Source organism: Prionailurus viverrinus, chromosome B1, assembly GCF_022837055.1.
Source record: "Prionailurus viverrinus isolate Anna chromosome B1, UM_Priviv_1.0, whole genome shotgun sequence".
In the NCBI taxonomy this organism is placed as follows: Eukaryota; Metazoa; Chordata; class Mammalia; order Carnivora; family Felidae; genus Prionailurus; species Prionailurus viverrinus.
In genome coordinates, this window is record NC_062564.1 from 114793745 (window position 1) to 114865833 (window position 72089).

A 72089-nucleotide genomic window follows, 5' to 3' on the forward strand; every position below is an offset into this window, starting at 1 on the left:
CCCTTCAGAACAAAGGCTCTACATATCTGTTATCTTAGTGGAAAGTTTGCAGGGATAAGAAGGCTTCATTCTATATTAAGAACATGAGGGGCGCCTGGGTGGCGCAGTCGGTTAAGCGTCCGACTTCAGCCAGGTCAAGATCTCGTGGTCCGTGAGTTCGAGCCCCGCGTCGGACTCTGGGCTGATGGCTCGGAGCCTGGAGCCTGTTTCCGATTCTGTGTCTCCCTCTCTCTCTGCCCCTCCCCCGTTCATGCTCTGTCTCTCTCTGTCCCAAAAATAAATAAAAAACGTTGAAAAAAAAATTAAAAAAAAAAAAGAACATGAGACATTTGTTCTTAAAAACTAAACACTTTTCTTGCATTTCAGTGACTATTTTACTATCCAAAAAGCTTCTGTATACACGGTGTATACAGGCCTAAGCACCAATTCTGATAGGAAAGCTAATGTGGAAGATAGGTAGTTTTCTTTTTCTGTTCCCCAGCTTTATTGAGGTATAATTGGCAAATAAAAATTATATACATTTAAAGTGCACAATGCAAAGTTTTGGTATACAGATACATTGTGAAATGACTGTCACAATCAAGCTAATTGAGATATCCATCACCTTACATAGTCACAATTTTTTTATGTGAATGTGTTGAGAATACTTAAGATCTACTCTCTTAGCAAATTTCAAGTATGCAATTCCATGGCCTTTGTGTGCCTTATTGTACTTGTATAATTTAAATAAAATATATTTTGTTCCATCAAAAAAGTTTTTCAAGTATACAAGATAGTACTAGCTATAGTCCCCATGCTATGAATTATTCATTCTGTATAACTGAAACTTTGTACCCTTTGACCAACATCTCCCCATTTCCCCCAACCCCCAGCCCCAGGCAACCATCATTCTACTCTCTGCTTTTAGGACTTCAGCTGTTTAGATTCCCCACATAGTGAGATCGTGTAGTATTTGCCTGTATCTGGCTTCTTCTACTTAGCATAGCATCTTCCACGTTCATTGATGTTGTCCAAATGGCAACGTATCCTTCCTTTTTAAGGCGGAATAATATTCCATGGCATATATTTTTTTCTCCATCCATTTATCCACTGACCAACACTTAGGTTGTCTCCATATCTTGGCTACTGTAAATAATACTACAGGTAGTTTTCTTCTAATACCTTGAGTTCAAAACTAGTGAACGTCACCACCTCCTAAGACACTTAGCAAGCTTCCTTGTGTAAAGATAGTAAACTACTAATAGGAGAGAGAGATGGGACTCTCAGGAATGAATAGTTAGAGGGAAGGACATCAAAAGACAGCTGTATTAGGAGCCACTGAAATAGAGGCATTTTGTGAAATTTCCACTCATGTTGTTCCCATAGTCCAGTTCGACGGACAAGCTGGAACTCCAAGCATCTTTCTCAGGCAGTTCCACATGCCAGAACACTTACATAACCCTGATATTTTGTGCTCCGAGCCTGGCACAATGCAGCATATTATAATATTAGCAAAGACAGAGAGATTATTAATGCCTAGCTCAAGATAATGGGCTTTTCATGAAACAGTCTCTTCCTGTTTAAGGTCAATAGCGCAGAACTTTATTGACACTCAGTAAAACCTAACTCGTAACCGTATCGTCACAGGTAACTGCAGTACTCTTTCTTCCTTCACACAGCTCCCTAGCAACTCAGTTTATGGTTGTGCTCTCTTAAATATACTGACTCTTAAAGACATTCGACTAAAATCTAGCTACACTGAAGTACAGCAAGAAGTCAGTAAGTAACTCTGGTGATGCTTCCCCTATAGTGGGGATGACCCTTCCTCACAGGCACCTGAGCTGCTGTCTAACACCAGTGATAGGTTTGCAATGAACAAAGAAAGTACTCTTATTTAAGGTTTGCAATGATAGGTTTGCAATGAACAAAGAAAGTACTCTTATTTAAGGTCCTTTGAGGCCAGTGCATGATTTAAGCAATCGACCAACATGTCCAAACCTAACTAGTTCCTTGGTGTTATATAACATGGGCACAGTGTGACCAAACTCTAATCGACTCTTCAGCTCAACAAACAGTTGTAGACGGCTACTGCCAAGCTCTGAGAGTAAGAACTCATGATCTATACAGGTAAAGAGGTAATTGTAATAAATGCCATTTAATGAGTGCTTACTGCAGACTATAATGCCAACTCTTCATACATATTATCTCATTTAATACAACCACCCTGCGCATTACATACTTTACTGCTTTCATTTTACACATTAGAAAACTGAAGCTCAGAGAGGTCACGTAATTTCCCCAAGGTCACACAGCTAGAAAGTAGCAGAGCCAGAATTGGAAACAAAGCACTCTGATTCTACACTCTCACTCACAATGTTAGAACTGATGGCCTTGCCGTCAGGGCAAAGTTAGAGGTGTGTTCACAGTACAATGTGGCACCAAGGAGTAGTCAGCCAAACCAACTCCATTTCTCACTCTACAAATCAAGAATGGTAGAAAGGGCTATGGCTGGATTCATGGGAGGAGGTAACAAATCCACCCAGGACCCTGAAGGGCTCGCAAACGTCTGTTCCCGATATCTAAAATTGGTCCGTATGGGAACTGGAAGGTAAGCTTACCCATCCTAAGACCATAACCCAAATTGAAATTCATAATACTGTGTCCCCCATCACCCATATCAAATCTCACAGTGAATCAGGTCACAGACTCCTGATAAGTCCCCAAAACTGGCCATAGTCCACAACACCTCTCCTTCCATATGATACCATCTATTTCTTTGTCAGAGTAAATCTGAGAGTAGGAAGAAGCCACTTATAGTGATTAGACTGACACAAACTTCAAGTGTATCTAAACCCAGACATCGAAGGCAAGCTTATATGTAAATACTGTATGTAAATGTGCGTGTGTGTGTGTCCACACATGCATGCACATGCTTTGGGGTCCCAGGACAGGTGGAAACACAACACAAACCAATCCTATGGTATAGAAGCAGCTGATCCATATTGCAAAATATACAAGGATAAAATTAAGATAGAAAAAATAAAGAACAGGTCACATTACATGATTAAGGTGCTGTTTTTGTTAGATTTACTATACTCTGAGACTATTAGATCCTTCACACTAAAATCACTAATGAGAGATATGAATCAGATAATAAAAAGGAATGCCTGAGAAAAAGCTGATTATCAGAATGAACTTAGTTAGTGCCTAAAATATTCTGAGTTGGAACATGTAATTGCAATGTATCATGTGAGGTTGGTAATTATAACAAAAACTTCTATTTAATAGCATTCCCTGATTCAGAGCACTTTCCTGTAGAGTATCTCTTAAGAATAATTACATTTTGAATTCATTTTGTATTTGCCTTCTCAAGTGCTGAGGGCACCTTCACATATGAAATGTAAGCAAGTTGAACCTACCCAGGGCAGGGCGGGGCGGGGTGTCAGGAAACAGCGTCAGTGAAATGTAAGCAGGAATTTTGGCAGAGTATTTCAGGACATTAATGAATGTAACATTCAAATGTTCAGAAATCCAAATCTGATTCATAGAGAAATGGGAAAATGAGAGGTAGCAAGTATGAATAGATGCTGGGGAACATGCAGGGAACCACTAAGGAAACACACAGAAAGAAAACTGGCCTCTTGATAGTTTCAAAGCGTTCCTGGTTTCTGGTAGCCTGGGGCGTTCCTTGGCTATGGATACCATTCATCCTGTGTCTTTACATGGTCTTCCCTCTCTCTATGTCTGACTCTGGGACCAAATTTCCCCTTTTCATAACGACTCAGTCATATTAGATTAGGGCCCACCCTAATGCCCTCGTCATAACCTAATCATCTGCAAAGGCTAGTTCCAAATAAAATCACATTCACAAGTCCTGGGGACTAGGGCTGCAACATCTTTTAGGGGGAACAGAATTCATCCCATACCAGGAGGATAGAACAGAAACAAGATAAGTTGATAAGTTGAACCCAAGCATAACAGGTGTTACCCTGGGAGCTTGGCTTTTCTAAACTGAAAATCATGGTACCCAGCAAACTACGGTAATGTTCTGGGAGTAACATGGACACACTAAAAATAAAGGGTTTGGCGTTGAACACCTTGTTTGTTTCTGCTCCACGCTTTTTATTTTTTGTTTTTTTATATTTATTTATTTATTTATTTATTTATTTTTGCTCCATGCTTTTTTTTTTTTTTTAACATTTATTTATTTTTGAGACAGAGAGAGACAGAGCATGAACAGGGGAGGGGCAGAGAGAGAGGGAGACACAGACTCAGAAGCAGGCTCCAGGCTCTGGGCCATCAGCCCAGAGCCTGACGCGGGGCTCCAACTCACGGACCGCAAGATCGTGACCTGAGCTGAAGTCGGACGCTCAACCGACTGAGCCACCCAGGCGCCCCGCTCCATGCTTTTTAAAAAGAGGGGGCTTCATAATAAAGACACTTTCGTTTTGGTAACCTATGAGGTTGTTTATTAAGAACAGATTCTTATGTAGCTGACACAGGAATTTACTTCTACTTCAGACTTTGCCAAAGTCTACAAGCCAACGACTGCAACAAAGAGATAAACAACTCACAACTTTGCATAGTAATCACCAAAGATAGTTTTTCAACCATGAAAATGTCTGTGTGCAAACCCAGTTTGGTTTCTGGACCCATCATATAGCATTTACTCCATAAGAGTAATATATTAAAATATGTTTTCCTCCTCCAAGACTTCTCATATATGTAACATTTTTTAATGCAAAACAAAATCATATAAGAATTAAAAAGAAGGCAAAATAGTATATAATCTTAATATTTTTGTACTGTTATTTTTGTTTAATGAGCTAACTAAACTAAATTTTTAATGAAGTTATTATATATATATAACTATATATGTGTGTGCGTATATATAGATAGATATATAGATATATATAACTTTCAGTGTAAATTAGAAACCATTAAATTGGTGGCTTTCTGCAATGAACTAAATAATTTTTTTATCTCAAAATAACAAGAGAACTGGGCTTACTATTATAATAACTGTGTATGCAATGATAACTGTGTATGCAAAGGATCAAGACATATTTATATGAATTGTAATAGTGTATTAGGTACATGCAGGAAAATGGAGTGGACTTTACTGCTCCCTCAGTAAAGGTGTCCAATCACTCATTTGAATCAAGATTTCAAAGTAGGTATTTTTCTAAATGTGAAACTGAAATTTTCCCATAATATGTCTATTTTTCTTTAGCATTCCCCTAATCCTTCCTCTTATATTAACAAGTCCCAGACTAAGAAAAAATTAAATCCAGTTTTGAGTTTTTAAAGAGTTTTTCTACTATATTCAAACCCAACTTCCCATAAACACTATGCCTAATCAATAAAATTTATTTCAACCTAGTGCAGGATTCTGAGGGATAAAAGACATTTTTCCTAGCACAGGTCACCAATAGAGGGCAGACCCTGAATGCCCAGAAAAGTGATGTATCCTTAAATGCCCTTGAACCAGTTTCTTTATAAACTCACACATAAATACAGAAATACAGCTACAAGAACTTCTGATTATGTTAGTGACCCCAAATCTAATTCACTTATCTGAAATGTATTTCCTTTATATACACATCTTCTCTCTCTAATGTCCTCTTGATTTAAGAAAAACAGTATCGAAAAGCAAACAAATAAGCAAACTAAATGTTTCTACAAGTCCCAAATCCAAACATAAGAATTAGAACAAAACCTTAGATAGCAGGTTTTCCCAGTAAGCCCAAAGAAAGATGTATGTTTGATGAAATCCAAAACTCTGTGGGCCAATTCACATAAAGATTTATATTTCAATTAAAATAAACTCTAAACAAAATATTTGCCCCCAGAAAGGCCCACGTGTTTGAAAACTAGTGGAAAGAACTTGCCTGAGTGTTAATGAATTCATTGCTTTTTTTAAATTAAATGAATTAGGAGGGGCACCTGGGCGGCTCAGTCCGTTGAGGGTCCGACTTCGGCTCAGGTCATGATCTCGCGGTTCGTGGGTTCGAGCCCCGCGTCGGGCTCTGTGCTGACAGCTCAGAGCCTGGAGCCTGTTTCAGATTCTGTGTCTCCATCTCTCTCTGCCCCTCCCCCACTCATGCTCTATCTCTCTCCAAAAAAAGGATTAAAAAATTATAATAATAAATTTTTAAAAATTAAATGAATTATGTAAGCTCTTTGAAAAATAGTAATAGTACACTTTACAGTCATTTTTATTGAACTGACAGCAAGTTTTAACAATTCAATTAGCATAAAATTATGTATGTTCAGAAAGTGAAATTTGTTTAATATTTTTCTCTGTGCATCTTCCCCATCCACACACTTTATTCAAGTCAAAAACACATTAGCACACAGCATATATAAGACTCCAGAGTAAGATGGAAATAAAGAGGCTCCTGCCCTCAAGCTATTTGCAATCTATATAAACAAAATCGGCCCACTGGAAGGCCCCAGTTCAGCATAAAATAAATTCTATAACGATGGCACAGAGAAAGTGTTGTGGGGAAATCAAGAAGAAATATTAAACAGTTCTTGAACTCATGGGTCCCAAGCAGAAGAAAAGTGCTTTCATATTATCGTCATGGTTTTTTTAAGTCCTGAATCAGGCTTTTCTTAGCAAGTGAGGACATTCTCAAGCGTTGAGCAGAGGTTCTGGTACACTTGCAAATCAGTTTGCTTCTGCATATAAACTTTTACATAAAAATCTTTTATATATAAAAGAAAGTGATAAAGGTACAGTTGTAAAATAATTAAGGTTCAAACTTCCAGTTACAAAATAACTTAGTCATGGGGGTGCAATATATGGCATGGTGAGTATAGTTTATAATTCTGCATTGTATATTTAAATGTTGCTAAGAGAACAGATCTTAAGTGTTCTTACCATAAGAAAAAAAAATTTTGCAACAACATATGGTGACAGATGTTAACTAGATTTATTGTGGTGATACTTTTGCAATGTGTACAAATAGTTGAATCATTATGCTGAACACCTGAAACTAATATAATGTTATATGTCAATTATACCTCAATTTTTAAAATTCAGTTATTTGAATATAAAATGTGTTCATTTTCCTAATTCATAAGGAATCATCTAATATAAAAATAAATCTGTATTGGGGAGCCTGGGTGGCTCAGTCGGTTAAGCGTCCGACTTCGGCTCAGGTCATGATCTCACAGTCTGTGAGTTCGGCCCCACGTCGGGCTCTGTGCTGACAGCTCAGAGCCCGGAGCCTGCTTCGGATTCTGTGTCTCCCTCGCTCTCTGCCCCTCCCCCGCTCATGCTCTGTCTCTCTCTCTCTGTGTCAAAAATAAATAAACATTAAAAAAAATAAATCTGTATTTGTCAAGTCAAAAGAAAAAAAATAGAGAAAAGAAAGTATATTCTCTGACACTGCCCCACCACTGGGTCATTGTGTGACCTTGGCCAAGTCACTCCACTTCTCCGGACCTCAGTTTTGTCATATGTAACATCAAAGAACTGAAAAAATATGGGGCAACTGCCACGCATGCAGAAGAAAATAAAATTTCTGCCTCATAGCATATAGGAAAGTAACTTCCATATGGATTAATGACCTAAATGTAAAGTAGTAAAACTCTTAAACTTTAAAAAAGAGAAAGCCGGGGCACCTGGGTGGCGCAGTCGGTTAAGCGTCCGACTTCAGCCAAGTCACGATCTCGCGGTCCGTGAGTTCGAGCCCCGCGTCAGGCTCTGGGCTGATGGCTCAGAGCCTGGAGCCTGTTTCCCATTCTGTGTCTCCCTCTCTCTCTGCCCCTCCCCCGTTCATGCTCTGTCTCTCTCTGTCCCAAAAATAAATAAACGTTGAAAAAAAAAAAATTAAAAAAAAAAAAAAAAAAAGAGAAAGCCATAGAAGTAGTAGGGTAATATAGCATACTATATAGTACTGCAGTATAGTGTTACTAGGGGATAGGATCATAGTAGAACCATTCCATGGAATCCTGTATAACAGTTAAAACTAATTCACCAGATCTACATGTGAAAACATGGCTAAATCTCGAAAACATAACAGGGAGGAAAAACAAAAAGTTACAGAATCCTATGTATTGGATGACGGCACTGATATATAGTTGAGCACAAAGCAATACTACATTGTTGTGGATGAGGACTAAGCAAAGTATAAGAACTGGTCTGTAAAGACAGCCTTGGAGTCTAGGGTAGGAGTTACCTCTGGGAGTGAGAGAAAGGAATGGCGGGGGAGCAGGTTTGGAACAAAGGAGGCTTTGACTATATGGTAACGTTTAATACAAGGAAGGAAGGAAGGAAGAAAGGAAGGAAGGAAGGAAAGAAATAGAAGAAAGGAGGGAAATATATTACTGTCGGACAGGGACCTGTCCGGGAGTGGACTGGAATCCTAGGGCTGGTCCCCGAAACCACGGTGGCTCTGGGCCCTGGTGACCTCCAAGGTCAGAAGAATTTGAAAGGAGGTTTCCCAGCAAACGGAGCATCCAGTAGTTCTGCTCAAACTTATGAACACTCAGGAAAGAGAATAATTAGACTAAGGGGAACAGCATGTACTTTCTCCCTCAACCTCCACTAATCATAGGATGTATTTACTGAGGTACAAAAGAGAAAATGGATGGAGAATTCAGGGGGAAAAAAACAGGCATTTGGAAGTAAAGGAAAGTGTATTCTGACTCATTTCTGAGCTCGAAATCAAGGATGCCTGATATAAAGCTCATTCTACACTCTACAAAATCATCCAAGTTAAAGCACATGGATAGTTGAACTTCACATCGTCATGTCCCAAAAACCTCTACCCACCAGATCATTTGGTGTGGCTAATAATTAGCAAAATTTGACTAATATGCATTTTATAGCCTTTCTTGGATATAGGACTTTGCCCAAATGTCACACCTCTGTAAAGAAAAAAGAATGAGAGACCTAAAATCACCTGCGTCATGACAGAGAAGAAAAAAAACAACATCTAGGCAAGCCTGAGCATTTATTTATATAAACATTCGTATCAACTTCTTACAAAATAACATATTTTTCTAATATTTCCCAACTTAAAAAACATTGACATTGATTACGTCATCTGAAATTTACAGAATATATAAAAATAAGCTCAGGAAAACGAATGCCTGGCTGTTAAGTCCCTCCTAGAAAGTGAGGCATGGGGACTGGAATCCAGCCCCAGGCAGAGGGGTTTCAGATGTCTGACAAGATCTTTCACCAAGCTGCAGCTGTCTGCCTTGAAGTCAGGAGCCCCAACACTACTATCTGGGGATTCAGAATCAATTCAAGATTACAACAGTGTGCAGGGTGGTGTCTCTTCATGGCTGGGGAATACAACCAACCACCAGCGCTCAATCTTTCCCAGTAATTCAGTACTACTAGATTTAATAATTTCCTGAACTAGGGGTGGAAAGAGTCTGGTTTGGAGAGTGAAATAATTCACTGAAGCATCCTCGCGAGTAAGCAGTGAGAACCAGCACTTACAGAGCATTTATCATATGTCAGGACTCTAGATAACTCACCCACCTTCCTCCCAGAATCAGCTGCTCTGTTTTACTTGAGGAAACCAAAGAGAAGAATTCGATGATTTGACCATGGTCACATGCATAAGTTCAGAGTCAGGACTTGAACCCAGATCGCGTACCATCTAAGCCCTAAGTCTGCTGCCAAGCTGTGCTACACCTTGAAAGAGAGCCTCGCGATCAGCACTAAACAGTCCTGCTCTACAGGGACATAGGGCTGGAAAGCTTACCTTTCCAGAACCTGTTTTTTAAACCCCTCTGTTTATTTCTTTTTAATTTTTTTATGTTTATTTATTTTGGAGAGAGAGAGAGAAAGAGAGAGAGACAGACAGACAGACAGACAGAGCGTGAGTGGGGGAGGGGCAAAGAGAAAGGGAGACACAGAATCCCAAACAGGCTCCAGGCCCTGAGCTGTCAGCACAGGGCCCGACGCGGGGCTCGAAATTACAAACAGCGAGATCATGACCTGAGCCAAAGTCAGACGCTCAACGGACTGAGCCACCCAGGCGCCCCTAAACCCCTTTATTTAGTATGGCATTCAAACTTCCGGCATGTGGATGTATGCTGCAAATAACAATGGAAAGTAGTTAACCATCAACTTTCAGCAATACTACGTAAATAAATGTAACTGTGAGAAAACTGAGGACCCTTAAGTGAGAGCATGATCTCCGCAGGGAGAGCGTGAATACCGGACATTCAATTTACAAGGAGATTGTTGAAATTCGAAGAAAATCATAAGGAGTAATTCTTGGAACTGATGGCATTTCTTTCCCAAATAAAATATACTTATATATCAACACCATTTTAAATCCCTTTAGCCAGAGGTCTTTACACAGGATAAAGTAAGAGGAGAGATGTTAAAGTCTTCTACGAACCTTCATCACTGAGATACGCAATCAATCGATTCTCTGTTAGTTAACTCCTCTGGGAAAAAGACGTATTGGTAGCATGGGAATTGCCATGTCTTTATTTCTATAAAATGAACAGCAAAAGTGGGTAATTAAGGTTCTACCAAGACCAGACATTTCACACATGTAATAGTAAGAACAACAGCAATGGTTAGCGCTTATTAAACACCTGCCGGAACGTCAGGCGCTATTCTAACAGCTCTGCTGTATTATCTCATTCGATCTTCGCAAAGACCTACTATTTGTGCTATTTTCCGTAAGAGGAGGTTGAATAACTTGCTGGACCTCACACAACCAGCAAATGGAATCAAGCCGACCCGCTCCAGGCCCTGAGCTCAAACCACGCGTGACATGCCCTTTAATTTGAATATCCCTATAATTCTGTATCCTGTGAGATCCTTTTCTTTAATGTTTATTCATTTTTGAGAGAGAGAGAGAGAGAGAGAGAGAGAGCCCATGAGTGGGGGAGGGGCCGAGAGAGAGGGAGACAGGATCTGAAGTGGGTTCTGCCCTGAGAGCAGAAAGCCAGATATGAGGCTTGAACTCAAGAACCATGAGCTCATGACCTGAGCAGAAGTTGGATGCTTAGCCGACTGAGCCACCCACGCATCCCGTGAGGTTCCTTTTATGGCTAATAACATTGCACCTCAAACAGGTTAAGCAGTTGAAACAGAGCTCGGTTTCAAATTCAGGTCAGTTTATATCCAAAACCCCTGTTCCTTCTACCACAGTTTCCCTCAAAAGAAATGAGGTGGCAAAAATGGAGACAAGAAGAGACAGGTCTGGGAAACAAACCCTACAGGCACATCCCAGGTGTCAGCACAGTTACCCCTGCCCCTCGAAATCTAGAGAATCGTGTCTACAGACCCCTCTGCACATCTTGGGAGAAGCCCCAGGAGTGGTCAAAGGTGCTGTTCCGTCCTGGTCATCTTGGCCTCCAGTGTCCTGCCTCAGCTGAGCGCTGTTCCCATTTTCCACTGTGGGTCCCGTTATGGAAATCCCATGATTTCCCCACCAGGCCCAGGTGGATGTGCCAGACAGCCCTTAAAAATGATAAGGTTCCCAGACCTTTTCTCCCGCTCAAGCCCCAGCTTCCCGTCATGACACTCGTCTCTCTCTTCTTCACCCTCCTGTCCTCTCTCCCCGAGCCTCCATCTCCAGAGCAAGAATTCCTTCTCCTTTTCCAGGCAGAGCCGGTCAGTCGCAGGACCCCTCCTATCTAAGACCCCCTCCTGAGGCCTGTCATTTCATAGCTCGAAACCTGTTTAAGGCATTTTGCTTTCCCGGAGGAGGCACCGCTCTGGCTTTTGCAGTGGCAATTGCCCCCTGCTACCAAACCTACCACACATCCTTATCATCAGGCGAGCCATGAGCCAGGGAGTATTCTCAAGGCTACAGAATAGAATGTGTCATGAAAACCTCAGTATACTTTTTACAAGTTTATAACACCAAACATGTGACATCAAATTAGACACTGCTTTGTTGCCACTGCTAAAAATTAAACACACATATTATATAACTTTTGTCGCTACTGGCCTGCCCCCATGTGCCTCAGTCTCGGGGGCAAGTCAGGAAGAAAGGAATCTTGTTGGCCAAGCACTTGGCAGCCACATGGCTCCTGGGCCTGCCAGTTCCCAGGGAAGCTGAGTCCTGGCAGCCTTCCCAGAAGCCTCGGTACGCCTGTGTCCCATGTCTATTCTTGCAGAGTCACCCACATTGGGACTAAAGAGACTTACTGACATTTCTGGACTTTTTTTTTTCTTCGCATAAAAGCAAGCTAACGCATCAGCCCGATGCTGCCGCATTGATGGCTTTAAAAATTGTTTTCGATTTGACCGTGACCCTCAAACATAGACTTTCTCCGGGAAAAACAGCTGATGCTATCAGGCTCAGCCAAACCTGCCAGGAGCCCTCTTAACCCTGTATTAGCAGATGAGATCGGCCGTGTGAAGGGCAAAATAAACACAAGACTCCTAAGGAAGAGGTTCCAAGAAGAATATAGGTAACTCTGGTCCTTCACGCGGCACTCCAGGCGGTTGGACAGGACGACAGGGGCATGAGCTTTATTTTTTTTTAATTTTTTAATGTTTATTTATTTTCGAGGGAGAAAGGGAGGGAGACAGAGCATGAGTGAGGGAGGGGCAGAGAGAGAGAGGGAGACATGGAATCTGAAGCAGGCTGTGGATCTGAGCTGTCAGCACAGAGCCCCACGTGGGGCATGGTTCAACAAACCCCGAGATCATGAACTGAGCTTGGTTGGATGCTTAACCAACTGCATTTTCCACTGTGGGTCCCGTTATGGAAATCCCATGATTTCCCCACCAGGCCCAGGCGCTCCCAGGGGCATGAGCTTTAGATCTCATCCTGACTATACCCCAAAGCCACTCTGTGGCCCAGAGCATATCCTACGACCTGAGTCTCAATTCCCGACTCTGAAAATAGAGATAATAACACCTATCGTGCTGGTGTGAAGATTGGAGAGATAGAAATGAAAGCACCTTATCATTTATAGCAGTAAGTGCTATTACACCGGTAACTAAATTTGACCTTTATTTTTAAAGTATTTATTGAGTACCTACTATGTACCTACCAGGCCCTGGACTAGACACTAGGGATACAGTGGGAGAAGGTCAGACCCAGTCTCTCGCCCATGGAACTTTAATTCTAGGGAGGAAAAATAGGCCTTACACATGTAATGATACAGCTAATATGTTAATTAGTTACAATTGTGACGAATGCTCCAGAGGGAAAGAAAGTATGGGATGCTGTGGAAATAGCAAACAAAGGTAGGTTGGCTGGAGTTGATTTCCTAAGGTTGGGCAGGGGCAGTGGGGCGTGTGGCTGACCACAAGTGAGCATCACTGAGGCGGAGGCCTGAGTCAAGCGGGGGATGGTGGGAGTAGCGTAGGGGGCCTTGGGACAGCTTCCCACGTGAGGACCCAGATGAGGCAGCTCTGAGGAGGGCCAATGCAACTGGGCTTGAGCAAGCAAGAGGGAGAGAGCAAGAGGCAGGGCTGGAGGACACAGGATCATGGGTTGGAGTCCTAAGATAAGTGGAAAATTATTAAGATGTATTTGTAGGGGAGTGGGAAGAGCCAGCTTTCATAGTAAGTATGTCTGTCCGGCTGCTTTGAGGATGGGGCACTGGAGGGGGACCCAAGCATAAACCTGCAGCAACAAATAAGAGGCTGTTGGTTTAATTCAGACAAGAGACAGTGATATCTTAGACCAGGAATAACAGAGCATCTACTGAAATGGCCCCGTGGCTTTGGCCCACCTCCTATGACAATGTTTCTCAAACTTGCCTGATGGTAGGAATCTATGAAGTTTGTTAAAATACAGGTTCCCAGGCTCCCTCTCTGGGGATCCCATTTTGGTGGTTCACGGGGGTGGGGGTGCCTGGGAATCTGTACTTTAAGCAAAGTTCCTCAGTGATTCTTTTTTTTTTTTTTTAATGTTTATTTTTAAGTGACAGAGCAAGGGAGGGGCAGAGAGAGAAGGAGACAGAGGATCCGAGGCAGGGTCTGTGCTGACAACAGACAGCCCGATGCAGGGCTCGAACTCACGAGCCTTGAGATCACGACCTGAGCCGAAGTTGGACGCTTAACCGACTGACCCACCCAGGCGCCCCTCTCACTGATTCTTATTAAGCATGTGTGTCCAGTGCTACCCCGCAGAATACCCCTGAGAAATATACCTTCCTTTCCCATGTAAAAGAAAACTGGTCCTAACAGGGGCTGTGCTTTTTATGACCCCAACCAGTGGAGGATCTTGGTGTAAACTCTTAGTTCACATGATACTTTTCCTACTTAGAACTAAATCAAGCAAGAAGTGACACATGGTGACACAGCCAGAGTGACACTTTTAGTAGGACAACTCCCCCGCAGGTAATTCCTTAGGAATCCAATCCATGATCCTGAGCAAAGTCTGTAAGCCCTGCGTCCTCCCGCCCCACCTCTTGCTCTCTCCCTCTTGTTTGCTCTGATATATTCAACATTCAGATTCTCTATACTGGTGTATTTTAAAGTGTGTTCCTTGAAATAAGAGGGTTTTTTTGTGTGTGTGCACTGATAGACATACAGCTGTCAAGAGAGGGAAGAAGCTCTTTGACTGCAAAAGCTTCTAGAGCCTTCTGGGACCGAGAGCAATGGAATGGAATGTGGGTCTAGTTCTACATTCTGTAAACGTCCCGCAGGACAGTGCACGTCCCCAGCCCATAAGCAGTTGAACTTGGGACTTTATCACTTGTCCCCAACCTCTGCCAGCTCCTTAGAGGAAAATATTGAGACCTCACAAGGATTATGTCCTCGGAAAACTCTTTTCATACTGGCATAGTTGCACATTATCCAGTTGGAGTAAGAAGGAACCTGATCGCAGTCTGTCCAGTTATCCTCCCTATCGGCTCGCCTAAGACAAATTTCTATTCATTTATGGGGAAGCACACAGGAAAATGTGACTCAAAAGGGCAGTTAGAATCTGGAGCTGATAAACCATCTTAACGCAGGAAAGGGAAGGGAGAATGAATACTTATGGGAAAACAAATGTCATTTAGGAAAGCTAAACGGGCCCTTAGGAGAACACATGGCATGTGTGGTGGTTTTGTGACCGTGTCTGGTCAGGTAGTCTCGTGTGCAGGGGATAAGAATCATTCTTTCCTGGTTGTGAAGCTGAAGATGACATTTGAGTTCTTCTGGGGGGCTCTGCTGTTGGACGGACAAAGGGAGTTCAAGATAAAAGCCCCTTCCTACCTCTATTGTAATGCCTACAGCTCAAAATAAGTTTTATGCCACAGTGGCTTATGCTAGACCCCTTCAACACTAGAAACAAACTCATGAGAAATGAACTGGAGCCTTATTCTTGATCCTTGTCTGCATCTGGAGCATCACGAATTGCAAGTTCCACTAGTCGACCTCTTGAGTGCTTATGTGGTTTCCAGGCTGACTACAGTTCCAGGAAGAGTAAGATAAGCCTAGGGTATTTTTTTTTTTTTGTAACGTTTATTTATTTTTGAGAGAAAGAGACAGAACACAAGCTGGGGAGGGGCAGAGGGAGAGGGAAACAGAATCCAAAGCAGGCTCCAGGCTCTGAGCTCTCAGCACAGAGCCCAATGCAGGGCTCAAACTCACAAGGTGTGAGATCATGACCTGAGCCGAAGTTGGATGCTTAACCAACTGAGCCGCCCAGGCACCACCCAGGCGCTGCCCCCCCCCCCCCCGCCCACCAGCCTAGGGTATTTAAAATATAACCTTTCTCCACCACCACACACACCCCTCAGAAGACTCCCCCTGCCACACACAAACACAAGTCTGGAAGATTCTTGTGGACTTAGTTTGGGGCAGAGAGGATAGGTGTATACAGTAGGAACACACACACATCTCCCGAGTGGTCGAATGGCTCCATTAACATGGTTTTGAAGTCCCAGGTGTGGGAGGGCCTATCGGGTTCTTTCTGATGTGAACTAGGGGCTGTGTGTGCAATTATACACACATGCTGACATCAGTGTGGACTCCTCAGTGAAGTTAAGACGTTTGACCTGCACTCTCGTGCAACGAGTGTCAGGGGCAAAGGAGACCCTCCTTGGATATCATGTGTCATGTCCGAAAAGCATCACACCCAGCATTTGTCCCAGATGTTGTATGATTTCAGAAAAGGCAAGTGTCCATAAAGGGCACAGGGAGGGCAGGGCAGGGTAACAGGAGAGAGTGAGGAACCAGTCAAATGCTCACATTCCATCTTGAGTATTGTAGAATAAGCTGGAGAGCCTCCGTGGTTGGGAACACAGAGTTAACTCATCTTTGCATGTTTGTCACTGACAAGAAAATTAAAACCTGCCATTCAGACTCTTCTCATCGGAATATGGAGCGGAATTCTTATTGTCCCAAGTTGGTGCGCACTGTGCCTTCTCATTTCTGGCATGCACAAGTACAGTTTGTTTGGCCAAGTGTAGGCTGTTGAGTAATCTGTGAACTTCAGGTCAGAACTCACTCAATGGGGTGACCTAATCAATAGGATCAGGACCACAACTGAGCAAACGTCTGCTTCTGGGAGGAAAGACGCACCGGCACCCACTCTTACCAAATAATCATGCGATACAGAAGTACACGGGAAAATACACCAAACACCTTGGAATTTGTTTTTTGACAAAACATTGCAGAAGGTGAACTGTTGACCTGTTTCCATCTTTATTTTGGTGCTACGACGTGTCTGTTCTTTATTTAAAGACTGTTCTTGGTACTTAGTTAATATTATATACTCCACATTGTGAAATAAGTTAAACAATGGGGAAATGATGTTTTTGGAGCAGCAACCTGTTTTCCTATAAAAGATAATTAAAAGATAATGAATCTAAGCATCTCTCTCCTAAAGAAATGGCTAAAATGTATTGGCAGTCAGTACGCAAATAGAGGGAATAAGGTTTCAAAGGCTCTATGGCGTCCTAAGAACTTCACCTTCGAAACAAGGTATTGAGTCTTCACATGTCTTTTCTGTTTCAGTCAGTCAGTCAGTCCACAAATATTTATCTGTCTACCATATGGTAAGTGCTGGGTTGTGCTGAGTTACACTGATGAACGAGACAGAGAAAGACCAAACAAAGAGGAGATTAAGACAGGAACAGGGCAGGGATTCCTGTTTTTAATTAATTGAGAACAATTTAAAGCAAGGTAGTCAAGAACGACCTCTCCAGGGCTGTCGGTGACATTCAAACTGAAACCGAAGCAAATATAGTCTTTGAAGTCATTACGGGCAAGAAAGCCCAGTGGGGTGGATGCGTGCTAGGGGGCGAGAATCAAAAATGAGCCTGGAGAGGAAAACTGGAAGTCACTGCTGGGTTTTAAAAAGGGAAAGGACAGGATCGCGCCGCACAGGGTGGGAAGGGGAAGCAAGGAAATGAGCTCCCGAGTGCTTCTGCATAGGTCCTGGCGGAGACGCAGAAGGCTTACATGCGGTGGTAGTAGAAAGGGTGATAGCAGAGAGATTTAGAATATACTTTGAGGTGGGGTCAACAGGGCTCAAAAATAATCTGACGTGGGGACGGGGCTGAGAAAAAGAGAGGGATGATCCAGGACTCCTAGTTTTCTGGTTTAGGATCATTTCCCTGAGTTAACTCCCTTCAAGGCTCTCACCACAATGAAAGCAACTTAAGCCATTCTCGCGTTATTTTATTTATGTGCTTATTCTGTGTGTCTAGAATAATCCTGTCCAACAGAAAAGTAATGGAAGCCACATAGGCAATTTTAAGTTTACTAGTAGCCACATTAAAAAAAAAAGGTGAAATTAATTTTAATGACATATTTCACTTAATTCAATCTATCTAGAATATTATTTCAGCAAGCAATCCGTATAAAAATTAATGAAAAATCTCACAGGTGTTTTGCAATACATTTGTATGTATTTTATGTTGACAGCACATCTCAATTCAGACTAGCCACATCGTGGGTCCCTAAAACTCACCTGTGGTTAGTGGCTATGTTCTAGACATCTAGTATGAGCCACCGAGGGTAAGTCCATTCAGTCTAGTTCCTCTTTATCTCCTTCAACTGAAACATTCAGTGGCACCCAGTGAGTATTTGATATATTGTGGACGAGTGAATGAATGTCTGATGTTGGGGACTTATTCGAGGCAGTAGTTTTGGGGGTGGGGATCAAAGCTTCTACTTTGGACTGATTCTGTCTGAGGTATATCCGAGGCCTCTAAGTAGAGAAGTCAAGAAAAGAAGTAGATATGAAAGTGTGGGACCAAGAAGAAAAAAGAACTGGGTGGAGATGTAAATCAGGCACCTTGATGGGTAAACCCAAAGGCATTGTGGTGGATTATCTTGGGGAAGAGCACAGAGCAAAGAAAGGGCCCAGGACCTCATTCCCAGAGGTAAGAACATTTACATGTTAAGCGAGAGAAGAGGAAAATCAGGAAAGTGTGGCGGTGCCAACAATTTATGAGAGTAAGTGATTCAAGGAGAAAGGAGTGATAACTCTGCTGAGAGGTCTCCAGACTCCAGACTCCAGAGGATGACTCCAGAGGTCTTTAATAAGAAAAAAAAAGGTAGGAACATTGAGATCTTAACAACAATCTTACCACACATTCTACAGTCATGAACTCTTTTAAGCCCTCTTTACAATGCTTTGAGTCAAAAGGAGATTTTTTTTTTTTTTTACTACAAAGAAATTTGGCCTCCAAAAGGTCAAGAAGCCCAACTAGTTTATGAAAGAACCAGATCTAGACCCTAAGACTCTTGGTCCATCGTTATTTACAGAACATATTTTAAAGCACTGGGCAAAACAAGAAACCATGGAGGTTTATAGAAAAAGAGTGACTATCTGTGACTTTGCCAGGTCTAGCTAGGTGTTTTTAGAATAAATGTACATTCGGCATCATCTTTCAAGTATGGGGCTGGGCCAAGATTACATGATTAGGATTTCTTGGGAGATCCGTAAGTGCCTTCTGCCCTTCATTTATAACACCTAGAATTCTTACCATGCTGTTGGTCATAGGACCCTATTTCTCAGCCTATCTTAGGCAATGCAATAATACTCCCTCTGTGCCGTAATGTAAATTAATAACTTCATTCAAGAAAAATATCATCTGCAAACATTCTTCAAGTGCGTTGCTATAGGTAAATTAAGCTTTCGTTGCTGCCTTTCAAAACACAGAAAGAAGGAAATGCTCTAGTTTAAACTCTATGGCTAATAGTTGCATGACCTTGAATAAGACCTTTTCTGTGCCTCGTTGTTCTTATCGACAGAACAGGGAAGTTAAATCAGATGATCTGTAGTTCTTAAGATAACTTATGACTTAATGTTATAGTTAATCAGCATTAACTTTGTCCAGATATTGAACTTCCAATTTGATCAGTGTGTGAAGATCATCCCAAAGGAAGTCAAGAAATTTAGGAATGAATTCCAAATGCACCACCAGATAGACATGTAATCATAAGACAGGGAATAATCTCTTTCGTCTTATGTTAATGGCATAACAACTCTCCTCATCATTTCTCGGGGTTTGTTTGGAGGACTGAACCAGGTAAATCACGTGAATATGTTTCATAATCTGTATAGTAGGAGAGAAATTAGAAGTGTAATTACTGTTACAGTAGATCTTTGAAACACTGAGTTATCATTCCCGACAAGTATCGGGCTGCGTCCCTGTCACTGATCCTTAGGGCATGTGACGTTACTTTAGTTATGATAGGTTTTGCTATTGGAATACGCTCACTGTGAGAAAGGAGACCACTGTAGGATCTGATCTCCAGAGAGCGCCTATCTTTGAACGTTTACAAGAACACAATGGGATACACCAAAAAGAAACAAGAAAGAAAGTGGGAAGGAGGGAATTCGCGGGCAGAAGAGGAAGAAAGGCAAAGGCAAGGTCGAGTTCGGGAAATCAAAGGCGAGTCCAAAGAAGTAGCAACGATTGGGAGGGGTAGTGGGAACCGCAGGGCAGGAGCCGGAGTCAGTTAGTTGAGGGGCACGGGTGGTGGCGAATGAGTGGCTAGTCCGGTGACTCGCCAAAGCGGGCACCCGGGCGGAGGAGGGGGAACAGGAGGGTGGGGCTTGGCAAAGGGCAAAGGCAGGGCAAGACTTAAAAGGGAGATGACCCCAGCTAGTTGATGCCACCAGTGACTCCAGACGCCCCGGGCGAGGGGACCCCACGAGGGACCGCGGCGGGAAAGGCCCGCCGCTGGGGCAGCCTCGCGAGGCAGGCGCTCGCAGGCGAGAGGGAGAGCCGAGGAGCGCCCGGCAGCCGCGCCACCATGTGCGAGCTGTACAGCAAGCAGGACACCCTGGCGCTGAGGAGGAAGCACATCGGGTGAGGACTCGGTAACTAGCGCCAGGGGCGGGGAGCCGAAGCGGGGCAGGTAGCGGGCGAGCAAGAACGCGGCGCGCCGAGGCCCCCCGGGGCGGTGGCCCGCCGAGCGCGAGACGCCGCCGCCCGGCAGCCGCACCTACGCACTCGCGCAGCAGCCCGCCCGCCGCGCCAGCCCCCGGCGCCCGCCGCGCCTCCGCCGGGAGGGAACGCCGCCAGCCTGCTCCCGCGCAGTCCCGGCGCTCTGCCCCCCGCCGCTGCCTGGGAGCTGCCGGCGGCTGCGAGAGTTGTCCCACGAGGGTTAATAGATCTAGGAGGGGAACTATTCCAGGGATGGGTAGCCCTGCGCCAAATCCCACCACCCCGAAAGCTCTCAAAACTGTGAACTCAAAGATATTAAAAAAATTTTTTGGGGGGGCGCCTGGGTGGCGCAGTCGGTTAAGTGTCCGACTTCAGCCAGGTCACGATCTTGCGGTCTGTGAGTTCGAGCCCCGCGTCAGGCTCTGGGCTGATGGCTCAGAGCCTGGAGCCTGTTTCTGATTCTGTGTCTCCCTCTCTCTCTGCCCCTCCCCCGTTCATGCTCTGTCTCTCTCTGTCCCAAAAATAAATAAACATTGAAAAAAAAATTTAAAAAAAAAAATTTTTTTTTTTAAATCTTTATTTTTCAGAGAGAGAGAGAGAGAGAGAGAGAGAGACAGAGACAGAGACAGAGTTTGAGCTGGGGAGGAACAGAGAGAGACAGAATCCCAAGCGGGCTCCAAGCTCTAACCTGTCAGCGCATAGCCCATTCTCCGGGCTCAGACTCACCAACCCGAAGATCATGATCTGAGCCTGAGCAGAAGTCGGGTGTTTAACCGACTGAGCCACCCAGGCGCCCCTCAAAAATATTTTCGACAGTGACTATGAAAACAAACTAATTCTGACAACTTTTGTTTAAAGTGAACTTTTTCTTCTTGCTTGCGTGGTTAGGAGATAAAGGGTTAATCCAGCCAGAAGAAAACCTTAAAAGACACTTTGTTAAGAGTAAAATAAGCTGTGCCCTCATTACAATGAAAAAATGCAGTCTCCTTTTGTTTTGCGCGTGTTATAAACGACTCGGTAAAATACCGGTAAGCGTACAGCACTGAATGTTAGGTCAGACCTGGGCTCTGGTCCTAGTAGGGTGTCATGTTACCTGTGTGACCTCTGTCAGATTACTTTAATTTCCTCTTCTGTGGGAGTAGGAATAACATTCTGCTTCACAGGAGTGAGCAAGTGAGATTAATAAGCATGATCTGGTTTCTAAAAAGGCACATGTAAATATAGATGATGATTGTGGCCACTGTAAAATCAAAGGCCTGCAATACTCACAAGTAATTAACAAGCACTGTCATGGGTAAACTTGAGAGAGGACTAGGGACGCAAGAAAGAAAAGAACTAGTATCTACTTCTGAGAAATGCTAGGCGGTTGCTCCTACTGGTCTCCTGGTCTCAACCCAGACGTTTCTAGATGGCCTGTTGGGAGATTGCTTGGAAGGAACTCTCTCAACCCGGCATAGCAGAAGCCAAAATGGTCCCATTCCTCCCTCATTACTCAATCACCCCCTTGTCTTTTTCTGTTAGTTTTCAATCCTATATAATTAGATTCCAGGGAAAACCCAATGGTTTCTAGTGTGAGCAGAAGAAATTTTGGGAAAGGAGGAATATCACCATGGACAGCCCTGAAGAATTTTACCTGAAGTCTGAGTGCAACGTGTAAAGTACCGTTAGCAAGGGAGGATGAAGTCTGCAGTTACTAGCCCACATTCATGACAAAGGTTTCCTTTGGCTTTTAACGGGGAGTATAAACTAACAGTTGGGTTTGAGCTAATAAGATTCTCATTAAATATTAGTTTCCTTTTAACTGACGATGCTTAATCTGAGGCAATTTTAAATTAAGATTACCTATATATAATAATTAAAATACTTTCTAAAGTAAAGTATTTTACTTATACGCAATAAGTAAAATACTTTCAATTTAATATGTAAGCATTTCATTACCTTCCAAAATACCTCCAATGCATGTGGCACTTTTTTGTGCATGCAAAATCACCAAAATAAAAATAATATATTCTATTTTACTTTCTACATATCCATAGAGCTAAGATAAAAAAAACTTTCGTGATGTTTCTATGTTACTAAAATTTATACTCCAGGCATTCTAAAATTTATATTCCAGACATTCATCCAAGTAACCCAAAATATGGATGACTTTTTATTATGCTCAAAATAATGGATTAAGGGATTAGAAGAATAATTGGATTTCATTATTTAAGAATGGAAAATCCATTTGATACAGGACAAGTACCACGCAAAAGACATGGGAATGGTCTCCTATAAAATCTCTTTTAGGGGAGCCTGGGTGGCGCAGTCGGTTAAGCGTCCGACTTCAGCCAGGTCACGATCTCGCGGTCCGTGAGTTCGAGCCCCGCGTCGGGCTCTGGGCTGATGGCTCAGAGCCTGGAGCCTGTTTCCGATTCTGTGTCTCCCTCTCTCTCTGCCCCTCCCCCGTTCATGCTCTGTCTCTCTCTGTCCCAAAAATAAAAAAATAAACGTTGAAAAAAAAATTTTTTTTAAATAAAATCTCTTTTATAGTATTTAATACCAATTTATTTATAGTTAGCTTTTAGTGCTATTGATTTCTTATCAATTAGACCAGAAAGGGAGAGGGAGAAAACAAGCAGATACTGACTTGGGCTATGGTATTAGGACACTCTAGTGTCAAATTCAGGGTTTTTTTTTTCACTTGTTGGCTGTGTAATCTTGAACAAGGGTCTTGATTTTTCTGAGCCTCAGTTTCCTCACCTATAAAAATGAGAATGGTAATAACCCTATTTCATATGATTGTCAGGAGGATTAAATATTTGTAATATTTATCAGTTCCTGAACATAGTCAACCTCAAAAAAAAAAAAGTTTTTTGTTTTTTTGGTTTTTTTTTTCTGGTAGAACAAAACTTCCCAAAGGAAAATTAGTTATTGGTTGGTGTAATTAGAGCTGTCAGAGTTGATCCATGTGCCTCTAAACCGAGTTGTCAAATCATGGCAAATTTCATATCACAAATACATGAAATATATGAGCAGGGTCACGGATGGGGGATTAAAGTGAAAGGTTCCAGGCTAATATGAAAAATTTTTTTTAAAATGTATGTCACCCAGGTTGTGTTTCCCTTTCCTTTATGTAACTGTAATTTTCCACTGATCATGACCTTCATTGAAAAGGAAAAACACTGAGCAGTCCTTCCAGACCAACGTGTTTCCTTTCATTATCTCTAGGCCCTCATGCAAAGTGTTCTTTGCTGCGGATCCCATCAAAATAGTTCGAGCCCAGGGGCAGTACATGTTTGACGAGAGAGGTGAACAGTACCTGGACTGCATCAACAACGTGGCGCACGGTACATGTCCTGTCTTTGTTGTGCCGTGAAGGATACGTTTGTGGAGTAAGGCAGACAGAGCACCACTGATATGTGTCCCAGGAATTGCAATGGCTGGAGCTCCTTGGCTGAATGGGGTCAGTCGTCCCTGCCAGGAAAAGTTACGGAGCAACGTGGGAGAGAAGGAAGCTCAACTTTTTCTTTTTCTCTTTTTCTTGCTTCAGAATCCCCCTCACTGCCCAGGAATTTAAAATTGTAATTTCTTTGTTTGTTTGTTTGCTTTGTCTTCTAAATTCTAGTGGGACACTGTCACCCGGAAGTGGTCACGGCTGCCCTGAAACAGATGGAACTGCTAAACACAAATTCTCGATTCCTTCATGACAATATTGTTGAGTATGCCAGGCGCCTTTCAGCAACCCTGCCGGAGACGCTCTCTGTTTGCTATTTTACAAACTCAGGGTATGTTTCGAAGTTTCCCACCCACCCCCATTCCCGCTCATCTCTTTGTTTACTCTCTCACACGTATCTTTCTTTTTGATTGGTGGTGGAGCGCAGACGTCTAAAAAGTTTTTCTGAGATTCTTGCCACTTACTAAGTGAACACACGCAGGGGCCCTGATGGTTCGGTTTTCTTCTGCTTTTGCTCCATGAGCTTGTGGACGGCATGCTCCGGGGTTTTTGGCACAGCCACTGATGATTAACATGTGCATGTCACTCAACTTTTTATTACCAGGGCTTCCCTTGGTGAAAGGTAAGGAAAGCATATCTAGAATGCTTTAGTATCCCTAAAGGAGAGACACCTGGGTTGTAACCCTGGCAAAAATATCCAAGCTGGTTCTCACGTGACAAAACCTAACCAGTCGTATGACACTCACCTCTTCAGACACTAGAGGAAGCAGCTAAAAAAATCGATAGGGACCCCCTGCCTGGGTCCTTCAGCCTCTTAAGCCTCGGATTCTTGATTTCCGCTCAGTCATGACCTCATGTTCTGTTGAGTTGGAGACCCACATCCTGCGGAGCCTGCATGGGATTCTCTCTCTCTCTCTGCCCCTCCCCTGCTCACCCTGTCTCTCTCAAAATAAATAAATAAAACATTTAAAACAAATTTTTTTAAATAAAGGAGCGCCTGGGTGGCCCAGTCGGTTAAGCATCCGACTTCAGCTCACGTTGGGCTCTGTATAAACAGCTCAGAGCCTGGACCCTGCTTCAGATTCTGTGTCTCCCTTTCTGCCCTCCTCCACTCGTACTCTGTCTCTCTCTCTCTCTCAAAAGTAAATAAACATTTAAAAAAATTTCTTTAAAAATCAATAGGGCCTGGGCAGTTTTTTTGAAGCACGAATAATGGATTTCAGCAAAGAAGGAATTCTACTAAACGGATATAACTTTTGTAGGACTTTTGTTAAATTTTTTTTCATGTGTATTTATTTTTTGAGAGAGAAATAGAGGGCGAGCAGGGGAGGGGCAGAGAGAGAGGGAGACACAGAATCTGAAGCAGGCTCCAGGCTCTGAACTGTCAGCATAGAGCCCGACGTGGGGCTCGAACTCACGAACCGTGAGATCATAACCTGAGCTAACGTCAGACGCTTAACTGACTGAGCCACCCAGGCGCCCCTGTAAGACTTTTGATTGACTTGTTTTCTTAGGCAATTAAACATTTCCCTAACACAAGTACAAAAAAAGGAAGGACTAAATTCAAAAGAATAGATATGTTCCAACTTTTAAGTTCCGTAAATTCAAGTTATTCTGTATCCATTCTATGGAATATTCTGCAGACGTTAAAAATATGTGTTTGAAAATACATTTAGAGTGACATGTGAAAAGCTCACAATGCAATATTATATTGGGAGGAGACGTGTACATACAGCATTAAACTCATATTTTAAAAATTATGTGTATGTATATATGATTAAAACTATTAGAAATTCTGTAACTGTTTGATCATATGATATTGTGATTCACATTTCTCTTTTCAATGAGATTTTAAAACCAATTTTGTAGGCAGAAGATCATTCCTTTTTCTTTGTAAAGAATGAAGAAATTTTAGGATCCAATTTGTTGTTATAAAGCATTCCTTTGCCTTCAATGAATTAAATACCATAATATTTGCCTTTCACTTCTAAAGAATCCTACACTGTCAAAAAGGATTGCTTCCAAGAGCACTGTCACCAGAGACTGGAGGCAGCAGAGCCTGGGATGGTACAAAGCATAATCCTGAAGTTAAACAGTCTGAATGCTGGCTCTTCCTCTTATTAGCTGTGAGAGCTTATTAGCTGTGAGAGCTCAGAGAGCTCCTTAACCTCTCTGAGGCATTGCTTCATCCATACAAAGGAGACAGCAGCCCCCGCCATACAGAGCAGTTCTGAGAATAAATGCAACCAAAACACTCCATATGATGTCTGGCAGAGAGCAAACATCCCACAAATGATTATTTTCTTCCTCTGTGTCTGAGTAGTGTATTTAGACTGCCAAAACCAGAAAGAAAAATTATGATCTTCATTTTATCAATGAGGAGCTGATCAAATATTGGGTCAGTAGAACTTAGTTTTGTGATCCAATTAAGGGGCTGTCGCACTGCCATTCCTCCGAGATGAGGCTTAACGCGGGCTTCCTGACATCCTCCAAGTCTGCCACCTACTAATGTGGCTGAACTAGGCTGAAATTTGAGCTGAGCAGCATATCCTTTGAATTGGGTTTCTTCTGTGTGTCTCATTCCTTATTGAAGACCTCTGGGGAACTTGTATTGGAAGGATGAAGTGAGATTTGCTGGGTGAGCAAGACTGAAGGGGAAAGAGAGGACTGCAACTTACTTCTCCATCCATTTCTGAATAACTGGGATCTTACAACTTTGGTAATTAACATTTTGAAACTTTTTTTTTTTTAAGCTTATGTCATGTTGATCCCTGTCTCCGTGTTATCTTAGATCTGAAGCCAATGACTTGGCCTTACGCTTGGCTCGGCAGTTCAGAGGCCACCAAGATGTGATCACTCTTGACCAGTAAGTTTTGGATGCAAGACTTCTAAGCAAGAAGCTCCTTCAGACACAAAATCATATTGGTCCTGTCCATACCAAATACCACAAGCCCATGTGGAGGAGGGTGGCACAATGATTTTTATTCTGTATTAAGGTATCAAGGCCAGCTTAGGCCTGGAGAATTCCTAATTCTGTTGAAGTTCCTGCAAACGGGGGAGGATCTCTTGGATGCTGTGGTCATGGCTAATGGGCTTTGCATGAATCAGGGCTTGCTTTTTACACATTAACTGTTTGTTGAGCCACCACACTGCATAACTCAATTGTTCTCAAAATAAAAACATAACTGACGTCTTAAAACTCTATACATTCTCATCATTATTGTGATTATCCACTATAATTAATTTAAAAGATAATGCTTTAGGGCAAATTTAAAAAAATTAATGTTATTTATTTTTGAGAGAGAAAGAAAGCACAAGCTAGGGAGGGGCAGAGAGAGAGGGAGACACAGAAACCCAAGCAGGCTTCAGGCTCCAAGCTGTCAGTGCAGAGTTCAGCTCTGGGCTCTAACTCATGAACCTTGAGATCATGACCTGAGCCGAAGCCGGATGCTTAACCAACTGAGCCACCCAGGGACCCCAACAATTTAGGACAAATTTCTTATTTTAGAAACCAAGTAAAAGATAGTAATTTCTCCTTAGTTTGTGACTATTAACAGTCATTTAATCTCACCTTCTAAACACGAATTTTTACATTTAAACAAGAAAGCTGACAACCTCCATTCCTTATTAAGATTTTTTCTTCTAATTTTTTTTCTACCTCTCCACTAATATCAGACGCAGAAGCTTAAATTGAACTTCTTCATTTCTTGCCCTTATACAGGCTTCTCTTGTTTTATGTGCTGAGTGGCATATTCATTTTCTATTGTTGCTATAACAGATTACTACAGATTTAGTGGTTAAAGCAACACAAATGTATTCTTTCACAGAGGGAATAGGTCAGAAATCCAAAATGGGTCTCATGGGGCCAATATCAAGGTGTCAACAGAACTGTGCTCCTTCTGAAGGCTCCTTCTGTTTTCTTGCCTTGCCGGGCTTCAAGAGGCTGCCTGCATTCCTTGCTTGGAGTCCCTCCCTTCCACTGCCCTGCCCCCCCCCCCTTCCATCCTCAACCTCTGACCACCAACCCCCTGCCTCCTCCTTTCACTTGTGAAGACACCTGTGATTACATTGACTCTCCAGGATTATCTCTCCATCTCAAGATTCTTAATTTATTCACATCTGCAAGGTTCCCTTTGCCATGTATCATATTCCTAGGTTCCAAGGACTAGAATGTGGGCATCTGGGGGGCGGGGGGGTGCATTGTTCTGCCTACCACAGTTGATTTGTTGGTTCTTTTTAAATTTCCATTCTCCCTCACCTATAGACAGCTATTCTAATGTGTCTAGTGTATATCTTTTATTTTTGTGTTCTTATATATTATATTTTGTGAATCTGTTTTAATTTTATAAAAATTGTCATAGATCTTTTTCTGTTTCAAACTTTCCCCTCAGCACTGTTTCAAGACTATATTGCTAGATGTACATCTATTTTTCTAATTCAGTGTGGTCTGATAGAAATATGTGAGCCACATAGGACATTTAAATTTTTCCAGTAGCCAATATATTTGCAAATATCATTCCAATAGTTAATCAATGTAAGATATATTGAGATTTCTCTTTTTCTTAAAAATTTTTTAACATTTATTTATTTTTGAGGGAGAGAGACACACAGAGCTTGAATGGAGGAGGGTCAGAGAGAGAGGAAGACAGAGAACCCAAAGCAGGCTTCAGGCTGTGAGCTGTCAGCACGGAGCCTGATGTGGGGCTCGAACTCATAAATGGTGAGATCAGACCTGAACCGAAGTCAGATGCTGACCAGACTGAGCCACCCAAGTGCCCCTCTTTTTTCATATTTTAAATCTTTAAATCCAGTGTATGTTTTACACTTACTGCACATCTCAATTCAGAGCCAATGCATTTTAGGTGCTCAGTGGGGGTGTGGTTCCCCCCACTGATGGATACTGTCACTGTCCGTTGCTCCTAGCTACCACAAGTAGGTCTGCAATGAGCATCCTTGTACATGTGCCCTTATGGACCTTTCTAAGAAGTGCTTAGGGATAAACACCCAGAAACAGGATTGCTAGTCCATAGGGGTACTGTGGTCCTAATGTGATTAAATACTACCAGATCAGCTTCCAGAATGGTTGCAACACTCTACACAGTGCATGAAATTTTCCATTTCCCTCTATCCCCACCAAAACCTAATAGTATTCTGCTTTCTCATTTTTTTTCTAATTTTGGCCAGTCCAGTGACTATAAAATGATATCAATGTTGTCTTAACTTTGCAGCTTTCTAATGATGAGTTTGAGTATCTCTTCATAAACTTACATGCATTTGTGATTTCTCTTCTGAGAATTACTTGTTCGTGTTCTTTGCCCATTTTTCTGTTGGGGTTCCCATCCTTTTCTTGTTGGTTTGTGTTTACTTGTATTGTCTAGATCAAAAGATCTCAACCTTGACTGTGTCTTAATATTACCTAGGAAATTTCTTTAAATGCCAGTGCCTGGGCCCCACGCCAGACCAAGTAAAGAAAATCAGAAGTATATATTTTTAAGTTTCCCAAGTGATTCTACTATGCAGGCAGAGTTAAGAACCACCATAGAGTTAATCTCTTTTAGTTTGAGACATTTCAAATATCCTTTCCTGCCCTATCATCTGTCTTTTAGCTTTGTCCATGATATCCTTCAACAGGAATCTTTAATTTTTGTTTTTTAATTTTTTTTTCAACGTTTATTTATTTCTGGGACAGAGAGAGACAGAGCATGAACGGGGGAGGGGCAGAGAGAGAGGGAGACACAGAATCAGAAACAGGCTCCAGGCTCTGAGCCATCAGCCCAGAGCCTGACGCGGGGCTCGAACTCCCGGACCGCGAGATCGTGACCTGGCTGAAGTCGGACGCTTAACCGACTGCGCCACCCAGGCGCCCCAGGAATCTTTAATTTTGATCAAATCAAATAGATAAAATTTTCATTGTACAATTTGTGTCTTCTAAGTTTTGTTAATATCTCTCCCTCTACACCCACTGCACTCCCTATATCATGAAAATGTTCTTCATTTTCTTCTGCTGCCTTGTATGAAACCCACCTGGTGTCCACTGTGTTACATTTATTTGTGGATGTGTCTCTGAGGTCCTTTTCTGCCCCAGTCTTCTCCTTGTTCTTATTCTGCATACTAACTTTATTACTATGGCTTTGTAGCATGCGTTAATCTATGCTAAGGGAAGTCTTCTCTCTTTGTTTTATCTATTCCTGGGCTTTTTAAAATTTCTTTTCCAGATCTCTTAATTATGCCTTTGGGAAAGAAACAGAAAAGGGTATATTATAGCCACCTGTATTTTAAGTGAGAGAAAGGAATCTCATAGCCACTTGGCTACCTCTCAATCTGAGTTCTTCTTGAAGAGATCTCATGCTCTTCCTGACTTGTATTTGGCCAGCCTATGCAATCAGACATCCCACAGAAACCATTCCAGACAGAAACACAGCCCATTCTGGGATATGAAGTTATTTTTAAAATTTACTAGAATGTAACTGTCAAATACATTTAAAGAATACATACTGACAAAGTTTTCATGAAGCTATAGAAAATAATTTTTTACATGTAGACAATATAATTTAGTACATCTAATATCATCCTAAGAAATTAAGGGTTTTTTTCCTGTTGAAAAAAAAAATTGTCTGGGGCGCCTGGGTGGCGCAGTCGGTTAAGCGTCCGACTTCAGCCAGGTCACGATCTCGCGGACCATGAGTTCGAGCCCCGTGTCGGGCTCTGGGCTGATGGCTCGGAGCCTGGAGCCTGTTTCAGATTCTGTGTCTCCCTCTCTCTCTGCCCCTCCCCTGTTCATGCTCTGTCTCTCTCTGTCCCAAAAATAAATAAAAAACGTTGAAAAAAAATTTTAAAAAGAAAAAAAAATTGTCTATGAGGACACATACTTGGTTTCCTATGTGTTTTATTACATGAATAAGGAGAACTGGACAAATTAAATGCCAGTCTTGCCATGAAAACTTAGACCCTGTAGAATTAAATCTGGCACCAAGGTTTAGATTCTCCCCGGATGATTAGGAATACTGGTTTTCATACACTACAAAAACATCCTTTGCTGAGTGATTTTGGTTACTGTTCTTTTTCCTTTCAGTGCTTACCATGGTCACCTATCATCTTTAATTGAGATCAGTCCATACAAATTCCGAAAGGGCAAAGATGTCAAGAAAGAATTTGTGCATGTGGTAAGTATCTTAGAATCCAAGAATCAGAAAGTTAGAACTGGAAGAATGCCTAGTGATAATCCAGTCCGATCCTTTCATCAAAATAAAACTATGAAAAAGAAACTAAGATTTAAAGCAGTTATGTGACTTACTAAAGTCAAAAGGCTAGTTAATGACAGGATGTGGTTTAAAATCCATTGATGAGTGTCACAATGAGCAAATTAGTATAGTTGTAGTGAAAGCTAGTATTTACAGTTGTCATTTTATTTTATTTTATTTTATTTTATTTTATTTTATTTTTGCCTTTGGTCTTCAATTACTTTTTCCGTCACTGATGCCAGCTTGAAATTCAGAGTTGAATCTACTGTGTATGAATGTCTTAAAATTAAATTGCTCTATGCTAAATTATTATACAGAGTTATGAAGTAAAATAAATAGGAAAGACAATAAAGAAATCAATCAAATTGTTGAAGCATTAAAACAGAGCTCAACTCAGGGTTCGAACCTGTGAACCGTGAGATCATGATGTGAGCCGAAATCAAGATTTGGACGCTTCACTGACTGAGCCACCCAGACACCCCGAAATGCCTTTTTTTTTAAGGCTCATTTGTCCGAGAAGTAAATCTTGAGAAACCCTACCATTTGATTGTTTTCAGGCACCAACTCCAGATACTTACAGAGGAAAATACAGAGAAGATCATGCAGACCCAGCCGGCGCTTATGCAGATGAAGTGAAGAAAATTATTGAAGAAGCTCATAACAGTGGAAGGAAGGTTGGTATTTGCAGCTTTGAAAACATCTTAACATTGTTTATAAGATGGATCGAAATCATTGTGAGAATTGGAGAGGCGAAAAGGATTAGAGCGCAATGCCCTTTTTGTTCTTCTCTGCTTACATTTCACTTGGTTCATATTTTTAAAAGTTCATTATTATAATCATGCCTCTAAAACTATCTATTTTTATTTATTCTAGAAATGCAATCACTATGGCTTAATTCTCCCCTTCTCAGTGGGAGGCAGACTATGGTCCAAAGGGGTAGGAGAGGAGAGGATTAGGAAAGACTCTTCCAAATGATGGAGGGAGGGGAAGAGGCACAGTGGTCCTGGGACCTCAGAACCAGTGCAGGCTCCCAGGCCCAGGATGCCTTGGTGCTTCCCTTGAACTGGTTCAACTGTCCCAAAGCTGCACAGCCCGGGTTAGCCAAGGCAGAAAAGATGTTTCTCCAATCTGAACCTAGACTTCTAAGACAGCACCAGAATCCCCCAGAGTAAGAGTTTCCATTTTCTCAGTCGTCACCCTACTAGCTTAACATCAATTCTCAGCCCATTTGGGGGTTACTTATGTGCTTTGCCTTGAATGTTTATTTATTTTTGAGAGAGAGAGAGACACACACACACACACAGAGACAGAGACAGAGAGACAGAGCACGAGTAGGGGAGGGGCAGAGAGAGAGGGAGACACAGAATCCGAAGCAGGCTCCAGGCTCCCAGCTGTCAGCATGGAACCCAACGCAGGGCTTGAACTCAGGAACTGCGAGATCATGACCTGAGCCGAAGTCCGACAGGACACTTAACCAACTGAGTCACCCAGGCGCCCTGACAAGTGCTTTGCGTTTAAACTGGCTTATGGCATCAACATGGCAATAAAGAAAACCTCCATTTTGATGAAAAGGAAGTCTTTGCTTTTTCCAATTCAAATATTTTTATCTTAGTGCCTGGAGAGTCATTTGCATTTCTTAACTGTTTTCTTTCCATTCCGTTCATTTTCCATATCTTCAGATGTGCTATCTGCGCAGCTAGCCCTCAGCTCTACCTGTTGTGGGGAGCTTCATATGCTTTCCTTTTTGTTTGTTTTGTTTTGTTTTGTTTTGTTTTGTTTTTTGGCTTTTCTTATTCAAGCATAGCCTATTCTTCTTTACACAAACGGTAAACAGTTCTTCCAGGGAAATGCTTACATTATTAAGATCACATGGTCTTTTTGCCTGCTGCAAAGGTTCCCATAGCTTTTGGAGCACATTAGCATTCAGTAGCTATTGAATTGATGCTTTCCTGTTAAGAATGCTGAAAGCAATGAGCAAATAGAAGATGGATGCTTCAGAATATTAGATGTGCTTACAAGGTCAGGGAATTTTAGAGAAGCAATCTCTTAAGTCCAGTGGCTTCATGTTATAGCTAGTAAATGAAATATTCCAAAGGGAAGAACGTAAGCCAAGGTAATAGAGTTACTAAGATGTAGTCTGGTTCTCTTGACTTCATATCTCATACTATGTCTATGCTTTCTCCGCTTGATTCAGTGTTATCTATTTTCTGCCCCCCATTTTCTTCCCCTCCAGAGCATTTCATCTGCAGTTCCTTTTGTGAACTGCCTAATTCCATTGAGTTAAGCCTGGGTCAGGGTAAGAACTAGAAATAAGGCGCAGTAACTAAAGCGCGTGGCCACAAGTTGCTCTCCCCTTTCCTTAGAGCAGATTCTGGGCGCAAGCAATCCTCCTTCACCAAGCTGAGGAAACAGGCACCACAGGAATGGGTTTAGAACCTGGGTAATTTTTTAGAAGTTCATATCAAAGACTGATCCAAACATCATTCTCGTTCAGCCAGTCCTCATGAAAACACTGCATTTAAATTAGTAACAGAGAAATGGAAGTCGCCCTCTCCACCGTTCCACTGGTACTGTGGAATTTCCAAAACTGATGCTTCAGATCAGTTTGCATTTCCAGCACGGACATCTTTTCTTGGTCATCAAATGGCCTGTCTGACACCTGCCACAGGCACATTCCCACCCAAAATAACCTGCTCTATAAAAAGTCCTCGTTTTTAGGGGGTTCAAGGGGAACCTAATGGACTTTGACCCCATCTTCTCTTGTGTAGATTGCTGCCTTTATTGCTGAATCCATGCAGAGTTGTGGCGGACAAATAATTCCTCCAGCAGGCTACTTCCAGAAAGTGGCAGAGTATGTACTTGACTTGGGCATCCTTGGTCAGACTGAAGGCTCTGTGACAGTTCTACAAGGCCATACTGGTTAAAATATTGAAGTACTTGCAGACTAGCTGGTGAAGAGCCACTTAGGCATGCCTGCCACACCGGGACTCCCCAGAGCCCCTCCACCTTTCCAAGATCCAGCAAATAAAGGGAGTATGTGGTCCAGCAGGGGGCCTCCAGGACCCTGCTCCATTCCCCAGCCTGGCATCCTCTCTGGCTGGTGCCCATGCTTACCAATCAGTAAAATTGGAAGATTAACCCTGCTAAACGCTACTGGTTCACTTCTTTCTCTTCCCGCTTAAAATGCCACAGTAGAGCTTACATCAAGCAGCACAAACCTCCATAATATAGAACATGTCTAGTCTGGAAATAATGTGATTATATTGCAAAGTCAGTGACATCACGTAGATGCTTTGGGGATTTGAGCGCTGAAATGTTTTTGACAATGATTACAAACCTCAAGTTAACGACATTTTTTCAAGTCCTCCATAATCTATATCTTCGTGGGTGGGTTTGGGGACCCTCCGTGACCCGAAGGCATTAGATTTCCTTTTTGCTTTTCAGATATGTACACAGAGCAGGAGGTGTGTTTATAGCTGATGAAGTTCAGGTGGGCTTTGGCCGAGTTGGAAAACATTTCTGGAGCTTCCAAATGCATGGTGAAGATTTTGTTCCAGACATTGTCACGATGGGGAAACCAATGGGCAATGGCCACCCAATGGCATGCGTTGTAACAACCAAAGAAATTGCAGAGGCCTTCAGCAGTTCTGGGATGGAATACTTCAATACGGTAAATTTTGACCTCCCAGTTTATGCTAAGAGGGAAAAATAATGCATGTTCTTACACTTCTTGCCAATGTAGTAAAGAATAAAGTTCAGTATTGCCAGCTAACCGCCCCAGGACACTAGCCAAACTTGGATCTAACCATATTTCGTTCTGTCTGGCATAATTCTTGTATTTTTCCTTGTGTATCTTTCCCCTTCCTAAAATGATTAATTGTTCTTGTAATAAATGGTTGCCTTACTAAACTCTACAGGTTATGTTTCACTCACAGATGATATGATCGCCTTTATTTTGTATCACATTTAAATTCCCCAAGCATTTCTAAAGTGTTTAGATGATACAGTACTATAAATGTTATATGGCTGTCACAGGAGATACTAAATTTCCTATCTTTGGGAAATTTTATTTCCTTGGTTTTACCCCCAAAAGTCATGAACTTTAAGCTTGGAAAAATTATTATAGTTTGTGCAGTACGTGTATTAGGACTTGTGACAACTAATAGTAAGATTCAAACCGAGGACATAAATTATTTGGAGAAAATGTCATTGCGTAGCTGTTTTCACACAACTGTTCAGGGACCGAAGTCCACATCCCCCTCACTGAACCACATTCTGAAATTCTTAGTTCCCAACGCAGTGTCTCGTTTTGGTTTGGATGAACTAATAAATTCCATGATAGTCCTTCATACCAATTATGCGGCATGGAGACTATGATTCGGAATGAATTTTCACTCAGTCGTAAATAAATAGAATCACACTATATCCTAAATCTAAAAAGTTTGCATCACAAGAGAAAAACTTATTGAAATTATATCTTTATCTGCTTATGTATGAGCCAAATTTCTCATAGATGAAGCAATACCACTAATTCAACTATTATGTTTTTATCTTTTTTCTGCAGTATGGAGGAAATCCAGTATCTTCTGCTATTGGTTTGGCTGTCCTGAATGTAATTGAAAGTGAAGACCTTCAAGGAAATGCCACAAGAGTGGGGGATTATCTTACTGAATTACTCAATAAACAGAAGGCTAAACATACTTTAATAGGAGATATCAGGTGTGCTTATCATGAGATTGTCATATGGTTACTCACTTTTCCAAATGAAAATAACTTATCTTATAAACTTAAAATAAATTACATAAAATTTAATCTAGAAAATACTGAAAAACATAAAAAACAAAATTTGTTCTTAATCCAGAACCCTGATATCACCACTGTTAACTTTTGGGTGTATACCTTTCTTGACTTTTATACTTCAATAAATAAATAAATAAATAAATAAATAAAGCCGGTATAACTTCAGCCTGTAAAAGATGGGAAGAAGGAACTTAAAGTAACTCTAAATAATTTTTCAAAAATTATTGAAAATGACATCCTGGAGGGGCGCCTGGATGGCTCAGGAGGTTAATCATCCAACTGCGGCTCAGATCATGATCTCAAGGTTCACGGGTTCGAGCCCCACATTGGGCTCTCTGCCTTAACATGGAACCCGCTTCTGAGCTCTGTCTGTACCCCCTTCTCCCTTTGCTCCTCCCCCACTCATTCTCTCTCTCTCAAAAATAAACATTAAATAAATAAATAAATAAATACATAAATAAATAAAATGACATCCCGGAAAACTTGATATTTTTCATAGATATATATAAACTTTACATATTTATCATCATTAATGTCCTGAGAAGCTAAGAAGTATGAGAAGGTTGTTTTTAAGACTTTTCTTTTACAATTAAGTAAAGAAAAAAAAAAGCTGGATGAGAAAAACAACTTGGTTCAAAAACTAGAAAGACCTGTGACAGTGGGTTGGTATCTTGGATTTGTTAGAATCAGTAACAGTTACCCCTACAGGGAATCATATCCAGCTTTAAATGAAAATGAGGTTTAGGGACAATGTTAATCTTTTGTGACAGTGCAGTGTCTGATAGAGTATCTGTCAAGTTTTCTTTCTTTACCTTCTTCAGGGGCATCGGCCTGTTTATCGGAATTGACTTGGTGAAGGACCAGCAGAAAAGGACCCCCGCCACAGATGAGGCTCAACATGTCATCTACAAGTAAATACGCCCCCACACCTGACTGGTATCCTGGCTTGAAAGATGCCCCTCCCCCCCATTTGAAAGCTTCCTTTACTTCCTCCCACCTCTCCAAATAAGGGAAGTTTGAGACACGTGCATGAGAATACTGAACTGCTCTGTGTTCACATCATTCTTTTTTTCTTTTCTTTTCTTTTTCTCTCTAGAGAGGGAGGGAACCTTTTTGCAAGCGGGGGAGGGGAAGAGAGCGAGGGAGACAGAGCATCCCAAGCATGTTCTGTGCGATCAGTGTGGAGCCCAATGCGGGGCTGGATCTCTCGACCCCGAGATCATGACCAGAGCTGAAATCAAGAGTCGATGTTTAACTGAGCCACCCAGGCACCCCTACATCATTCTTAAATAATCTTAGTTACCATTTGTGTGCACTCACATATATTTCCTGCACTAATTAGGATGAAAGAAAAGCAAGTGCTTCTCAGTGCCGACGGACCTCATAGAAATGTGCTTAAAATAAAACCACCTATGTGCTTCACTGAAGAAGATGCCAAGTTTATGGTGGACCAACTCGATGAGATTCTAACAGGTCTGTTCACAGATATTTAAGATGCCACCCTGTCCCACACCCAGTCATACATGACTGTGCTTGTTCTTCATGACAGAAGTGAAGGCAGTTGGAAATGAACATATGACTTTGTATATAGAACTAGAAAAAGAAAATAATAACTATGTAGACTCTTAGTTAAATCAAAAATTTCTGTTTGCACTCCCGTAACTACAGATCTAGGTTTTTAAGGAACTGACACAACTTTATTTTTATTGGTTCTCACTTTTTTTTAAGTTTATTTTATTTATTTTTGACAGAGAGAGAGAGAGAGTGGAGGAGGGGCAGAGAGCAAGGGAGAGAGAGAAAATACCAAGCCCCAACTCAGGGCTCGATCCCACGAACTGTGAGATCATGACCTGAGCCAAAATCAAGAGTCGGACACTTAACCGACTGAGCCACCCAGGCGCCCTTATCTGTTTTTGCTTTTCAAAAACTGCATGTCTGCATTGTAATATGCACCACAGACACGGGAGGATATGGTATTTCGGCATTGTACCATGAAAATGCGAGAAACGTTATTAATAAAAATTACAGGTTACAGGTCAACAGTTATTTGCTATATGCTGAACCGTTTGACTTGTCTATTTTACTTATTACATTTAACTTTTGAGGGATTTTTTTTTTTGCCATTCAGAATTATCCCTGTCATAGGAATTTAGCTTTTGCTTACCTATATTATATAATTCGGTAGGTTAATTTGTTTTCTGTTATGAGCATAAACTGAGATTGAAAGTAAACTAGGAATGTATGGGGCGCCTGGGTGGCTCGGTTAAGCATCCGACTTCAGGTCACGATCTCACGGTCCATGAGTCCGTGAGTTTGAGCCCCACGTCGGGCTCTGGGCTGATGGCTCAGAGCCTGGAGCCTGCTTCCGATTCTGTGTCTCCCTCTCTCTCTGCCCCTCCCCCGTTCATGCTCTGTCTCTCTCTGTCTCAAAAATAAATAAACGTTAAAAAAAAAAAAAAAAGAAAGTAAACTAGGAATGTAAAAACCATGTTGAAACACATAACGTACTGTCCAACGTTAAGATATTTTGGGGTTGCATAGTTATATCTTTAAGATTCAACTTCTCTGCTCCCTTCTCAGACGTTTGGGGTTAGGGTAAGGCTGAGAAGCCAGGAATAACAGAGCATACAACATAGATGATCGATCTTGGAAAAGTTGAGAGTCAGCCCAAGTTATTTGTGATGTAGTCACTGTCTTTGGACCAAGGGCACACTCACACTCACCCCTGGCACACTTTTCTCACACACTGCATTAACGCGGGTCCTTCTGAAGGGCTGGGTGGAAGAGTGTAGGATAGGCAAATCTGTCACCATTGCTTCAAAGTCACCTCAGAGCTGGAGCATTACTGACGGTGGGCCAAAGAATTTCCTTTGAAATTTTTTTTAACGTTTATTTTTATTTTTGAGACAGAGAGAGACAGAGCATGAACGGGGGAGGGTCAGAGAGAGGGAGACACAGAATCGGAAACAGGCTCCAGGCTCTGAGCTGTCAGCACAGAGTCCGACGTGGGCTCGAACCCACGGACCGCGAGATCATGACCTGAGCCGAAGTTGGCCACTTAACCGACTGAGCCACCCAGGCGCCCCGAATTTCCTTTGAATAACGTGAAGGAGGCATACCTATCAGGTTCAGTGCCACTTGTAAATGATAATGATGGAATGCTGCAATAAAAGTTTAAAAGCAGCAATTCTAATAGTGACATGTTTTAAACACATTACATTTACTTCTTAATTCTTCATGAAGCGTACTTCTATAGATACCACAAATATTTTTTTTTAATTTTTTCAATGTTTGTTTATTTTTGAGAGAGAGAGAGAGAGAACAAGAGGGGGAGGGACAGAGAGAGAGGGAGACACAGAATCTGAAGCTGTCAGCATAGAGTCTGATGCAGGGCTCGAACTCAGGGACTGCGAAATCATGACCTGAGCTGAAGTTGGATGCTTAACCGACTGAGCCACCCAGGGGCCCCAAAAATGTTTTTTTTTTAATATTTTATGTCATCCTGTCTTCTCCACTATATCTCCCTTGATGTAGTTGTGGAAGAAGCCATCGGAGCCAAAAGTGAGAGTGTGACCTCTGAGAATACTCTGTGCAGAACAAAGGTAAGAGTCTGCTACTCTGTTTTTAGAGGAAAAGGTTAAAACTTTGGAAAATTAACTGAAAGGAATGCAAATTAAAAAAAAACTGTACAATAATTTTTAGAATAAAATCCACCTTTGCTAGGGTTGGCTTACTGTTGCAATTTTGAGTGCACAATTAAATTTCAAGGCAAGCATCCTACCACTTGAAAGGAATAAAACCAAAGAACCATTATTACTGGATCACTCCCATAACCTCCTTCCAAAAAAAAAACTCCTCCAGCTTGCAAAGAGGGCCTTCAAAATAAAAAGAGAAATGATTAAAAATGTCCTAAGCATCCTCCTGTTGGAGGGTCACCTGACGCTGCCTCGGATTCCCGCACACCATTCTTTTTTTTTTTTTTTAAATGTTTATTTATTTTTGAGAGAGACAGAGTGTGAGCAGGGGAGGGGCAGAGAGAGAGGGAGACACAGAATCCGAAGCAGGCCTCAGGCTCTGAGCTGTCAGCACAGAGCCCGACACGGGGCTGGAACTCACAAACCATGAGATCATGACCTGAGCCGAAGTCAGACGCTTAACCGACTGAGCCACCCAGGCGCCCCACTGCACATCACTCTTTAAAAGCAGCAGAAGCGTTAGCAGGGTGGCTCCAAAATGCCAGGGTTTGGTCCTGAAGTGAACTAAAGTATAAACTTCAAATTCTGGGGCCTGAGAACCATCTGGCACCAAGTGGCCTAGTTTCTGCATTTGATGTGCTTCCAGCAGAGGGCCTTTCCATTCTCTCCCTGAGCTGCCCAGGGTGTGAGAAAGTGCTCCCCAGCTCAGGAAACAGAGAGGCAAAAACTTGAGAGGCTTGTTGCATAATTTGCTATTTGTTTATGACTTGGACACACAAAGGAACACTCAGTGCCTCGAAGCTGCCCGCACATACGGCACCCTCAGCAAGGTCCTTCTCATGGAAAAACATTAGGCCCTTTGAGAGAAAATGGTTAACAGGACTGCTTCTGTTTCTTGGTGGAACACAAACCGATCCTAGAAATCAATTCTTACCTGCAGTTTAAGAGCAGCTTGTCAAGGCTAGGACAGAATCGTAGCTGAAAACTGAGCAAGCATTGAAAAGGAGCCTACAGGGGCGCCTGGGTGGCGCAGTCGGTTAAGCGTCCGACTTCAGCCAGGTCATGATCTCGCGGTCTGTGAGTTCGAGCCCCGCGTCAGGCTCTGGGCTGATGGCTCGGGGCCTGGAGCCTGTTTCCGATTCTGTGTCTCCCTCTCTCTCTGCCCCTCCCCCGTTCATGCTCTGTCTCTCTCTGTCCCAAAAATAAAAAAAAAAATAAAAACGCTGAAGAAAAAAAAAAAAAAAAAAGAAAAGGAGCCTACAAAAAAGGGAGTTCTCAATGAGAATCGGATGCTAGAGTTAGCGAACACATTTCTGAAATTTTGGCTTGGAGTCCCAGATTTTTTTTTAATTTTGTTAATGTTCATTTATTTTTGAGAAGGAAGCAGAGAGAGAGAGAAAGAGAGAGAGAGAGAGAGAGAATGAGAAGAGCGGGGGAGGGGCAGAGAGCGCAGGAGACACAGAATCCGAAGCAGGCTCCAGGCTCTGAGCTAGCAGCACAGAGCCCCATGTGGGGCTTGAACCCACAAACTATGAGATCATGACCTGAGCTGAGGTCGGACACTTAACCGACCCAGCCACCCAGGCGCCCCTGGAGTCCCAGATTTTATGCTGACCTCACATTTCAAAGGTCCACAGAAGATACTCACCAGGGTTAGAGAGGAACAGCCAGTGTCATAGCGTCCTGTTTGCCTGCTGGCCTGTTGAGTCGGCCCTGCAGAGGCCGGGCGGCTCGGAGGGGGGCGCGCCTGCTGGAGTTTGTGCGCCTGCGCCTGTCTTGCAGATGCCTAACGAAGCACACTCGGAATTGCTCAGTGAAGGCACCTCGGATCCCAGAGAAAATCCCAGCCGAAAGAGAAATGGATTGTGCACAGATAAGCACTCGCTGCTCAGTAAGAGGCTCAAGACATGAGAGATTAACATTTTAAAGCAGGATAAATATCCAGGGTTATAGAGAATGAATGGAAGTGTCTCTTCGGTTAGTACCTGTGTTGTACCCTCTAACAGTAGAATTTGCATTTCATTTAGATGTGTAAATAAAAAGGTAACAGAGTGAAAAGAATAAGCCGAGTGAAAGCCAAACCATGTCAAGATTATTAGTTCAGTCTCTAGCCTGTTAATTCCCTACTTGCGATTTCTGAAAGTACTTTATTTATTCTACTAAACTTATGATTCAAACTGAATATTAAGTTGGCAGTTTTACTTCTCATGTGTTAATGTTTGAAATGAGAGAGCAAAGTACAATAGGTTCCTTAACTTTAGAGACGTAGTGCCTTAAAATATGAATGAACCATTCTTTATTGATTTAATTTATATATATTTTGGGGCTATAATCAAAGATGATGTAAACAAAACATTTTTACTAGAAAAGCGTACCCTTGTTTTGCACAGAACACTAGGGGTGGTAAAAATCAAAGCCATTTGGAAAAAATCACATACAGCAAATGTTAAGAAGCAAATGGATAAATCAGGGGCACTTGGGTGGCTTAGTTGGGTAAGCATCCAACTCTTGGTTTCAGCTCAGGTCTTGATCTCACGGTTTGTGAGTTCAAGGCGTGCATCCGGCTCTGTGTTGACAGCACGGAGCCTGCTTGAGATTTTGTCTCCTTCTCTCTCTGCCTCTCCCTCACTCATCCAAACCCTCTGTCTCAGAAATAAATAAACATTTTTTTAAAAAAAGAAGTAAATGGATAAATCAGACTTCTGGCAGAGGACTAGGTAAATCAAGATCTTGTGGTGTCGTGGTGGGGGCCTGGCAGCAGCAAAGAACACAAGAAATATATTCAGAAACACAAAGATGTAGCTGGACCGGCAGCAGTAGTCAAAGCACTGTGCTCAGTGAGGAGACCTCAGCTCTGTCTAAGTCAGGTTGTGACGCCTTGTCCACTCATTTACCTGGCAGTTAGGAAATTAACTTCCATCCAATCATCTTCCTTTCTCATCAAGTTTATCAGTACCCAGCACACTCCCACACACACAAGAGAGGGAGCTTTGGGTGCGCGTGCCCGTGTACAAACACACACACACACACACACACACACACACACACACTTCTAACCACACATTGCAAAGGGAAGTGAGGAAATATGGGACCTCCAGATTCTCTTTGCAACATGCTGATATCGTGAGACATTCACTTGGAGGCCAATATACTGAACTTGGAAGAAATTTTAATTTTAGTATTTTAGTATTGACTTCCCATTATCTCTCTATTGCCTTCCTAATACTTATTAAACTTTGTATTTTGGGTTTTGTTGCATAAAAAAGAGAGAATAATTCTGCTGTGGCTGTTTCATGATAACTGAGAGGGATGTTGAGAGGAAAATGTAAAATCTTCCTTTCTGAGTTTGTCATTAATTAAAAAGCTATTTAAAAAAGCAAAGTCTCATTATTAAATACTTTTTTCCTCCTAAAAATATAATTGACCCTGTGGATTCTGGCTGGATAATGCTGAGGTTGGTTCCCAGGAGCTGGCAAAGAAGAGGGGGTATAGAGATATCTGTGGTTGGCTTCTAAGGAGCACATCATCAGATCTTTCACAACACAGGTCAACACCCCTATAAGCACCCTCTCATGGGCATGCTCAGTGTTTGTTCTCTTTTCTCATTGCAGAAGGCAAAAGCAACCCATACCCGCGTTATATGTTTCCAAGTATAAAATAGAAAATTAAGACTTTATTCTTTGATATACTCCCACTCTTCTTCCTTGCCTATAAATTAGATTTCCATAATAAGGAGGAGAGATCTGGAAATAAATGACATGTTCTTGGATGTAACAGAGACTACCTGTGTATGAGGTTCCTGGTAATCCCTTCATTTCTGTGATGTCACAATTGGGTGTCAGTTTGGGTCCTCTGGGTCTCTAGATTGAGTCCCAAGATAGTTGAAAGTACAAGAGATGGCTTGGGGGTAACTCCTGTGAAAGATAAAGAAGCAAAGAAGCAGTAGTCAGGAAAAGCTTTCAGGTCTGACATGGATGAAAAGAGAAGAGTCAGAGGGAAGATTTGAGCAGGAAGAGCCTGGACTGAGATGCAGCTCTGTGAAAAGTCCCTGCCAGTGCACGGCTTGCCCATAAAGAACTGCTGGGCAGAGATGACCGGGCCCTGGTAGCCCTACTGTCTCCCCTCACTGGCTGGGAGCTCCCAGGGAACACATATCCAGCTTGAATGCTGCTGTGGATCTTGAAGATGCTGTAGCTAGCGGCTGTCGGCTGACTGCACTCCTCACCACAGGCTCCCTCTTGAAGGGAAACGGAGCAGCACACCCATGGCTGCCATAGTCTGCCCCTTGTACCACATGGATCCACTTGCCCACACATCTGGGGAGCAGCTCTTCAGCGATTCCTTAGTGCATCTCTCTTTCTCAGGGGAGACTTAGAAGAGTGAGCTTCGTGGAGCAAACTACAACTCCTGTCACTGCAAGTAGTCTCAGGGCCACAACCGGTACTCATCATCTCCCTTCTCCACTACTGACATTCCACTCACCTTTGGCCATCACTTCTGGACGTCCTGGTAGTGGTGTGTCTCAAACCCTCGTTCCTCTGGAAACTATGCCCTTCTCAAGCCAGGGCTGAGGCACTATCCGTTCACAGCTACAATTAGACAAGGAGTACCAAGAGATATCAAAGTGTACCATCTGAGTTTCACAGATGTCCTGCCTCCCCCGCTGTGGAACAGCAGTGCTACCTCCTCCTACAGATAAAGGTCAATTAACTCTGCCAATATGGTGACTCCAACTCCTGCTTTCTAGATGCAAGGCGTCCAAGGTCCTCATGTGTCAGTTGGAGCTTACAGTTTAGTGGAACTCTGACTTTGTCCCTCCCCAAAAGTACACCCCTTTGGGGACCAGAGGCTCCAATGAATGCTACAGATTCCAAAGCTGTAGGGATAGGAAAAACAAAATTCTACACTGAGTCATCGATGGTAAGTGGGGCCATTCCTGATTTCACCCCTTGGATCTAGGATCCTCCTGGGGACACACAGTGCCTTATGGAGGTCCCTGACTGGGTGCAGATACTGCCATCTGAAGGATAGCACCCCATCCTTACAGAGTATGACCTTTAAGTGGGCTCCGTAGCTGTACCTTTATTCGGGAAGGGCATTCCAATGCTCTACCAGAGTGGCAGCTTCTGGATAATGTAAATGTAATACAACCAGCCTATTTCATGGTCATGGGCCTGCCCTACCCATTTTCATTGTAAAGTGGATTCCCCTTTGGATGATATTTTGTGGGATTCCATGTGTCTCAGGCACTCTATAAGCCCCTATATTGTGGTTATAGCTTAGGCTCTGTAAGTAGGAGACCCAAAGGCAAACCCATACCCTAAATAGATGTCTATTCCTGTGCAAATAAACCACTGGCTCTTCCGAGACTGAAGGGGCCCAATGTAGTCAATTTGTCACCAAGAGGCCAGTTGATCTCAAGGGATAGTGTCATGTCAGGGACTCACTCTTGGTCTCTGCTGCAGGCAGATTAGGTATTCAGAAGGGGCAATAGTTACATCTGTCTTGGCAAGTGGGAGTCCATGCTGTGGGCCAACACATTGCCTCCATCTCTGCCATTATGACCACTCTGCCCATGTACCCACTTTGCCTTTTGTGAAGTGGCTAATGTCAACTAGCCAAGTCATTTTGTCTGCTTGGTTGTGCAGTACCTCTTTCATGGTGGGTGCTTTTTGGTGGATGTTAACAGGTGATACAAAAATGTTTTAACATGTGATGTGTACTCCATGTATTCATTCCTGTGCCTTTACCCATTACCCCCTTTGTCACAGGCTCTGACACTTTCTTTCAGGCTCCTGACCAGCTGACCAAGCCATTCACCACTGCTCATGAATCCATACACATGATCACCTCACTTCTCCTTTACACACCAAGTGGATGATCTGACGCACAACTCAAAGTTCTACCATTGGAAATTTTTCCCTTGCCACTGTCTTTCAAGGCCACCATTGTGTGTATCTATAATGTGGCCATCATCCCTTTTACTGAAATGATAGATCCCTGATTCTTGGTAGGGTTCATCTCCCACCTTCTTGAGCAAACTTGTCTTACAGAGGTTTCTAATATACTAGCATACTCTAGGATACTATATAGTGTATTCCAGTATATTACCTCTCTTCCTACAAGATCAGAACGATGTCATCTGTAATGAGTCACTGATATTCTTCAGAATGCCCAGATAGTCCAGATCTCTTGAGGCTACGTTATGACAGAGGGCAGGAGAGTTGACGTTAGCTCTGGAGCGGAAGTGTAAAGAAAGAATAGCATCAGTTCCAAAAGAAGGCAAACTGTTTCTGGTGTTTTTTTTTTTCTAAATGGGTTAAAATAAACATATTTTAAAGGATGTTTTAAAGGATCACACAGGTCAAGGACCCAGTGTGAAGGTGACTCCAACTGCCAAGTATGTCCAGCCGAATCATACTTTTGGGGACTGGGAGAACAACCACAGGTGTCCTTTACTAGCGAAGCCTTAAAGAGCAGTGAGTGTTCGGGGCTCCTGGGAGGCTCAGTCAGTTAACATCCGACTTCGGCTCAAGTCATGATGACTTGTGAGTTTGTGAGTTTGAGCCCCACATCAGGCTCTGTGCTGACAGCTCGGAGCCTGGAGCCTGCTTCGGATTCTGTGTCTCCCACTCTCTTTGCCCCTCCTCCACTCATGCTCTGTCTCAAAAACAAATAAACATTAAAAAATTTAAAAATAAAAAGAGCAGTGAGTTTTCCTGCCTACATCCTTCTAATAAGACTTGGTACTCACCTAAGTGGGAAGACTTCCTTTGTGGGCTGTATAGGCAAACAGATATACAGGCTTTATACTGGGCTCTTTGTAAAGAGGAAGGAGATGGGTGTTCCTCAGGGAGAGAAAGAAAAAAGCTCAAATTCCAAGAAAGGACATCAAGCTGAAGTAGAAGTGGGGAAAATTCAAGACCTCCTGATGGCTCTGAAGCAAGGAATCTATGCTTTGATGAGTCTACATTTTGTTAGTTTACTCAGAGATATTTGATATATTTTTAGTGCCATAGCAAATAACATCGTTTTTTAAATTTCATTTTCCACGTATTCCTGGCATTTAGAAATAAAGTTGATTTTTGCATATTGACTTTATTTCAGCAAACTTGCTAAACTTACTTGCAAATTCCAAACGTGTGTCCATTCTTTTGGACTTATACATATATAATATTTCATCTGAGAGTACAGTTTTACTTATTCCTTTGTGATGCCTGTGTATTTTCCATCAATGCTCCAGTCTTCTCTTTATGGAATTCCTTTAATTATGTGTTCTCTTCAAGCCACTTTACATTATCCTTTGGATTTCATTGTTGACTTCCTTCACATCAATAACCACTATATGTTTTGTTATATCATTTTATTGTATTTTACATTTTTTCTATATTTTCCCCGAGTTTTTATTTTGAAAAATTTTCAACCTTCAAGTAAGCTTCATATAGTAATGCAAATTCTATATATCCTTCACCTGGATTCACCAATTGTAATATTTTGTTCCACTTGGTTTTCTGGCTATATACTATTACACACAAACTTTTTGGCTTTGGCTAAGCCATTTGAGCCATATAAGATTTAGTTGCTGATATCAAGTCAACTTACCTTAAATATTTCACCTTGTTTTCCCCCCTAAGCAAGGGAATTCTCCTATAAATCAATTATCATATTAGAGATATTTAACATTAATTTATAACATTATCTAATATTCAACTCCTATCCAAATTTCCTAAACTGTGCCAATACTGTCCTTGATAAGCCTTTTTTTAAAAAAATTCAGAAACCTATCAAGAATCCTGCGAAGCATTTAGTTGTCACTTCTGTTTAGTCTTTTTTAATCTAGAATATTTCCCTATTTTTTTTATCTCATCACATTGGCATTTTTGAAGATTCCAAGCCAGTTGGACGTATTGTAGAATGTTTTTCAATTTGAACTTGTATAATTTTCCTCATGACTAAATTCACATTAAACATTTTGGCAGAAATATTACATGGGTGATACACTCAGATTTATTTTAAAATGTGAAACTAATCTGAAATTAACTCAATGTCATCATGATGCATTGTTTTATATATAGACTATATGTAGAATTCTATATACATGCATTATATATTTTATATTATATTTACATTCATACATAGAATTTGAGAGAGAGATATCTCAAATATATATGTGTGCAAAAGTCCTAAACTAAATTCTGGCAAACCAAATATTTATTTATTAAAATCCAATAATGCAATATTGACTGGAATTTTTATCTTCTTCCTGTTCAATACAGAGACTTCAGAATAGTTTTTTTTCATTTATCTCTCTGAATGTTACTGTTTTGTGTTATAAGTCTATAATTTTAGGCATATATATGTGTATATACATATGAATGATGTTTTATATATGTATTTTTAGTTGTTCTTCATTTCTTTCTTCCCCCTTCAATTATTTTCCTTTTTTCTTATAGAAGAGTCTTTTAGTATTTCCTTCGGAGTGGATCTTTGGTGCAGCTCTTTTGTTTGATCAATGGATAAACTGTAGGCCATAAATGACTGAATGAAGTACCCCCCATCCTTAGAGGCAAAGCCGAGACTGGCAGCCATGTAACTCTCACTCCTGGGCTAGTGCTTTTCTCTTCACATCATTTTGTTTGTCTATTTTTAAACATGTCTTTATTTATTTTGAGAGAGAGAGATAGAGAACAAGTGGGGGAGTGGCAGAGAGAGGGAGACAGAGAATCCCAAGCAGGTTCCATGCTGTTCAGCTCAGACCCCAATGTGGGGCTCAAACTCACAAACTGCGAGATCATGACCTGAGCCAAAATCTACAGTCAGACACTCAACCGATGAACCACCCAGGGGCCCCTCTTCCACATCATTTATTTTATTTTTTATTATTTTTTTAATATATGAAATTTATTGTCAAACTGGTTTCCATTCAACACCCAGTGCTCATCCCAACAGGTGCTCAATACCCATCAGCCACCCTCCCCGCCCTCCCACCCCCCATCAACCCTCAGTTTGTTCTCAGTTTTTAAGAGTCTCTTATGCTTTGGCTGTCTTCCACTCTAACCTCTTTTTTTTTCCTTCCCCTCCCCCATGGGTTTCTGTTAAGTTTCTCAGGATCCACATAAGAGTGAAACCATATGGTATCTGTCTTTCTCTGTATGGCTTATTTCACTTAGCATCACACTCTCCAGTTCCATCCACGTTGCTACAAAGGGCCATATTTCATTCTTTCTCATTGCCACGTAGTACTCCATTGTGTATATAAACCACAATTTCTTTATCCATTCATCAGTTGATGGACATTTAGGCTCTTTCCACAATTTGGCTATTGTTGAGAGTGCTGCTATAAACATTGGGGTACAAGTGCCCCTATGCATCAGTACTCCTGTATCACTTGGGTAAATTCCTAGCAGTGCTATTGCTGGGTCATAGGGTAGGTCTATTTTTAATTTTTTGAGGAACCTCCACACTGTTTTCCAGAGCGGCTGCACCAGTTTGCATTCCCACCAGCAGTGCAAGAAGGTTCCTGTTTCTCCACATCCTCACCAGCATCTATAGTCTCCTGATTTGTTCATTTTGGCCACTCTGACTGGCGTGAGGTGATATCTGAGTGTGGTTTTGATTTGTATTTCCCTGATGAGGAACGACGAGCATCTTTTCCTGTGCCTGTTGGCCATCCGGATGTCTTCTTTAGAGAAGTGTCTATTCATGTTTTCTATCCATTTCTTCACTGGGTTATTTGTTTTTTGGGTGTGGAATTTGGTGAGCCCTTTATAGGTTTTGGATACTAGTCCTTTATCCGATATGTCATTTGCAAATATCTTTTCCCATTCCGTTGGTTGCCTTTTAGTTTTGTTGATTGTTTCCTTTGCTGTGCAGAAGCTTTTTATCTTCATGAGGTCCCAATAGTTCATTTTTGCTTTTAATTCCCTTGCCTTTGGGGATGTGTCAAGTAAGAAATTGCTACACCTGAGGTCAGAGAAGTCTTTTCCTGTTTCCTCCTCTAGGGTTTTTATGGTTTCCTGTCTCACATTCAGGTCCTTTATCCATTTTGAGTTTATTTTTGTGAATGGTGTGAGAAAATGGTCTAGTTTCAACCTTCTGCATGTTGCTGTCCAGTTCTCCCAGCACCATTTGTTAAAGTGGTCTTTTTTACATTGGATATTAGTTGGCCATACTTTTGTGGGTCTAGTTCTGGGGTTTCTATTCTATTCCATTGGTCTATGTGTCTGTTTTTGTGCCAATACCATGCTGTCTTGATGATTACAGCTTTGTAGTTAGTAGAGGCTAAAGTCTGGGATTGTGATGCCTCCTGCTGTGGTCGTCTTCTTCAAAATTACTTTGGCTATTCGGGGCCTTTTGTGGTTCCATATGAATTTTAGGATTGCTTGTTCTAGCTTCGAGAAGAATTCTGGTGCAATTTTGATTGGGATTACATTAAATGTGTAGATAGCTTTGGGTAGTATTGACATTTTAACAATATTTATTCTTCCAACCCATGAGCACGGAATGTTTTTCCATTTTTTTATATCTTCTTCAATTTCCTTCATAAGCTTTCTATAGTTTTCAGCACACAGATCTTGTACATCTTTGGTTAGATTTATTCCTAGGTATTTTATGTTTCTTGGTGCAATTGTGAATGGGATCAGTTTCTTGATTTGTCTTTCTGTTGCTTCATTATTAGTGTATAAGAATGCAACTGATTTCTGTACATTGATTTTGTATCCTGCAGCTTTGCTAAATTCATGTATCAGTTCTAGCAGACTTTTGGTGGAGTCTATTGGATTTTCCATGTATAATATCATGTGATCTGCAAAAAGTGAAAGCTTGACTTCATCGTTGCCAATTTTGATGCCTTTGATTTCCTTTTGTTGTCTGATTGCTGATGCTAGAACTTCCAACACTATGTTAAACAACAGCGGAGAGAATGGACATCCCTGTCGTGTTCTTGATCTCAGGAAAAAAGCTCTCAGTTTATCCCCATTGAGGATGATGTTAGCTGTGGGCTTTTCATAAATGGCTTTTATGATCTTTAAGTATGTTCCTTCTATCCCGACTTTCTCGATGGTTTTTATTAAGAAACGTTGCTGAATTTTGTCAAATGCTTTTTCTGCATCGATTGACAGCATCATATGGTTCTTATCTTTTTTTTTATTAATGTGATGTATCACGTTGATTGATTTGCAAATGTTGAACCAGCCCTGCATCCCAGGAATGAGTCCCACTTGATCATGGTGAATAATTCTTTTTATATGCTGTTGAATTCAATTTGCTAGTATCTTATTGAGAATTTTTGCATCCATATTCATCAGGGATATTGGCCTGTAGTTCTCTTTTTTTACTGGGTCTCTGGTTTAGGAATCTAAACCTAACTGGTTTAGGAATCAAGGTAATACTGGCTTCATAGAATGAGTCTGGAAGTTTTCCTTCCCTTTCTATTTTCGGGAATAGCTTGAGAAGGATAGGTATTATCTCTGCTTTAAACGTCTTGTAGAACTCCCCTGGGAAGCCATCTGGTCCTGGACTCTTATTTGTTGGGAGATTTTTGATAACCGATTCAATTTCTTCGCTGGTTATGGGTCTGTTCAAGCTTTCTATTTCCTCCTGATTGAGTTTTGGAAGTGTGTGCATGTTTAGGAATTTGTCCATTTCTTCCAGGTTGTCCAGTTTGTTGGCATATAGTTTTTCATAGTATTCCCTGATAATTGCTTATATTTCTGAGGGATTGGTTGTAATCATTCCATTTTCATTCATGATTTTATCTATTTGGGTCATCTCCCTTTTCTTTTTGAGAAGCCTGGCTAGAGGTTTGTCAATTTTGTTTATTTTTTCAAAAAACCAACTCTTGGTTTCATTGATCGGCTCTACAGTTTTTTTAGATTCTATATTGTTTATTTCTGATCTGATCTTTATTATTTCTCTCCTTCTGCTGGGTTTAGGCTGTCTTTGCTGTTCTGCTTCTATTTCCTTTAGGTGTGCTGTTAGATTTTGTATTTGGGATTTTTCTTGTTTGTTGAGATAGGCCTGGATTGCAATGTATTTTCCTCTCAGGACTGCCTTCACTGCATCCCAAAGCATTTGGATTGTTGTATTTCCATTTTCGTTTGTTTCCATATATTTTTTAATTTCTTCTTTAATTGCCTGGTTGACCCATTCATTGTTTAGTAGGGTGTTCTTTAACCTCCATGCTTTTGGAGGTTTTCCAGACTTTTTCCTGTGGTTGATTTCAAGCTTCATAGCATTGTGGTCTAAAAGTATGCATGGTATGATCTCAATTCTTTTATACTTATGAAGGGCTGTTTTGTGACCCAGAATGTGATCTATCTTGGAGAATGTTCCATGTGCACTTGAGAAGAAAGTATATTCTGTTGCTTTGGCATGCAGAGTTCTAAATATATCTATCAAGTCCATCTGATCCAATGTACCATTCAGGGTCCTTGTTTCTTTATTGACCGTGTGTCTAGATGATCTATCCATTTCTGTAAGTGGGGTGTTAAAGTCCCCTGCAATACCACATTCTTATCAATAAGGTTGCTTATGTTTGTGAGTAATTGTTTTATATATTTGGGGGCTCCCGTATTCAGCACATAGACATTTATAATTGTTAGCTCTTCCTGATGGATAGACCCTATGATTATTATATAATGCCCTTCTTCATCTCTTGTTACAGCCTTTAATTTAAAGTCTAGTTTGTCTGATATAAGTATGGCTACTCCAGCTCTCTTTTGACTTCCAGTAGCATGATAAATAGTTCTCCATTCCCTCACTTTCAATATGAAGGTGTCCTCAGGTCTAAAATGAGTCTCTTGTAGACAGCAAATAGATGGGTCTTGTTTTTTTTATCCATTCTGATACCCTATGTCTTTTGGTTGGCGCATTTAGTCCATTTACATTCAGTGTTATTATAGAAAGATATGGGTTTACAGTCATTGTGATGTCTGTAGGTTTCATGCTTGTAGCAAGGTCTCTGGTACTTTGTCTCATAGGATCCCCCTTAGGATCTCTTGTAGGGCTGGTTTAGTGGTGATGAATTCCTTCCGTTTTTGTTTGTTTGGGAAGACCTTTATCTCTCCTTCTATTCTAAATGACAGATTTGCTGGATAAAAGATTCTCGGCTGCATATTTTTTCTGTTCATCACATTGAAGATTTCCTGCCATTCCTTTCTGGCCTGCCAAGTTTCAGTAGAGAGATCCGTCACAAGTCTTATCAGTCTCCCTTTATATGTTAGAGCACATTTATCCCTAGCTGCTTTCAGAATTTTCTCTTTATCCCTGTATTTTGCCAGTTTCACTATGATATGTTGTGCAGAAGATCGATTCAAGTTACGTCTGAAGGGAGTTCTCTGTGCCTCTTGGATTTCAATGCCTTTTTCCTTTCCCAGATCCGGGAAGTTCTCAGCTATTATTTCTTCAAGTACACCTTCAGCACTTTTCCCTCTCTCTTCCTCCTCTGGAATACCAATTATGCGTAGATTATTTCTCTTTAGTGCATCACTTAGTTCTCTAATTTTCCCCTCATACTACTGGATTTTTTTATCTCTCTTTTTCTCAGCTTCCTCTTTTTCCATAATTTTATCTTCCAGTTCACCTATTCTCTCCTCTGCCTCTTCAATCTGAGCTGTGGTTGTCTCCATTTTATTTTGCAGCTCATTTATAGCATTTTTTAGCTCCTCCTGGCTGTTCCTTAGTCCCTTGATCTCTGTAGCAATAGATTCTCTGCTGTCCTCTATACTGTTTTCAAGCCCAGCGATTAATTTTATGACTATTATTCTAAATTCACTTTCTGTTATATTATTTAAATCCTTTTTGATCAGTTCATTAGCTGTTGTTATTTCCTGGAGATTCTTTTGAGGGGAATTCTTCCGTTTGGTCATTTTGGATAGTCCCTGGAGTGGTGCGGACCTGCAGGGCACTTCCCCTGCGCTGTGGTGTATAACTGGAGTTGGTGGGCGGGGCCGCAGTCCGACCTGATGTCTGCCCGCAGCCCATTGCTGGGGCCACAGTCAGACTGATGTGTGCCTTCTCTTCCCCTCTCCTAGGGGCAGGATTCACTGTGGGGTGGCGTGGCCTGTCTGGGCTACTTGCACACTGCCAGGCTTGTGGTGCTGGGGATCTGGCATATTAGCTGGGGTGGATCAGCAAGGTGCACAGGGGCAGGAGGGGCAGGCTCAGCTCGCTTTTCCTTCAGAGGTCCGCTTCAGGAGGGGCCCTGAGGCACTGGGAGTGAGTCAGACCTGCCGCCAGAGGGATGGATCTGCAGAAGCACAGCCTTGGGTGTTTGCACGGTGCAAGCAAGTTCCCTGACTGGCTCCCTTGGGAATTTTGGCTGGGGGATGGGCGAAGGAGATGGCACTGGCAAGCGCCTTTGTTCCCCGCCAAGCTGTCGTCAGGGGCTCAACAACTCTCCCTCCCGTTGTCCTCCAGCCCTCCCCTTCTCCAAGCAGAGCTGTTAGCTTATAACCTTCCAGATGTTAAGTCCCGCTTGCTGTCAGAACACACTCCGTCCGGCCCCTCTGCTTTTGCAAGCCAGACTCGGGGGCTCTGCTTTGCCGGCGGGCCACCCCTCCGCCCCAGCTCCCTCCCGCCAGTCCGTGTAGCGCGCACCGCGTCTCCGCCCTTCCTAGCCTCTTCCGTGGGCCTCTCATCTACGCTTGGCTCCAGAGAATCTGTTCTGCTAGTCTTCTGGTGGTTTTCTGGGTTATTTAGGCAAGTGTGGGCGGAATCTAAGTGATCAGCAGGACGCAGTGAGCCCAGCGTCCTCCTACGCCGCCATCTCTCTTCCACATCATTTAAAAATCTTGGGGTCAGAGGCATACAAGAGTAATCAATTGACATAGATGGTTGAATCTACTAATGAAATGTTGTAAAACCAGTTAGTTTGATAAATTGGCTTTGAAGTAATAGAAGCAAAAGAAAAACACAGTTTATCAGTCAGTAACAGACACAAAAAATATTAATTAGAAAACTCACTCAAGCGACATGGTAACAAAGATACAATAATTTTACTAGGTAATATTGACCTGAACATAACAAAACATTGGCCACCAAATGCCGATTTATGCATCCTTGCTATTTTTTATACCAATAACAATATCATCTGTGAACTGAAACGCAGCTGCCCCAAGGAAAGTATAAATCCAGGATGCATTTTTTCATTCCCTAGAGAGAAGAAAATTGTAGCAAAGGGGTGCCTGGGTGGCTCAGTCCGTTGAGCGTCCAACTCGTGGTTTCAGCTCAGGTCATGATCTCACAGTTTCATGAGTTCAAGGTCTGAGTCAGGCTCTGCACTGACAGTGTGGAACCAGTTTGGGATTCTCTCTCTCCCTCTCTCTGCCCTCCCCCCACTCTCACTGTCTCTCTCTCTCTCTAAATAAATAAATAAATAAATAAACTTTAAAAAAAAAAGAAAGAAAGAAAATTGCAGCAGTAACACAGGATTTGAAGGGGAAATGAGACTATGGGAGCAGAAAACGCAGATTTAGAAAGCAAGAATGATTTGCAGGGAGCTGTGATCCCCTAACATTTGTTCCTTCAGAGCACCCTGAGGATTCGCTGATTGTAACCATGCCCCCTCATGCCTCACATGTAGTTTCTGATCTTGGTATACGAATTTTAAAAAGAAAAAGAGAGAAGATGGGGAGATAAAAAATAATCACCCATTCCTTTCAAATATTCAATAATTTGGTTTTGTTTTTCATTAATAATATTGCTGTATGATATTCCTGAGATTACTAACCTATGGTGTCTATCTAGATTTTAAGTTTGTTTCTTTTCCTTTTTTTCTTCCAGAACTGCTTCTTTTAAATTTTTTTTTTCAACGTTTATTTATTTTTGGGGACAGAGAGAGACAGAGCATGAACGGGGGAGGGGCAGAGAGAGAGGGAGACACAGAATCGGAAACAGGCTCCAGGCTCTGAGCCATCAGCCCAGAGCCCGACACGGGGCTCGAACTCACGGACCATGAGATCATGACCTGGCTGAAGTCGGACGCCCAACCGACTGCGCCACCCAGGCGCCCCCAGAACTGCTTCTTTACTTAATCCCTCTTTTCTAAAGGGTTTCAATCAAACAGATTGATTTTACAGAAACCAATTTCCTCGTGATGTTCTGATTCAATCACCCAGTCACTCCTGCCATTGCCCAATGGGGTAATGAAAAAATGGCCATAGCAGCAAGGATAAGAGCTATGCATAGACTCAGCAACATGGACTTCTGCTCACCAAGGTCAGTCTGGCTACAGCCACACCCGACTGCTCAGTCTGCCAACAGCAGCAGCCAATGCTATACTTCCAGTATGGCACCATTCCCAGAGAATTGGCCAAATGCTGAGTGGCAGGTTGATTAAAGTTTACCTCTTCAACCATGGGAGTGAGAGTGCTTTATTTTCACTGGAGGAGATAGTTGACTCTGGATACGGATTTTCCTTTCCTGCCTCAATGCTTCCACCAAAACTATCATTCATGGATTTCCAGAAAAAGTCCACTGTCATGGTACTACACACTGAATTACTTCTGACACAGGAGCTCATTTCGCAGAAAATGAAATGTGGAGAAGGGTCCATGATCATAGAGTTCACTGGTTTTCCCATGTTTTCCATCATCCTGAAACAATTAGCTTACAAGAATGGTGGAACAGCCTTTTTATGACCCAGTGATGGTGGCAGCATCTTGCAAGGCTGGAGAAATGTCCTTCAGAATGGAGAAATGTCCTTCAGTAAATGGTCTAAATTAGTGGACAATATATGGTGTTCTTTCCCTAGAATTCATGGGATTGGGAATCACAGGGTGGACATGACAGTGAATCCTCTCCCTATGAACTGCAATGATCCACTAGAAAAGTTTTTGCTTCCTAGCCCCACAAGTTTAGGCTTCGCTGGTTGGGAGGTCTTGGTTCCAAAGGGAATAACCCTTCCACTAGTGGACACAACAATGATTCCTCTTAAAACTTGAGATTGCCAGCTGGCCACTTGGGTTTGTCATGCCACTGAATCAACAGGCAAAGAGAGTGGTTACTTTAATTCATTGGGATCACTGATACTGATCATTAAGGGAAAATAATGCTGCTAGTACACAAAAGGGATAAGGAAGAGTATTTCTGGAATTCAAAGATAAACATCATCCAAAGATTTTTAAAAGTGTGTGTCAGGGGTGGATTTTGTATCCTTTTTGGGGGAAAGGGATGTGTGTTTGAGGTTGTATATGGCATAGCTGTGTCATGGTCAGTGGAAACATGAAGCTGCTACTGTCTTTATTTGAAAATTAAATACAGTTTAAGGAGATGTGCATAGGTTCCAAGTTGAGGACGGAGGGACTGGGGTGGTTTTGTTTTGGATTTGGGGTAGGGTGCAAAACAGACTCAGCTTTGAGACTGAGGGAGGCAGCGAAGCATCAGTCACTTTGTAGCTGACACCCATTGTCACTGCTATGCTGACTCACCTCCTTGGTGTGAGGCAGCAACTGGGCTGCAACTGCCCCACTTCCCCTGGGTCCCCCTTAGCTCCTCCAACTCCTGGGCCTGAGCTACGTGTTGAGTTCATGATGAAGGACCCAGCTAATGCATGACACTCATACCGTTAAAGTCAGAGGCAACCAAAACCAACATGGGTTTCAGCCTGTCCTCATGGGCTTATTCTTTGGATTCCGGATCTTGTTCTTCACACATTACATCTGCCTTCTCTTTCCAAATAAATGCTTGTCTTGCCTTGCAGAGATTGCACTACAGTTGCATAAGGTCAAATCCCTGTAACAAATCCTTATAAATGTAATATAAGCATAAACATATGTGCATGTATATGAAAAGCAGACTTAGTGGGATATATATATAATATATATATTATATTATATATATATATCACATATGTCATATCTATATATAAAATAGATATATATATATATCCTGGTGGTTTTATTAGACCATGACTGATAGATGATACAAAGTAGATCCTCTTATCATAATGGAATTAATCTAAAAATCCATAACAGAATGATTACAGGAAAATCACCAAAACACTAGGAAATTAAACGGCACACTTTTAGATCATAGCAAAAAGAAGAAGTCTCAAAGGACATTAGAAAAGGTAAATGTTGAACATCAAATATACCACATTTTTATACTACTCTATAGCACCTAGAATGCATTAATACATTCTCAATTAACTGAAGGATATCTTAGGTGGGGTTCCCCGGAAGCAGAGCCTGAGACAGGAATTCTTTTGCAAATGATTTATTGGAGGAGCATTCAGGAGGAAGGGATTAAGGAAGCAAGGGGAGAGGAGAAATCAGGGAAAGAGGAAGCAGAGCTATCCTTACCAGGAGCCCACTGGTGTCTTTGGAGCATTTATGGCACCAGTTAACCCTGCTTCAGACAAGGGGCCCTGGCCTTTACAGGATCATGCAGTCATTAGCTACAAGCCAAGGAGGGGGCTGTTTCCAGACATCTCTGGGATAGCCAATTCCCTTGGGCAGAGGTCAGTCTTCCGGAGAAAAGGGAGCCCTGAGTCGTTAGCAGTCAACACTTAAGAGTAGTTGGGGGCTTGGGGGGCCTGGGTGGCTCAGTCGGTTGAGTGTCTGACTTTGGCTCAGGTCATGATCTCACGGTTCGTGGGTTCGAGCCCCGCATCGGGCTCTGTGCTGATAGCTCAGAGCCTGGAGCCTGCTTCGGATTCTGTGTCTCCTCTCTCTGCCCCTCCCCTGATAGCGCTCTGCCTCTCTCTCTCAAAAATAAATAAACATTGAAAAAAAATTTTAAAAAAAATAAAGAGTAGTTGGAGGCTGGTTGTCCTAGCCTAATAAAAGAAAGGGGTTGGTGTGGACAGGGCATCAGCAGCACCCATTAAAAACCCATTAAAAAGGGTTTCCAAAGAGATTTCTTTGTTGTGAGACCTCTAATCCATTTTCTTTTATTTTGAGACAGAGAGGCATGATCCTTCACTAAGGTGTCTGAGCATATAAATAGCATTTTGAAACATGGTTTCCTTCTACTATGACAAAAAACAACTAGCAAAAATTCTAACAAGAGAGCTGCTGTGCAATGGGAACCACAAGAAACCTGTCTTTACATTAGACACACGCCTAAGGAAACAGTGAGATATGTGCAGTGTCACCCGAACTAGGCAGGAGCCAGAACTTGTCTTCCAGCTCTGCCACTTAATCACCCTGTGACTTTAGTGAGTCATTTGTTTTTTCAGAATCTGTGTCTTCAGCTGTGAGATCAGAATAATCACACCGATGCTCCCTACTTTCTAGGAAGTTGTGAGAGGGAACTGAAATATACATACGGAGGGTGCTCGGAAGCCCGAGGTTTTGCTAACTGTAAGCTTTGAGTACCAAGTTTGAAAACACCCACACAGATGACTGGGTTGCTGAACAACTGTTGATCCTTCCCCAAAGGCCGAGGTTGAAGAAACCACAGAGAGGAAACTGAGAACTTCTCTGGGTGGGGGTGGTTTGAACTTGGGAGTCTGAAGGTGGGGGGCAGGGTGGTCCGGGAAGGAGGTCCACCAGCTCAGCTTGGTGGAGAAAAGGGAAAACAGGAGGGGAAACGGGCTCTGCACTCCACCCTCACCATCACCTTGGGCCACACAGTGAGTGCCTTCAGACCTCAGCTCCAGGTGTCCCCAGCACTAGTGTCCGGGTTTGAAAGGTCAGTACTTGGAAACTGAGAACTATAGGTGGAACTAACTGACCTCAGGTGGTTGTTTTCCCACCTCTCTTCCCCTTCAAACCCCTGCTGCACTCTACCTCGGGCTCTCCCACCCCCTTCCAGCCCCGTTACCTGCGCTTGAGGGTTCTGAACTTGTTCCAATTGCGCTGCCCCACTGCTCTGGGTATTCTTTAAAATTTTTTTTTTCAACGTTTATTTATTTTTGGGACAGAGAGAGACAGAGCATGAACGGGGGAGGGGCAGAGAGAGAGGGAGACACAGAATCGGAAACAGGCTCCAGGCTCTGAGTCATCAGCCCTGCTCTGGGTATTCTTGTATACATCTCCGTTTGCACATCGCTGTAGTTTCTGTTGAGTGTGTGCTTAGGCGTGGAATTGCTGAGTGCTTAGGGTATCTGAATGCTCAACTTAGGTAGATAATGCCAAACTATTACCACCAAAGTCGTTACCCCAGTTTATACTCCTACCAGCAACTTGCAAGAGATCCCGAAGATCCGCCTCTTCTTCAGTATTTCATATTGTCAGTAGTGCTGTTCATAACAGGAAAAACCTGGAAACACACAGATGCTCCCAGCAGTTGAGTAGATTAATAAGCTATGACCTATTTTCAGAGCAGAATATAATACAGCACTCAAAAATGATGAACCACAACGTACACACAACGCATTTTTTAACGATGCGTTTAAATATCAAAAAAAAGCACACCATAAGCAAAGCAGTTAGTGCTGAACACGGGATGAGGGGGAAGGATGACGAAGGATAGTTTGATAGGAGGTATCGTGTGGTTAATTGTAAGTTACTCTCAATGCCCTAGCTCTCAATTTAGTGGTATGTTCTCAGGTAGTTATTGCATTATTTAAAGTAGCTGACTGAATGACTAAAGACCACGCACGAACCAATGATGAGGCTATGTCACAAACCAAATATCGTGTTCATTCAATTCTATACACTTACACATGTAAGTTTTTTAAATGGAAAAAAGGACAGATGGACAGAAGGAAGAAACCACCAAACGTTGAGAACTAAACAGAAATCACTCAACACTGTGGCTTACCTGTTGGTTGGGTGTTTGTGCACATCTACTCCTTTGTGTCCCTCAGGACTTTGCCCCCTTGTGCCAGTTCCAAAAGGTGGGCGTGCACATCCAGAAAAAATCTTCAGAATACACTAACTACTAAATTTTACAACCCATTCCTGGGCCCACACAATCTCTAAAATAAAAAAAGTGGCAGGGAGAGTTTGCTCTTGTTTTGCACCCAGTAGAAACAGAGGGGAAAAAAAATGAATCCTTTCCTCATAGCAGTGAAAATGGGTGTTCTCAAGTCTTCGTGGTATAGTGATCACCTGGTGGCTTTTTAACGTGCACCTTCCTTAGACATTTATTTTCAGGTACCAGCATTTTTAACCATCATTCCAGATCATTCCGATTCAGGTAGTCTGAGGACCATGTTGCGGGAAATACTGGGTTAAAGAATGGAAACAAGAGGAGTGTTTGTATAGCTAAGGAAGTTGCCATTAAGGGGTCAGTAAATGGGGCAATTAAGAGCCAATTTTATTGTGAACATATAAAACCTTGTAAATTATGAGTCAATTAGGGAAATGACTCTCTTCCTTTTCATGTGTTTAATATGTATTATTTCTGAGAATTTGTATTGGTCCTTGGGAGATGTGTGTGTATGTTTATTTTCTAACAGGTACCTCATGGACACTTAAAAGTATACTAGCACGTCTGCAAATCTTATCCTGACAAGGAGACCTTAAAAAGGATTAGACATGAACGCGTCTTCTGGAATGACATGCCAAGAGCACTGCACACCGTCTGAAGCCAAGTCAACTAGACATGGCTGAACGTGATTTTTTCCCCTTTGTACCAAATATAATGGTGCAGAGTGACAATGTGGAAGGGAAAACTGGCACTTGGATTTCCAATAACATTAAAATATTCCCAAATTTATCTTTTTTTAATTAAATAAACCCAGTCATTCCAGGATTTTCTCATAGAAACCTATTTCCCAAGCATTGATTTTTTTTTTAATTCAAGGTTAATTATGTATGAAATATAGTTTATACATGGTAAATTTCATCCATTGTAAGCATATGGATTAACAGTGTCTTTCATATTTGACAAACATATATGAAGAGTACAGAAGTAGCCAGAACCCCTTCTTTCTGGTCTATGGTCAGTGTATGTTTGATTCCAGGAGCCATGGTTGTCAGGATAAACTATATGTTTGATGTAAAGTCTCAGAGAGGTAAGAATATTTGAGTTCTCTACAGATCTAAGTGGTGCTTCTGGAGTTTATATTCTGTACTATTCGGCTCTGGCTGCCATAACAAAATACAATAGACTAGGTGGCTTAAACAACACCAATTTATTTTCTCACAGTTCTGGAAGCTGGAAGTCCAAGATCAGGCTAGAAGAAGCATGGCTGGTTTCTAGCGAGTCCCTCTTCCTGTCTTACATGTAGCTGCTTTCTCACCGTGGCCTCACGTGCTGTGGAGAGAGAGACAGCAAGCTCTCTGGTATCTCTTCTAATGAGGGCACTAATCCCATCATGAAGCCCCCACCATCGTGACTTCACCTAAACTTAATTATCTCTCAAAAGCTCCATTTCCACATACCATTACACTGGGGGTTGGGGTTTCCGCATACAAATTTATTGATGACGGAGTCTATAGTATACCCACAGAAGGTATTTCTGGCTCAAATCTCCAGACCTATACTGGGTTTGGGAGGCTAGGGGCAAAGAATCTCCTACTTCTACAGAAGCACTCAGAGAAACTCTTTGCCTATAATCAAGTCTTAATGGGGAAATGTAAGGATCAACTCTTTCTGTGGGCAACACAAGAGCCGGGTGTTTTTTTTTACCCCCTTCTAGGTCAAAGGGTGTCAGGTTGAGACTTCACGTCACTCTTCAGTGTCATGACTGGGGTCAAGAGGCAAAGTTCTATCCTTCAGAAAGTCAGGGCCTTACCTGCCGTTGAGTCCACAGTCAGATGCATGACAACCTGAGGTTAATTTGATCATCTTTATTATAACCATTGAGATCCTGATGCACCTGCTTTAAAAGGAGCAAGATGATGAATTTTTTCTGATATTCAAGTTATAAAAATAAAGCTTAGAAAGTCAAGATGGCTCTGATGTATTAAAAAATAGGGGCACCTGTGTGGCTCAGTCGGTAAAGCATTTGGACTCTTAATTTCAGCTCAGGTCATGATTTCACCATTGTGAGATCGAGACCTGACTCAGGCTCTGAGCTGGGCTTGGTACAGCCAGCTTATGATTCTCTCTCAATCTGGGGCGCCCGGTGGCTCCATCAGTTAAGCGTCTGACCTCGACTCAGGTCATGATATCATGGTTCATGAGTTCAAGCCCCGTGTCAGGCTCTGTGCTGACAGCTTAGAGCTTGGAGCCTGCTTCAGATTCTGTCTCCCTCTCTCTCTCTGCCCCTCCCCACTCATGCTCTATCTCTCTCTCTCTGTCCTTCAAAAATACGTAAACATTAAAAAAATTTTTTTTCTCTCAATCTCCCTCTGCCCCTTGCCAACTTCCACCTGCTTAAGATTCTCTCTCCCTCTCTTTCTGCCCCTTCCCCACTTGCACGCGAGTGTGAGCTCTCTCTAAAAAAAAAAAAAAAAAAAGAATAAAGCCTCTATAGTTGGTACTTTGCATGTAGTTGGCCTTCCCAGGAAAATGTGAAAAGTTGTCACTGTTACCATGAACTGCTTTGGGATCCTCAAACAAAATTAACAATTTAAGTATTCAATAGAAAAAATATCCAGTGAATAGACAAAATTCTAACTGAACCCTCAAACTGAGCCACTTTATCTCTACCAAATAATTATCATTAATAATAATGATCATAATAATGATGATGATTATTAAACAGGAAATCTGTAGCTTTGAAAAGAAAACCTAAGAATTTCTCTCAAATCTTCCAATGTGATGGGATCCAAACATAAAGAATAATTTGAATGAAAAAGTTTGCCCCCAAAAATGCACGAGATCCTTTCATTGTGATTGTTTCCATGTGCCTTTCTGAGAGCTTCACAGGTCAAATCCAAGAATGATAGAAAACAGTCTTTTTTTTTTTTTAATGGCATGTTTGCATTAGATAGTCTTCCATTAGTTTTATATCTGATCTGGCTTGATTCTGGGTGTTATAACTGGGGAGTGCAGACTGACGTGGCCCCCCCGAGAGGGAGCTGCTGCCAGTCAGGGGGAAGAGAAGCAGAACATTCTCTAACTTACCAGATGCTTAGCATAGGCAGTGAAACCTCCAAATGAAAGGGCAGCAAAATTTTCTTATCTCCACCCCATAATGAAGTCATAAAAGTCTTGACTTTCCCTGATGTGTGGCCATGTGGTTTTAAACAGTGCATGAGTTTGGGTTTTCCTACAAGCAGACCTTGAGACAAAAACCTGGGGATGGATAGTTTGCTTTGGAGATAATCCCAAAAAGCAGAAGTGGGGAAGTGGGGAATCTGAGCCTGGGAAGTGAGAAAAAAAAACAATAAGGAAGGAAACACCGCCCTCATGTGGGGTTTGTTTCCTTTCAAAGTACTTTGAAATGATTAGTTAAAGGCTAAATATGAACTCGAACACACTCCATGATTTATAATTTTTGTCTATCTTTCCTCCTAAAAATATTTCCATGCTGGACCTGTTGTTCCTATATCCATTAAGAATATCCATTGGACTGGTCTCCCACCCCAGCCTTTCCTGGAGTGTTTTATCTGGCTTGAGAGCTTATGACTGAGATGTAAGTCCGCGTGGTAAATACCAACCCAGAGGAGCCGTTTTAAAGTCCATCTGCACTATGCTAGAGGAGGAAAGGAGAGTCGGCCGGGCTCCCGGAAGGCCTGGAGGCACGCTGAGGTGACACAGGCATACTCACCGATGCCTTTGGCAAATATTTCTTGGATTCTTCCCACGTTTCTGCTTAGGATCAGCCCCTGCCAGGAGAAGCAGATGTAAACAGCACAATGACAACACAGGGTGGTATGTGCTGTGTCATCAAGACGCACAGAGAGTGTGCTGGGATCACTGACAAGGGAGCAGTCGACTTTGTCCAGGGCAGCGCAGAAGTCCCTATAGTCCAGGAGATACAGAAAGAAGGGCATCTCCCAGACAGAGAGGGTAGACACCCCTTCCAGACAAAGAGCCGGCATCTGCAAAAGCCCAGGGTCTAGAGTGAGAACCAGCGAAAGAGAAAGGGAGGAAGGAAGACCAGAGGACAAAGAGAAGGGAACTGCTATGGAAGGAGACGAAGGAATTATAAAGGGATGTGGACATTATCTCCTAATCTGTGAGGGGGCCTTTGAAGAGATTTAAACAAACAGATTTGCACTCTATAAAGATCTCTAAGGTAGCTGCAGGGTTGAGAGCAAGGAGGTGCGTCCGGCGGTGGGGGAAGAGGGATTGGACGGTCGGTTTCCTTCACTGCTGTAACAAACTACCACAAATGTAGTGGCTTAAAACACAAATTTATTCTGTTAGAGTCCTGGAGGTCAGAAGCCCACAGTGAATCCTAGGAGGAGCCTTCTGTGGGCTCTAGGGTAGAGTCTGTTTCCTTGTCTCCTCCACTCTCAGAGACCACCTGCTTGGCTTGGCTCCTGGTCCAACTTCCTCCACCTTCAGAACGCTTCACTCCAACCTCCAGATCGCATCCGACCTCGTCCTCCTTTGACCTGCTGGCTGCCCTCTTATTAGGACTCTTGCGATTACATAAGATTCAGTTGGATAATCTAGGAAATCTCCCCATCGCAAAATCCTTAATTTAGACACATCTGCAAAGTCCCTTTGGATATAAGGCAATATTCACAGTTTCAGGCATCGGGACAGAATATCCCTGGAGGACCATTATTCAATCCACCACAATGATAGTTTCCAAATGAGAGACAAGTCAAATGAACCCCTAAAATACACGGGAATATCTTAAAGTAAGGGAGCTCCAGGGAGGAAGAAATTTTTTTAATGTTTATTTTATTTTTGAGAGAGAAGGAAGAGAGTGCGAGTGGGGGAGGAGCAGAGAGAGGGATACAGAGGATCCAAAGCAGGCTCTGTCTGTGCTGACAGCAACAAGCCCAAGGCAGGGCTTGAACTCACGAACTGTGGGATCATGACTTGAGCAGAAGTCAAATGCTCAACCAGCTGAGCCACCCAGGAACCCCGGGAGGAAGAATATCATGTTTGATTTTTCTTTTTACCAATGCAGAATGAGGGACTTACTACAACCAAAAAACAAATGTGCTCAAATGAAAGGGATTAGTATCTTAGATGTTCTAGCTTTTTTTCTCTTCTTATCCAATGCTTTCTTTATGTGTGTGTGTTCCTTATGTAAGCGCTGGGATTCCAGGACGGCACTGCCTACAAATCATGCAAAATGTAACAACGTTCTCCCCCATGAGATTTTGTTAATAGCATCCAAGGTAAGTAACGTAGGGGAAACACAGTGATATGTAGGTAGTCAACTATTTCCCTTTGAGATCCTTGAGAGCACTAGTTGCCCTAATTCACATTTTTATCTCCCACAGAGTGGAGCACAAATTCAACACTAAACATTTGTTCAGCAACCCAGCGTGCCTTCCTTCTTCCTTCATTTTAACAGTGCTAGATTTTCGCACGGATACCCAACACACACACACACACACACACACACACACACACACACACACACTGGTGTACTCAATCAGTTTTCTGTTCCCTGGCCCACAGTCCATGGACCATTGGCCTAAGCTCTTCCCAATACAGTGAATGCTGCATTAGAAGAGTTGTCCTGGCATGAAGACATGAACCTGGAACTTCTATGGACATTTAACCAGCATGAGGAGAAATGTAATATCTCGATGGAGAGAAGCACATTGCTGAATCACCAAAAAAAAAAAAAAAAAAATCAACCCTAAAACTCGCTCTTCCTCTGGATATTCCAGTTACATGAGCCAATAAATCCTTTTTGTTCACCAAGCTAGTTTGAATTGGGTTTTCTATTTTGCAAGCTAACCTTTTCTAACAGGTACATATATAGTCCTTGCTGAACGTGAACGAATAAATGAATAGCAAGAAAAACCACTTAATTGCAACATTTCTTCTTAATGCTACTTAGAACATTTGAGTGTTGATATCATCAAAATACCTGCTTTTTTCTCTGGGCTTTTCATAACTAGGAAAATATGGTTACATAATTTTAGAATGACATGGGTCGAATAGAGATCTAGAGATGTGGTTTTCTAGATGGAGAGCTTGAAGGGCAGCAATCCCAACTAGATTGCTGAGAATTAGTGTCCTGGTCTTGGAGGAGATTTTGCAAGCTAAGCACCTCGGTTTCCCCTAGCTTAACTGAGTTTGGAGGTTGCCTTTGAGGGACTGACGGAGATGATGAGGGTGTCAAGGCCACTCTCTGATGCCTCTAGTGGCTCAAAGATTGCTCCTTACTCCCTTTCAAACATCATTTAGTGTAATGTAATATTAAATAAGGAAAGGGTAAAATCAGTTGCAGAACTGAAAAAGAATCCAGTCCCCAGGTCACTTATAATTATGTTGAAACGGCAACTAAGGGAAAGGACCTTAAAGGAGGGAGAAGGAACAGGGTGGGATTCCACCCTCTGTCCCCCAGTCCTTCTCCCATCACCAATTCAATTTACTGCCCTCCGTTTCTGTGAACATCCATGTGGGCAGAGAACTGAGCATTTTTGAGTCCTGTAAAATAACACAACTGGGGGGAGCCTGGGTGGCTCAGTCGGTTAAGCATCTGACTCTTGACTTAGCTCAAGTCATGATCTCACAGTTCGTAGGATCGAGTTCCGAGTCAGGCTCGGCGCTGACAGCATGGAGCCTGCTTGGGATTCTCAGTCTCTCTTTCTGCCCCTCCCACACTCATACTCGCACTCACAGGAGCCTGTCTCTCTCTCTCTCTCTCTCTCTCTCTCTCTCTCAATAAATAAACTAAAAAGAAAAAAAATAGAATTGGCCTAAACCACCTACTTGGTGACCTAAGAAAGCCCTCCAAATTTAAACTTTTTTCTCCAGATTCTTACCTATTCTGCTACTCTGCCTGATTTTTCAGTTTGTCTTATTCTAGCGACTCTCAGAAGAAAGTGCGAAATATAGCCCACCCCACCCTGGGCTGATTCATGGCTCTTTGTATTTGTGCATATGTCATGAGATCAGCCTGTCAAAGTAATTGCTGGAATTTTGACTGGGATTGCTGAATCTATATATCACTTCGGGGAGAACTGACATACATCTAGTATGCCTCCATTTATACAAATTGAAAGCTCAGAAAAACTAATTGATAGTGTTTAGATATTGACAAATATCTAATTCTGCCTCTTGCTAGTTGTTGCATTGGTCTTGGATACATTAGTGAGTCTCTCTCTCTCTCTCTCTCTCTCTCCCTCCCTGGCCCGATCCGTTTTCCCATTTGTAAAACGGAGCTCCTACCTGTATTACAGACTTGTTGCTTCTTACAACATAGTGAACAGTACACAGTCCAGCGCTCAGCACATGCCAGAGAATCAAAAAACGCTGGTTTCCTTCCCCTTCCCCAACCAGCTTTAGGACAATCAGCCAGAGAGGAGAGGACAACCTCTATGAGGGTCACGTATGCCAGAGTCCCTGGTCCATAGCCTTGGACTTGCACTCTGTCCTGTACAAAAGGAATGTTGACTGGACAGTGAGGTTATCTCCTGCTCTTTCTGAAAATTGTGACCTCTGTTAGTTTCATCACCGAGGTGTAGGGCAAAGTGAAACTCGTTCAATAGTGCTTATCTCTAAACCAGCTTTCTGCCAGAATCACCAACTGCCAATGGGCTTTCTCCCCGCCCCTTTCTCTCTGTCCTTGGCTCTAGAGAAAGTCAACAGGTAGCCTTTGACCCCTAGTGGTAGGCACTGCCAGATTGTATCAAACGCTGGTAGAGTTTTTTTAAAAAATTCGTTCTGAATTCACAGCACTTTAAAATAATGCCACGGAGCACCTGTATGTCCTTCTCAGCTTTTAAGACTTAGTTATCAACGTTAGCCCCTTAATAATAAAAATCAAAACAACAATATTTAAGATATTTTGACTGATTGCTATATATGCCAAGCATTTTGCTTAGCACTTCATGTGTTATTTTATTGACTCCTCACATGATAATAAGTATTATTTTTATCCCCCGTTTCATAGATCAGTAACCCAGATCTTACCCAATGTCCTGTAGCTAGTTAATTGTGGAGACCCTTATTGTATATCTAAATTTGTGTACTGACAAGTTTCAGACTGAAATAGTGGATGTGCATACACACTCATGCATACAAACTGGCTCATATGCCATAGCTTCTCTTTCTGCATTGAATGACGGTCACAAACGTGGTATGTTCTCCAACCTGTGTAATTTTTTTTTTTTTGACAGATGACCACATATATCAGAACACTAACAAATCACCATGTGGAGTTCCCTGCTCAGACTGGTTCAATGAGTATTAATTTCTCGTGGAAAGATGAGATGATAGAGGAAGACGAGCATACATCTTACAGCCCTAGTTATCACAAGTGCATTTTATAGCCAAATCGTTCCACATCTGAAGGAAAGAAACTTACCACCTGTGCACAAAAGTCGTTGCTGGTTGAGAGCTAGAAAAAGCAATTGTCTGTGGTCACAAGAAATACCTGACTGAAAGCCAATCAGGCCCTCTGCTGCAAAATTTGGAACTGGAACAAAGAGCCGTTCGAGTTTCTCTGTTTAGCCAGAAATTTAACACATAAACTTGGGGGCTGTGAGGGAGCAATGCACCCCGCCCAATGCCCAGAAAGGCAGAGAAAACTGATCACCAGAGAAAGAGCAGTGAAACCGTGTGCAAAGAGAAGTAGAAAAACGAGGTTATGAGAAATAACTCTGACGGCTTGGTGGCTCCCCCATCCAGCTCCTCCTGGAACTCACTGCATTCCTGTCCTGGGTTCCTCAAATGTCCCGTTATGCTTTTCATTCATATCCATAGGTAGTTGGTCGGCTTTTGTCTTAAAGAAGTTTAAGTGTGGAAGAGGGGTTTAACAAGGAACCCCCCCCCCTTCTCCTACAGTAAAGCTTGGAGAGTTTTCATTTGTCAATCCTTCCAGCAGAGCCTCTGAGCTTCCCTCAGTGACTATCCCTGTTACGGTTCCTCTTGCTCTACTCAGAGCTTCTTTCTAGCTCCACCTGTGCTCTTCATAACATTTCTCACCAGCTCTGTCCTGTGGCCCTAATCCCAGACTTACCATATGGTTCCCATCCTCACAATAACAGGACAGGCACCAGAACCTGCCCCTTAAAAACAACCAAAAAGCACACTCCTCCAGATCACAAGTGGCATGACATAGCCACAGGCTCTTTTCCAAAAATGAACTTGAGGGCTCGAGTGTGTTATGAGACACGCACCAAGGGAATTGGACAGAATGAAGGAAATGTAGACCAGATGCACTCTGGAGTCACCTGGGCAATTTTTAAAATCATGACGCCACGGTCCCACCCCCAGGGACTCTGATGGAATCGGTGTGGGGCCCTGGCATCAGGATTTTCAAAATTTCCTGGCCTCTCACGTGATTCTAATGAGCAGCCACAGCGGAGGACCCCTGATGTACAGGAGAAACATGGGTTTTAGGAAAAGGTAAGGGTGATGAGAATTATGCTGTCTAAAGGTTTCATCCTCCAGAGCATCTAGTGTTAAGTAATGCCCATCTATGAAGCACCTGCTGTGTGACAGAAACTGTGCTTTACAATTATTATGTCCATGCGTCACAGCGTCCCTGGAGTTTCTCTAGCTGAGGGAGCCAAAGCTGAAGAGGTGAAGTAATTCCACTAAGGACAGACTCCTAGGTCACAGAATTTGTATCTTCCCTGATAACACCAGTCGTTCTGACCTTAGTGGCATCCAAGTCACTAGGGGCACTTGCTAACAACACATTCCTGCCCCTATCCAACAGGGATTAAATTCAACAGGTTTGGACTGGTTCAAGTCTTTCCCCCAAAAGCACGCCAGCTCAGTCTGATGCACACAGTTCACAGACAGCTTTTGACAAAGAGTTTCCCAATTACACCGTTTCCTCTAGCGTGGACCCCCCACTACTGGGACTCCCGATATAGTAGTTGCTCAAGAAAAATTACCAGAGGGAAAGAGGAAGAGACGGAGAAAGGAAGGATAAACTTGGCACTAGAGTAATAATTGAGTGATAATATTCATTATCATTATTATTCATTAACTGAGTATCAATTGAGATGACGGTGAGAAAATAGTTAGAAATATTAAGGGATACACTTCACGTATTTGTGGGCTTATCGGCTTTCTTCCTTTTTGATGTCAAAGAGCTAAAATGAGAAACCCTGAAAGTTGGGGGTATAGTGGCAGAGATGGGGAAAAGCCAGGCTGGGAAGCAGGCGGGGTGAATATATTCTCCTGCAGAACCACCAAGGTGGTCCACATAGCAGCAGCAGAGGCATCCAGGCCCGGAGACAGTGCTCAGGAGCACAGAGGTGCTTTCTTGCCCACACACCTTCTCTATTTAACTTGACTTTGACAGCCATGGGTAAAAACATCCATTAACACACATAAAACTGCAGAGGGTCAAGCCGACGATTTCAGGTCTGCTTAATAAAACACTACCGTCCAGCAAGAAGGATTCCAGACTTAAACCAAAAGTCATAGGCCAAGTGCAAGAACAAAATAGGCTTGGGGATTAAATGACCCTTCCTGCACAAGGGGAAGAAAATCACTCCGTGTTACATATGTACCATTGCCCCTCAAATCTCTGTATTGAAAAAGCAATCGTTACCTAGCCCCAGTGGCACATAATATTTTATCTAACCACATTTGTGGCCAGTGAAGGAATCTGGACAGTCCCTCGGAGCCTGTTCACTGCCAAGGGCAGGACTATATTGTAATACTGACGAAGGGCCAAGCCACAACTCTTCCTCCTCCTTCCTTCTCCTCAGCCCTCCACCTCACCATAAATTGCCTGTCAGCCCCAGTGAAAACAGCTGAACAGGGACCCAGAGATAAAACTTCAGTGAACATTTCCTCTTTCAACCAAACATGTTTGGACACAACTGGCCGATCATGGACTTGTGACGTGTGTTTGTTGAATGAATGAATGAGTGAGTGAAAGGATTCATTAACCTACAAATCAGTGTAAACAATGTTACAGAACAGGAGAGAGACAAATCCTTGGCATCGACCCAGAAATTCTATAGTAGTTGCTCAATAAATGAGTGTCAAATGACAGTGAAGAAAGTACTCTTGGAGACACTGACCAGGTGAAGCATATTTATTTGGAACCCCAGGGACATGTTTCAAAAATTTGCCTAATACTAAGAAGCGTCTGGTGTTTTTATTAAAAATACAAATTCCCCAGGCTCCTGCCGTGGAGATTCTATTTCTGCAGATCTCCTTCAGGGTCTGGAAATGTCTGTTTGTAAAATTCCTAAATACCCTAGGGCCACGGTGTTAAGGTAGTTTAGTGTTTTTCTTCAGTTCAGTGGAGTTTGACTTTCTCATTCATTCAGCAAACATTTATTGAGTTTCTACTGCATACCAGGCACAGAGTCCTGTACTAGCACATACGGCATGACCAAGAAAGACAAGATCCCCGACCTCATAGGCCCTACCCCAAGGGAGATTTGAAGCGCATTCGATGAAACAAGGTAACAACTCAAGAGCATCTGAGACCAACACAGACACACAAAAATGGTCTGGCCGATGAGAAAGGGGAGAGAATAAACAGAAATAAAAACTCTGAAAAGGATTGAAATTCCAAGTTTAGGAAGAGGCTGGAATTTGTGCGAAGGCACCAGCACCAGCACCCAGGGTGGGAGGTGGGAGAAAAGCAGCATTCCAGTGGTTTCCTGGGGGTCACTTCAGTGACAAGAAGTAACAGTGTGGCTGGGGCTAACACTCTTGTCTGACATCCAGAACAGGAATGTGTCTCTCTCCCTGGGGCCGATGGGATTTGACTCAGAAAAGTTTTCAGAAAACAAATGC

The 72089-nt window shown here is 42.3% G+C and overlaps 1 protein-coding gene and 1 long non-coding RNA gene across 2 annotated transcripts; both read left to right on the plus strand.

Annotated features, from left to right (window-relative positions):
• The first annotated feature begins 19987 nt into the window (after nt 1–19987).
• On the plus strand, nt 19988–41968 carry ETNPPL (ethanolamine-phosphate phospho-lyase). The gene is made up of 13 exons (XM_047856368.1): nt 19988–20193; nt 23482–23600; nt 23879–24038; nt 26499–26573; nt 30780–30870; nt 31506–31622; nt 33717–33799; nt 34393–34618; nt 35513–35667; nt 36570–36659; nt 37091–37221; nt 39283–39350; nt 41226–41968. The coding sequence occupies exons 1-13, from the start codon at nt 19994–19996 to the stop codon at nt 41352–41354; spliced, it is 1644 nt and encodes a 547-aa protein (XP_047712324.1). The 5' UTR covers nt 19988–19993; the 3' UTR covers nt 41355–41968.
• A 1310-nt stretch (nt 41969–43278) lies between these two features.
• Nucleotides 43279–55798, plus strand: LOC125164171 (uncharacterized). The gene is made up of 2 exons (XR_007151663.1): nt 43279–44363; nt 55460–55798. It is a non-coding gene; the product is annotated as an uncharacterized LOC125164171 (long non-coding RNA).
• The last annotated feature ends 16291 nt before the right edge of the window (nt 55799–72089 follow it).

Bases quoted from the DNA above. Each gene is read 5' to 3' on its own strand.
- ETNPPL (XM_047856368.1), top strand. From the start codon at position 19,994: ATGCCACCAGTGACTCCAGACGCCCCGGGCGAGGGGACCCCACGAGGG. The intron at 23,601-23,878 runs GTACATGTCCTG...TCTAAATTCTAG, and splicing joins CATCAACAACGTGGCGCACG to TGGGACACTGTCACCCGGAA. The intron at 35,668-36,569 runs GTGTGCTTATCA...TACCTTCTTCAG, and splicing joins ACTTTAATAGGAGATATCAG to GGGCATCGGCCTGTTTATCG.